This window comes from Pollicipes pollicipes, unplaced genomic scaffold (assembly GCF_011947565.3).
Source record: "Pollicipes pollicipes isolate AB1234 unplaced genomic scaffold, Ppol_2.1 Scaffold_4881;HRSCAF=5763_pilon_pilon_pilon, whole genome shotgun sequence".
Classification (NCBI taxonomy): Eukaryota; Metazoa; Arthropoda; class Thecostraca; order Pollicipedomorpha; family Pollicipedidae; genus Pollicipes; species Pollicipes pollicipes.
In genome coordinates this window covers 40299419-40369237 of record NW_023596576.1, presented here as the reverse complement: position 1 = coordinate 40369237, position 69819 = coordinate 40299419, and the positions used below count along the sequence as shown (strand labels likewise).

Here is a 69819-nt window from a genome sequence, read left to right as displayed (position 1 = left end):
GTTGATTCCGGGTGGAGTTGGAATCAATTCCAAAATTGACCAGTGGTATTTGATTCAGGATGAAATCCACTGGAATGACAGCATGACATCGATTCCGCGGATAACTTTCAGCAAGTGAGAGTCGAGGTTAAGTCAATGGCGTTGGTTGCTATCATGTGCGAGTCCACTGATATACAAGCATCGGTGCCAACTGCTATTCTCATTCTAGTCTGAGTTTATACAGGCAACATCTGAGACAGTTAACACTTCTTTTACCACAACGGATGTCCTGCGCAGACTTACGTAATTCGCACAACGTGTCATGACCCAAATTGTTTTCACAGACATCGATCTGTCGGAAACGATTCCAGCATGAGACACATGCCCTCAGGTCATATACGAATCGATACAAAATTGTGCTGTGCTGCTCGCGAGTCAGAGCCGCAAACATCTGCAGCTCGGCAGTCAGGTTTGTAGCCAGAGCCTCCAAAAAACAACAGCGCGCGTCACCAGGCGCTCGACCTCGCCGCCTCACCAAGGGCCCGCACCAGGCACGTTCAGCCGCGCCGCGCACGCAAGATCCGGCACAGCAGGGAGCGCTTACGAAACCTCTGCGGGATCCAATCCTGGCGCTACGCTACGACGCAACGGGGAATAGGGCGTCCCGACGGGTGTAGCCCGCGGTTGCATTGGGAGCTTTGCAAAAGCCGAAAATCTTCATCACACCACTCGTGCCACATCTGGAGCAGTGTTGCACAAGTCGGTATGCGGTGTGGGAGCACTAGAGAGACCCAGCTGTGGGGAACGGTCTCGTCGGTTAGCTGGCGGCGGCGGACTGCCTCAATCTGACTTGGAGACGGTAAAGGACTGCGGTTAGTCTGGGCGAGAACCCCACACCAACACCCGCCCGAAACTGGTGCTGATGCTGCTGTTCAACATGCGCCGATCAGATAAGGTTCAGTTTAGCGGAGACTGATCAGACATGGTTCAATCTAGCGGGGACTGATCATATGGGATTCAGTCTAGTGGAGACTGATCAGACATGGTTCAATCTAGCGGGGACTGATCAGATGGGGTGCAGTCTAGCGGAGGCTAATCAGATGGGGTTCAGTCTAGCGGCGACTGATCAGATGGGGTTCAGTCTAGCGGAGACTGATCAGATGGGGTTCAGTTTAGCGGAGACTGATTCCAGCCGGATTGAGGTGACAGCAGACATTAGGCTCATAGAAAATGACCTCAGCCACGAGCTGCCGGCAACCGAACAGAGTGATTGCAGCCAACGGCGAAGACAAGAGATGTTTTTGTTGCTCACTGGGATTTTCGGGCGCGCAGGCTGGAGTGGTTATTTTGCGCCCAAAACAGTGTTTTTTATTTAACTAATGAGATGTGTAATAGCCTCGAAGTTGACATCATTAAGAAACAAAAATACTTGTATGGATTCGAGAAAGCGCGAGTTGTCCCCAGGTATATCACAGAACGTGCAGCATGAAAAGCTGTCCAAATTGGCGTATACTTTCTTCCGCGAAGTGTGGACAAGATAAGGCCACGCGGCGAACAGTGAGAAAGTCGCCACATCGCTGGTGCGGAGGCCTATCGGTCGCAGGCGGAAGGTAGCAGGAAGGACTCACGCAGAAGGGACTCACAGGTAGCAGAGGGACTCACGCGTGTGGCCAGTACACAGGCCGCCCAGTATCACCTCCCGTCGCCTCACCTTGCGACTGCGAGACGACCCCTGGCCCTGCTGGCGTTATATTGCTCTCGGCTTATTGCTGCCTGTGCCATGCCAGGAACACTGCCGTTTCCTGTCCGGAAAGGTCCTGATCGTTGGGTAAAAGCATCTGGCGGAGATTGAGGCAGAACGTGCACATGGTGCCAGCGCTGCTCATTTGGTGGCGGCGTCAGCCAGCTCGTTGCCCGCAACTCCAACATGACGATGGCCAGAGATCCTCCCGGTCCCGAGTCCTCTCACATGACTGCGGACCACATTGAGACTGATCTCCGCCGGGTGTGAATCTCCGGCGAGCTCGCCACCGGGAGTGCAGCGCTCTCCGCCGAGGTGAGCCGAGGACGGCCGCTGACGGCGGATGTCCTGCTCCCAGGACACGCGACCAGAACGGGCGCCGACGCCAGCGGCGCGAGCGGGCGCCGAGCGGCGGCGGTAACGGTACCGCCGGTGCAGTCCAGCAGCCGCCAGGCGCCGGCTGCCGACCGCAGAGCCGTACCCCGTCGGAGGTCGGCCAAGGGCAGTCTGCATGCCGCGGTCGGCAGGCCCACTCGCCGGGGCCCATCGCCGCTCGCCGAGCAGCCTCTCCGCCCGCCGGCCCCGCACGACACGGCCGGCGCGGGGAGGGGCGGGGCGGATGAGCCGGCGCGTCGCGCGCGGCACTTTCACTTCTGCACAGGCCGCATTTTTATGCATGCCGTCTGGTTTAGCGGTCAGCAGCGCGCCGGCTTATGAAGCAGGCGGCGATGTTTATCGGGTATAAGCGGCGGCAGCTGAGCCCCGGCCTCGCCACGACGCCAGGGTCGTCCACATAGCGAGCCGGGTCAAGACCGCCGGCGGCCGCCTGGCCGCGGGCGCACCAGATTTCAGTCACGGCCAAGGGCACGCCGAAATTCCGTGGGATGCTTCCAGTTCAAGACCGTGACGGCAGGCACGACGGCAGCAGCCGGCCGACTTCGCAACTGCCGAATTCGCTCGCCAAACGTCTCGTCAGCCAGGCAGGAGCCGTTCTGTGAGAAGCCGCTGCCTCTGTGCCGACACTGCTTGCGGGAGGGTGGCAACAGCTGCTGCGGCCAAACCGCTCACAACCCAGCTCTGCCTCCCTGGCGACGACTCCGAACTTGTCTGGCCGCCGCCCATAATCCGCTGCAGTCGAAAACCAAACTCGCCGATCTATGCAGGCCAGGGCGGCCTTTCCAGTCAGCCGGGACGGTATCAGACGGCGCACTTTGCATACGTTCTGATGCTGCTGATGTCGATTCGAGGGGACAGGTTCTGTTGGCGGCCTGACCATGGGCATCTATCACGGGGCGTGTGCCCGGAGCGTGGGCTAAGCCATATACCACCCGGAGAACCGCACACGGGCGCCGCCACGAGCCCAGCGAGCGGGGCACACCGGTCTGCTGCACCGCAGCAGTCATCCGTCACATGTCAGCACGCGCCCGGCCGACCGGCTGAACACGAAACGCCAGGGGAGGGTGTCACTCTCACCCTCTGATATATCGAAACGTAAGAGTTGGAAATCACAGGACGGGTAGAAGGCTATGTGAACGTGTTTTTGTAAATACTGTGCATCTCTAGGTGGCAGCGATCTCCGAGCGATTTTACGCCACACAAGGACAATTCGAAATCAGTGTTGGAAGTACCCTCAAGGGTTTTCACGCAACCGGCTACCACCTAAAATAGGCCCCTTTCGAAGCAAAAGAGCACTGAAGATAATTTCAAGCCCGTAATCTTACCTGACATCAAGACGACAAAGATGGGAAAGAACTAAATATAATTTCCTCCGCATCTAAAGTGAGCTCAACTAACTGCTCTAAAGAGCGATATCTTCAAACCAAAAAGTCAACGGGGGCCATGTTAGGTCCATACGTTCCCATGCCCTTCACAAGGTCAGCACAAGACATCCGGTAACGTCTTTCATCAAGGAATTCGAAACGAGCGTCAAATGCTAATCCATAAAAACCTGAACTGAACGTCAAGTCCTCGTCCATAAATCATCTTGCCACCAAAACCCCATTCAGTTTTACCTTCATCTGACCCATTTCAGATCACGACCGCAGCTTTCCGACTTTCAGGATAAGATGAATGAATTTCCCGAACAATCGCAAAGGTTTCCGGTTTTGAGAATGGTCTGACCTTTTCAAGACTTCGTTCCAACTTTTCCATCGAATGGAGTTCTGAGATCGGCGGCCATACTAGGAGATATTTGTTGCGTGACGCCCAGGCCCCACCATCCGATCAGGAAATTCTGGCTCCCAGTCAGAATTTCGCAAGGAAAGCTTCGACTACCGCGAGCCATGCCCGGGACAGCCCGTCTTGCCCCCTGACGTCACCTGACTAGCGGCCTCCGCCACCGGCCGCAGGCCGGCCAAGTCACGCGCAGATAACGAGAAGCTGAAGTGTCTGGGACGCGCCCAGCCACGGCTGGGTGGGTGGTTGGATCGGGAGGCAGACGCTCTGACCAGGGGGCCTGCCTCCCGATCCACCGAACTGCCAGCACTACCCTTCACGGCCGATCCAAGGCCAATTAAATGAGTTATTTTCACTAGTTTAAACTGGCTAAGAAACCACCAAAAAGTTGCATGACTTCATCTAAGCCTCTATTGTTCCAATGCCCAGAAGCTGTCCTAATAACTACCTTTGCTGACAATAATGGGCCGACTGACACGCTATGAATAAGCGACCTTGAAATAAATCTCTCATTCAGTTGCATCACAAGACCAGCCATTCAACTGTCCACAGCCACGGCAAGCCTGGCATCGTTACGCCGCACCCTTCGGAATCTCAGTAGCACGCTCATCAAACCCTGAGCTCGGCCGGAACTTCCTAAGGTCGAACCCAAACCCGACCTCAGTAGCACGCTCATCAAACCCTGAGCTCGGCCGGGGCTTCCTAAGGTCGAGCCCAAACCCGGCGTACTTGGCTACTTCATGACATCATTCGACCATAGTAAAACGCTAATGGCGCTGCAACCAATGTGGAAAATCCGCGCAGATGTCCGCCACTATGAGCGATTATGAGCAGCGGCTGCGGAAGAAACAGCGGGGGACCGATGAAGAGGTGCCGCTCACATCACCCATCCGCCGGGCTACGTCTGCGATCGGCATCAGTGCCGCCCGCTGTGTCAATACGGGCCACTCGTGCCGGATTAGCCGCCCAGTAACGTACGATAAGATCGCCAGGCCGAATCGATGATTGATCGCCACGCCAGTACCGGATCACTACCGGATTCCCGCCCCATAGCGCCTGGATGCCGGCCGCGGCGGGCGGGCGGGCGGGCGCCGGCCCATCTCCGGCCACGGGCGGGAGAGCGGGCGCCGGCCGGCCAAGGTGAGCCTCACGTGCCGGTCCGATCCGCGGCGGATGCTCGGCGCCCGACCGCGGCCGCGAGCTGCCGGGGCGGCGGGCAGCGGGCGGGGGCGCTGCCAGATCAGCGCCAGACGGCCCACATCACGCCCTCCTCCCGCCGTGGCTCCCCGCGCGTGCCCGTCTGGCGAAGGACTGGGCCACGCCGGAGCATGTCCCGCTCTTTCCGACCACGCCTGTCTTTTTGCCACCCTTCCGCTCCCCACGCCGCGAAGTTTCCGGCAAAAACTTGCCTTTCCCCCCAGTCAGCGTGGGAGGACTACCAGCCACAGCCCTGCAGACACTGCGGCGCGGTATCCCAGCAGGGTGTCACGGGGTGGAGCCGATCTAATCATCGTACACGCGGCTACGTCTCACCTGTCGGCGGTGGCGCATCGAAGGAGGGGGGGGGGGGGGGGGGACGCCGGGAGCAATCAAACTTCAACATACATAAATATGCATGTGGATAAATGCCGAGCATTACAAATTGAGAGAGACACGTAAAAACGGGGAGACTGCGAACATGCGGCATTGAAAAGCATCACAAATGAAATTTCGCACGTCTGCGGCGCATTAACATGCCTTTTTCAGTGAAAACTGTCCAGCTATCCTCCCTAACTGCGAGAACCTGTGTATGCTCCTATTTGTAGTGCACTTCTTGGAACGAAGACGCTGCCTTCTGCAAGTGTCAGGTTTTTCCTAGCCTCAAAAATCATAAAAGTCGACACAGTTTTGAGGAGGTCTGATCTCTGAAGACAGCGCACACCCTAATACCCGCGCCTGCGCTCGTAAATCTCTGACAAAGCTGCTGGGAGAGTTGCGACAGCTGGAATGTCCTCTGAGGCTCAATTTCGCCATACACTCAGGGCTAAGGTGTTGTACAATGACCAGTTGTCGCGCAACGTTTGTAAAAAATTCCAGGCTACAATAGACCAACTGAGTAGTCATACTGCGACTCGACGGACCTGTCTACAATAGCAGGCAAATCTGAAACTTCTACAAATAGTGCCCAGTTGAGCAAGGAAATTCATTCGGTATTTTTGTCAGCTGTTGTGTGTGCGTGGGGGGGGATGGGGGGTGATGGGGGGGGGGGGGGGGGTACCGAAGCGGCCGCTGCTCTTTTTGGAGAATGACTCGATCACACGACATATGGCGAGCCTCCTCTGACCAGATCACCCGTGCTTTGAGCCCCGTGATGCCCTATATGACGCTCTTTCAGAAGCTGAAAGCCCTCGACGTCAGCGAGGGCAGGCGAGCGGCCGCTGTGTCCACCTGGAGCGCTGCGGGTCTGACTTCAGCATCTGTCTGGACCTGACAAGATCTTCCAACTGCCATGGCCCCGTACAGCTTCCTTGTTTGGGACTGCGATTCTGAACAGTCGGCTGCGCTGTGTACATGACTTACGACACATTAATTATCAATCAATTTGCAAGCTTCGTTGTGTATCGCCCCCAAGGTCCTTTCCTGCTGTCAGAATCCAATGATAACTGGGGCAACATACAATTTTTAAAGCAGGCACACATTTGGACAGCGTAAACAAGAGCGTGGGAAAGCGAAGCCAACTTAAAGGCACGGAGATTTACGACGGCGAGGATACGCCTTCGGCAAAAACGAACTTTTTATCACAGAAAGGTCTCGGCAGTAAAGGAAAACTTCATAACAGTAGAAGATCTACATTTTTGGAAATCCTTCGGAGCGGAACTGCGGCTGATAAAATCAACAAAAGGTCATAACGGTGCGAGCAAAAGTTCATGGCGGAAAGGGATCTTCATTTTTGGAAACCGCTCCAACCTAAACCGCGGCTGATATCATGGAAGCATTCCACCACGTAAGCTTAGCAGAGTTTGCTAACACTGGGCTTTTAATCGGCCATAAAGTTTATCACGTTAATGCATCTACATTCTTAGGTGTTTATCTGATCACAGACACTGCAGGGCGACATTACCATAGAAGACAGATTGCCTCTCCATGTTTTACCAGTGGTTGTAATTCGGGATCGTTTCTGGCCCAAAGAGGTACAGCTCGCGGTGAACACGGCGGCTTATGTGTGCGTTGTGATCATAGGGGTCCACTGCGAATAACCACCAAGGCATGGCTTGCTCTCCGGAGACGCAAAAGATACTGAGGCAACCGATGATGATGGTTAGGGATTTAGGGCGCACCGACTGCCCAGGTCATACGGCCCATTTACACTGGGGCAACAGATGATGGGGATGATGAGGAGGTTTCGGGGCGCGCCGACCACCTTGTTCATATGGCCCATTGACAATACTTACAAGTGCAGCCCTTTGCCCTTTCGGAAAATAGTGGGCGCAACCTCCTAATATGGAAAGCTTTCGAATGGGGCAACATGCAATGTATGGGACCAGGTAATGACCGGTAGTGATGAAGAGCTTGACAACTTCTCAATATAGGGACGGGAAACCCCAAAGCATGTATCTTTCAAGTGAAAAAACAGGAGCAGACACGAAGCCATATAGAGTTGCACACATCTGGCCGATCTTTCGTGTGGCAAGCAGACCAGAGCCCAGATTATCCCACAGTTGCAGTTCCACCGAACTGACCCTGAAGATGCTAAAAATTTACGGTGCAGTCAGCCGCGAATAAGAGGGAGAGCACCTCCGCCAGGGCGGCTCGCACTAAACACGCGGCAGTTTGCTCGTTATACGCGTCCAAGTCCACCCCCTTCGCTTCCATCCCCGGCATGCACCTGCACCGGCTCTAGGGTGCAGGGAAGAAGATCAGCGACGGCAGACGGCGCCTGCCACAGCCGGAGAGGAGGGAGGGGAAGGGGGGGGGGGGCAGACAGCGGCGACATATGGACGGCACCGGTCGGCGGCCTGGTCCCGCTCCCGGAGAGCGCGTGACGCAAGCGGCCCCGACCATGCATTCAGCGGATTAGGACTTTTCACCGTAGCCATCAGACAGGACCGGTGCAGCGGCCTTGAAAATGGATCATCCTCCCGCGAGAGGCAAAATGCTGCAGGACCAGGCGGACTACCCGCGCCGAAGGCGGCTTCACCCGTGTTGAGACACCGCCAGCGACAGTGCGACGCTAATCACGAGGAGGCTGGGTGGGCCTGCCTATTCGTCCGGAGCCGTTCTTCCGAGCCCTTCTGCCACGAGCCCTTGCCGCTCCTTCCCAAACATGCTGCGGTCTAGGCCGTCAGGCGGCGTTCCCCCGCGCACCGCCGCCGCCCGCTCCGACGGTCCGGCGGGTCAGCAGTTCGGCCCCAGCTGCACGCCCGCCGGGCCCGCTCCGACGGTCCGGCGGGTCAGCAGTTCGGCCCCAGCTGCACGCCCGCCGGGCCCGCTCCGACGGTCCGGCGGGTCAGCAGTTAGGTCCCAGCTGCACGCCCGCCGGCCCCGCTCCGACGGTCCGGCGGGTCAGCAGGTCGGCCCCAGCTGCACGCCCGCCGGCCCCGCTCGGCGTGATGGCACTCCACCTGCCACGGCGACGCACGTGCCGGCCGCCGCTGCGCGCTGACCCTCATGAGACCTTCAGGCCGGCGGCGGCCTTGAGGCGCCGGACAGCAGCCGGCTCAGCAGCCTTTTTACGGGCGGCCGTTCGTGCCGCGCTGACCGCAGCGCCGGCGCTGACCTGACGTCGGCGATGGCCGCACGAGCCGGCCCTCCTGCGGCGCCGCCGGCCGCCCACGCCCAGCTCCGGACCGAGCGCGTGATCCGCGGCTGTGTCCGACCGCCGGCCGGTCGTCACGAGCGCGGCGCGGCGCCGCTGCGGCCGCCTCGTCTCAGCTCGCCACATCCGTTCAGAGGGTGATGCATCGACTGGCAGGTCAATGCCGCGTGCCGAGCGAGGCGGCGCTCCGAGCCGGCCGCACCCGGTGGCAGGGCAGACGACACACCCGCTGGTGGGGGTCAGCCGCCGCTCCAGCGGCCTCGGCACAGGGTGCGGGGCCGAGGGTGCAGACGTGGAGCTCACGTGACGGGCGCGACGGAGCCACGGCGGCTGCGGGTCGGCCTCGCTGCGGATCCTGGCCGTCGGCTGGCGTCGGTCCGACCGACCCTGCCGGCGTCGCCAGCTCGGCACGCTCCGGCTAGCTCCGGGCGGTCCACTCGGACGCCACCAGAGCCCGTCAAGCCGGGCTCCGTCCCCCTCTCCGGGCTCCGCCACACGCATCGCTCGAAGAGAAGAGAGACGGAGCGCGCAGATGAGCCTGGCGCGGCTGCCAGGACGGTGCATGAGTTGAGAAGGACGGCATGGAAACTCTGACCAATTTGCGGCGCGCCGCGGCTGCAAAGGTGCCAATTGCGCCCGGGTAAACATGCAAAGCTGCCCGCATGCGGCCGTCTCGGCGTGCACCGGCCTGCCGGGACCGGGGGATTCTTTCGGCGATAGCCTTGTACCCCGACAATCCGCGGGGTGGTTCTCGGTACATCCACCTTTCACTCGCGATGGCGTGCGCGGCACTGCGATTGGACCTCGGTCGGCGCACGCCTCGAAAACAGTCGCACAACTCCGCCATCCCCGGCGCGCCGACGGCCCACATTCCTGCTTCTCTGCCAAACACACGCAGACGCGTACACATGCACACACACACACACACACACACACACACACACACACACACACACACACACACACACACACACACACACACACACGCGGACACATAAACAGCTTGGGGGAGGCGTGCGTTGTTTGGCCTGTTTGCACACTGAGAGGCGGCTCCGTGACGGGCCGCCGCGCGGCCGGGTCCGGAGCCCGCCTGCTCGTGATGCTCCGCTCCAGCTCTGACCACCACCGACCAGCTGGGCCAGGCCTGACTGCGTGTGCGTGCATCGCTGGGGTGCCATTGTTGCTGCGAGGGGCACCGGGAATCAGGACTAGCCGGGAGTCAGCTGTGAATCAGCTGTGAATCAGCTGGGAATCAGGGCCAGCAGGCAGCCGACCGAGCGACTTCTACTGCCGGCTGAGAGACGGCCGGCTCCCGCTGGCGCAGGGGCGCCGTGTACAGAGGAGGGGACAGCCACCAGCGCCCAGCGGCGTCCAGCCACTGGTGACGGGAGGACATCTCACTCCCGCTGGCGCAGGGGAGCCGTGTGTGACAGAGGAAACGATCACCAGCGCCCCGCAGCATCCGGCCACCCCCGACGGGAGCCTGTCCCGCCGCCGGCAGGTCCGGCCGCGTGCCATCAGAAGCGAGCACACGTGGCGTGGCCCGAGCGCCCGGTCATGCGCGGCCTCACTGCACGCGATGACTGAGCGGCGACGCGACCGCACAACATGCCGGCCGTCACGGGAGTACCGCCCGACCGCACAACATGCCGGCCGTCACGGGAGTACCGCCCGACCGCACAACATGCCGGCCGTCACGGGAGTACCGCCCGACCGCACAACATGCCGGCCGTCACGGGAGTACCGCCCGGCCGCACAACATGCCGGCCGTCACGGGAGTACCGCCCGGCCGCACAACATGCCGGCCGTCACGGGAGTACCGCCCCGCCCCCAAAACCGCACCGCCAGCGCCGCACAGTGGACGCTCGGGACGGACGGCCACATCCGCTCCCCCAAGACGAGCGTGTCCCGTTGACCGCGGCGACATTTGAAGACAAGTGAATCAACTGATGGCCTTAATCAGCCGATAGGGACGGTTGCAACGTCAAACGCCATGGTCAAAAACAATGGTCAAACCCTATGGTTAAACCACATGGTCAAACCCTATGGTTAACCCCTATGGTTGAACCCTACAATTAAACCCCATGGTCAAACCCCACGGCCAAACCCCATGGTCCGACTCCCAGGAGAGAGAGAGGCGGCATACGCTGGGGAGGAGTAATACGCCGTGAAGGCGACTTAACAAAGCTTACATGACAGGTATTCCATCACCCATCTGAGGATTTGACCAGCTTCTGACATGATCAGATGTCATCTGGATCCTCAAATCGTTTTAAAAAGTTCCTTTCTCTGATGAGAATGTTAGCAACGCCTAAGTACATCACCACATACATATCGGATGACCTCGATGTGAGTAGCAATGCGGTAAAGCCCAGCAGGTGCTTACATTCCTTGCCCGACGCCATGATACATACTGAGGACGCCTACAAGCCATCATCAATAAATGCATAAATCATATGCTAAAGTGAATAGATCCCCACCAAAACAATGCCGCCGAAGTTGCCTCTGACTGATACCAGAGTGGCGTAACATAAGGTGCCTGACACCATCACCTACTCAAGGACCGTGTCCGACCCGATCTGTCCTGGGACGTGACGAGCGACGAAGTCTGTCCCCTGGGGCAGAATCCGACGCCGATGCGTCGTACTTCGCACCGTGGCCCGAGTCAGGCGGGGCCAGCTTCGGCCAACGGGGCGACAGTCGCCACGGAGTCTGCCGACAGGGCGGCTGCCCGTTCGACGTCACGGGATCGGTGGACGCCTGGTTCGACACCGGGGGGGTTCGGTGGACATCTATTCAGACATCAGGGGGGTCGGTGGACGCCTATTTCGAACGACTCCGTTCTTACGATTATTCAAGTCCACCTCGGTGGTGGACTTAAATAATCGTAAGCATACACAGATTTGTAGAAACCCAGTTCGACATCAAGGGGCTCGGTGGGCACCCGATCCGGCGGGAAGCGGTCGGCCTGCAGGGCTCTGGCCATCAGCTGTCTCCAGACCCGCTTCCCCGTTCGCCGGCGGGGCTCCAGCGGAGATACGGCACCGGCTGTCGCCGCCCCAGCCGGCGGAGGAGGCTCCTGTACCTGTCTATCGAGCGTGGCGCGTCGGCCGTAGCGACGGCCGGCCGCCAGCGCCGCCGTCTCGTCGCCGGAGAAGCTGGAGCCAGGTGACACGGAGCGACCGCCGTGCTCGGCCGCCGACAGCTGCGACAGCGTGTCCGACATCTGGCGGACGGCGTGACAAGCTCAGCCTCACTACCAGCGGATAGGTGGCACTGATACCTGCTGTGTGCCACAAGGAAACAAATGTTTGCAGTCAATCATGTTGCTTGAGGAAGGCTGACACCCACCCACATCCAAACGCACACCCACACCCTTGGCCATACAACCATATATATATATATATATATATATATATATATATATATATATATATGTATATATACCGAGGTGCCTGGTCACGTAAGTGCATTGTCAGGCGTCGTGAGAGTGTCGTGGTCACACCAATGTAGTGTATGGAACGAAGTTTGCAGCCTTCGATGTTGCATTGCATTGATACACTACATTGGTGCATTTTGGTTTGTCGGGTTTGTCTGGGCTGTTTCTCATAAGAAAGTTAGATATTTTCTTCTTACGATAGTAAATGACGATGTCTATTTTGTGGTTGTTTTTGCCTTTAACATGTCGAGATAATTTCCCGTAAAGCTTTTTCGTCTCGTTTGTGGGCAGATGCCATTTGATTTTGATAACACAGTTTGACGGTTAGTTGGATGTCTTGCCTTGGTTTGCCGTCAAAGTGTCTTGTCATATGTCGTTGTGTCTCGTTTTCAACGTCAGAATTTGAAAAAAAAACGTTGTTCACCAAGATCTGTCTGATTCTTATCAATTCCGAATGCAGTCATGGCCAATAAGAGCAGTGCTTAAATGCTCGTCTAATGAAGGACCTTATCACGCTAGTTTTGTAGCGTCGAGGACACTCACTGTCAGCATTTAAGCACCGTCCGTTGTCAGTCTGTTTTCGGTATGCAGTCGTTTTGAATATAGTGGCCTAGTGGGCCATTATATAAGTGTATGGAACGTATATTGGTGTGACCACAACGACACCCTCACGACGCCTGACAATGCACTTACGTGACGGGGCACCTCTGGACCACATGCGATACAAACACGACATGACATTGACACAACAACTGCCTGACAGCACTGACATTTTACGGACGTGCAATAACAGAAGACGCCTTTAAATTTGGGAAAGCATATTCATTAACGAACTCTCTCCGGCCCTAAACAGACAAACAAATTCTTGCACAACTCTTGAACTACTAGATGGTGGGCGGTGAGCACTTCTAATGTGATTGTGGCAATAGTGTTCCCATTATGAGTGTTTTTTACATGTATGAAAATGAAAATAGGATTCTGTCTTACTTCCATTTAACTAATTGCTTCATTCATTTTCTCCGTACCAACAGATGTTTTCCAACAGCAGTGCACAATTTTTCATCCTTAACAACTCAAAACTTATTTCTTGTACCATCTAGTCTTCTCCGACGATGAGATAGGATCTCGAAACGTTAGAAGGTAAAGAGGGACAAATACATGAGTAATTTTGTGCGAACCAACTTTAATCGGAACGATAATGCGAAGTCAAAAGCCCGGAAACAAGAGGATGCGTCAAAAAGCTCATCAATGTTGAGTCAGCAGTTATTTTTAATCAAGCATGTATCAAACAAAGGATTCTGCCAAAATATTCCAACATATATATATATATATATATATATATAAATATATATATATATATATATATATATATATAAACATAATGTTGTTGGTTGTACACCACAGTAAACCCAGCGTTACATAGGGCAGGCGGACTTTTGGGACTTAGCTCAACATTCGGGTTCCGAACAAAGAAGATTATTTCCAGAAAGTGAAGAATGTCTTGTTGAATAATCGCAAGTATAAACGAATTTATAGACGCCCAGCTGCATTCCTCAAAGCTGGTCTTAAAATGCATGATGTGGCAAACGCCAAGGATGCTGGCGTTCATTTCCAGAGTTATTGGCGACTACGGTCCCGGCATATTATATGGGAACATCAAAGCCCCGAAAGGAAAAGAACCCCATCAGACCCCTTACATCCTACATTCCCACTCCAACATATCTGGTAGCCGATAGGCTAAATGCCATCATTTTCCATTTACACAATCTGAGTACGCAATTTGAAGTACTGAAGAACGGTAGACATTCTTAAGGCAAAAAGCCCACGGGTTGCTTAGCATCATTGGGTGTCGAAAGCTCATTGACGAATATCCCCGTGGAAAAAGTCATAGACACCATTCCCCAACATATCTGCCCCCGTGAAGAGAGCCATCGACATCATTCTTCAGTATCTGTATCATCGTGAAGGCTGTGCCCCACTCAAGTTACCTTGAGCGATAACGGAAATTCCACCTGCGCGCGCACATCAAAGGCCCTGTTCACGTGCCCTGAAGACAACCTATACTTCGAGGTGGATGAGGTTTGGCTCCCCGTTAGGAGTTCTGTTCACGCAAGTATATATGCAACATGGAGAAAGGCAGGTGCTCAACTTTTCGGACACCGAGCCTAAAACGTATCCCCGCAATAATGGCATCATTTCTGCATATGCTAGGAGGCCTGATGAGCTCCAATCTCAAAAACAAACTCCCATTTCTATGATTGACTTATCAAATAATACATTTAAGAGAGAGGTTAACAGAAAGCCACCAACCAGAGTAAATGTATGAATGGCGGTGGGAACTGTCCAGATATATATGAGGAAGGGTTTGATTCAGGCTTACATCCGCAGGGCTTTAATACATTGTTCTTTGTGGAATGCTTTCGAACGGGAGATAGACAAGGTCCGTCAGATGCTTATCAGTGACGGTTGCGCAAACATTAACTTTGCCAATTAAACGACATTCTTACTCGATCATTTTCTATAAAAAAACAAGCAAAATAATACCTCTCACGAACCATGTAAATAAAAAAGTATGACCCAATCTTGGTAAACCGATGAGAACGTATTGCGCAACATTGCTCTCAAACACCGCGCCCCATTGGTCAACGGAAAAAACAGCTATTGCAGAAGGGGGCACCCAAAACACACGCGCGTACATACCACAGCACCACATTTACCGGAAATACGCTGGTCATGAACACTACCATACTTGCGCATAGAAGCCCCAGTATAGTTGAAACATTATACATCAGAGACGTGGCACCCATCACCAACAGACAAAACAAACAATTCACACAACTACCACTTCACGGCATGCGACTGATGGGACAGTCACCCGCCCCCCCCCCCCCCGTAATGCAAACCCACCGGACAGGTAACCCATTAACTTTATTGGAGAAAATGCAGGAATTTCAAAACCCATAAGGCGTCCGAAACGAATGCAGGATGCAAATATATATTTTTTCAAATGCCTCGACCATGTATGCTGTGGGCATGCGACGAATCCAAACGTTTGTAGATATGCTGTGGTTATGATTGCATATTTGAAGTGTTATCATTATCTTGAAAATGATCATCAACTGATCGGAACGTTAAAAAATATGAACTTGAGCAATATTCTGTGTCGACACACCGAAGACGAAAAACGCATTACACGAAGCCTTGAATAAACGACCAAGGTCATACACGCGGAAAGCACAAGACATGGCCCACGAAACATTTTGAAGGCACACCATCCGTTAGCAGACAGCAGGTGTACGATCGGCTGATGTGATACTTGCATGTGTAATCTGCTAACATTCAGGCATCCAGGCGGAGTTGGCCGACCAGTGGGTACCGCTCCAGGAAAATAATCTATGCAATCACACCGGTCTACCTTCTCTACATAACACGAAAGACCTGCCATTACCGGCACAACGATCCATGCATCCAACGGCACAGGATCTCTCACGGAGTCGTCCCACCACATCTCTGCCGAGTTCTGCGGCGTCGTCAAGCCGTCGCCGCCAGGCCGGCCAACGCACCTTGTAGCTGAAGATACTGCCGGCCAGGGCGCGCGTGCTGGCGCCAGGCTGGTCCTCCAGCAGCGAGATGGTGCCGACCGAGCGCTCGGAGCGGGCGTCGGCCGCCAGCGAGGTCTCGCCAAGCGAGCGCTCGGAGCGGGCGTCGGCCGCCAGCGACGTCTCGCCCAGCGAGCGCTCGGAGCGGGCGTCGCTGCAGAAACTGAGTCGCTTCCCGGAGGCCGCCTCGAGACGACAGCTGGCGGCAGACGGACGGAGGTGCAGTGCTAGGGTGCCGCGCACGGCAGGCGTCACAGCGCACACGCAACGCAACCAAACGCCTCAAAAGAAGCACATGTCGAAACACAGGTAAGGTATAGTGGCGCCGCTGTAGACACCCTGCGTTACCTGTTGGCGCCGGCGCCGCTTTAGACCCGTGTGTTACCTGTCCGCAGCGCAGTGGAACCTTGTCTGACTTGCTGGCACCGCTGTAGAGCGGTGTTACCTATTGGCACCACCGTATAACCCGCGTGTTACCTGTCGGCACCGCTATAGAGCCCGTGTGTTACCTGTTGGCACCGCTGCGGAGCCCGTGTGTTACCTATTGACACCGTTGTAGAGCCCGTGTGTTAGCTGTTGGCACCGTCGTAGAGCCGGTGGCACCGCTGTAGAGCCCGTGTGTTACCTATCGAGCCCGCTGGCACCGCCGTAGAGCCGGCGTATTACCTGTTGGCACCGCTGTAGACGCTGGGCGTGAGGCTGTCGGGCGCCACGGCCGTGACGCTGGCCGACTCGCGATCGCTCTCGCCGGGCCCAGCCAGCGCCCGGTCCAGCTGCGAGCCGGATGACCAGAGACCGGACACCTCGCCGATCGACGGGTACGGCGTGCCCGGGCGGTGCGACAGCGTGTCCGTGCTGGTGGCGTCTGCAACGGCGCACACGGACGACGCTGACGGGAGACGTGGCGGCGGCGCACACGCAAAAGGGCACGCAACAGCGGCAACCGACGACATTCGCACGAAGCAGGTGGCGGTATCCTGCAAGCGTTTACGTGCATTTGCATCAGCTGCAAGTCGTACCATGCCCACGGATCGCTTTTAACAGAACAGTTTGTATACTACATCACGTTCCGCGACCGGGCAGACAGCATACCGTAAAACGGCACGGAGCTCAGACTGAAACAGGACGGAAACACAGTCTGAAACCGCCAGTACTGCTGAGTCTGAGTGACCCCGGGGCTGGTCCTGACAAGGCCGACACGTTTCCTCGGAGCGGGAGCACCTGACGTGCTTCCCCAGCCACTACCGACACGTTAAATCAGCGCCTCCCTGAACACCGCCCGTCGCGTGTTTGACACATCTGCACAGGGGAGTCTGAGGGAGAGTCCCAGGACCCATTAGCGGCGGCGGCCGCCGTGCTGTCCGCCGCATCATCAGCTGTCGTCCAGGAGACGGGCACGGTAAGGAGACGCGACGCACACGCGGGACGAAAACTCCAAACTGCATTCGTCTGCAGGCACAGAGCAGAGCCCTGCCCCGCCGACACGCCTCAGTAACGACGGGGACCATCGCCACGGCTCCCACGCCGGCGACCACGCGCAGCGCGCGCGCCGCTCGTCACAGTCGACCGCCGCCCCGTCAGCGGCGTGTGACGTCACGACGGGCGGGGTGGAGCCGCCGGCCCGGTGGCGGCCGGGCGCCGGCTCCACCCGGCCGCGGCGTCCACCGCCGGCGTCGGCCTGCGGCGTGCCTCCCGGGCCGACCTCCGCTGCAGCCGTCGCGTGCGCCTCACCTGCCGGACGGCCGCCGGCAGCCAGCTCCAGCGCGTCGTTCTCGTCGTCGAACTCGAAGCGGACGCCCTGCGGCGTGGTGGAGAGGCCGCAGCCGCCGGCGCGGCATAGCGAGAACGGCACGACACCGTAGATGTATGCCAGCAGGATGGGCACGCCTATGCTGACCGCCATCAGCGACAAGGCCGGCGAGGTCAGCGCCTGAGGATCAGCGACAGTCAGCACGTGAGAGCGAGGCGGGACGCCGTCAGGAGGCCGAACTCGGGGACGGGGACGCGCAGAGCTGGGACAGAACACGACGGGACATGCGGAGGGCAGGGACACCATGACACGACCAGAGGGGCAAGCCGGGGAAACGAAGTGGCAGCACACAAAAGCTTGCTGAGGCATGGTCACAGCGTTGGGTACACAGACGGACAATGCATAGAGAGCAGCCGACGGACAATACATGGAGAGCAGCCCGGCACGAGCGCCGTGGCCACGCCACTCTGAGTTCACAGCAGGCGACAGTCAGCGCGGTCGACCGGGACAAAAGCGCCGTGGCCACGCCACTCTGAGTTCACAGCAGGCGACAGTCAGCGCGGTCGACCGGGACATCAACACGAACATAGAGACGACGGCCGCTGCACTGGGACGGCCGCGACAGCTCCAGGTCAGCAAGGCAGCGACGAGCAGACATGTTCACTGCCCTCCACACCGAAGCAGCCTCCCCTGGGAGCGAGCCTCAGCCAGCGCGTGATCGGGGGAGCCTGGACAGCATTTTCTCGGTGCTCAAAAGTGACAGCCAGGCCAGCCATGTTTCGCGATCCCGGTTTGTAACACCAGCCAAATAACTAAAAAAAAGATATAAGAATATGCGAGTCGGGAAAGGTGCTGAGTGCAGAATACGGCGTGGAGCACCCTCTGACGCATCGAGCCTCTGCCGGTCTCTGACGTCACCCGGTACTCCAGCCGGCCCGGTGGGCACGCACGAGGTGGAAAGAGAGGGAGAGCACTACGCTCGAATTCTGTCGCCGGCGAGGTGGCGCGGTAGGGCAGGACGGAGGGAGGAGTCTCGCATCGCCACCGAACTCTGTCGCCGGCGAGGTGGCGCGGTAGGGCAGGACGGAGGGCGCAGTCTCGCATCGCCACCGAACTCTGTCGCCGGCGAGGTGGCGCGGTAGGGCAGGACGGAGGGCGGAGTCTCGCATCGCCACCGAACTCTGTCGCCGGCGAGGTGGCGCGGTAGGGCAGGACGGAGGGCGCAGTCTCGCATCGCCACCGAACTCTGTCGCCGGCGAGGTGGCGCGGTAGGGCAGGACGGAGGGCGGAGTCTCGCATCGCCACCGAACTCTGTCGCCGGCGAGGTGGCGCGGTAGGGCAGGACGGAGGGCGCAGTCTCGCATCGCCACCGAACTCTGTCGCCGGCGAGGTGGCGCAGTAGGGCAGGACGGAGGGTGGAATCTCGCATCGCCACCGAACTCTGTCGCCGGCGAGGTGGCGAGGTAGGGAAGGACGGAGGGCGGAGTCTCGCATCGCCACCGAACTCTGTCGCCGGCGAGGTGGCGCGGTAGGGCAGGACGGAGGGTGGAGTCTCGCATCGCCACCGAACTCTGTCGCCGGCGAGGTGGCGAGGTAGGGAAGGACGGAGGGCGGAGTCTCGCATCGCCACCGAACTCTGTCGCCGGCGGCGGACTCGGTCGGCCGGTGGCGGCACGACCCCAGGTCGATACGGCGGGGCTGGCGGAGCCCGCCACCGGCCCGGCCCGTCTGTCGCTCCACCCCAGTACAGTCGAGCCGAGGACGCGGCACCGACGGCACGGCGGCCGGAGCTAGGTCACGGGTCAGCGGCAGCGAGCGACGCGACCGGCCGGCCACCGGACACAGGTAAGGCGCGGCTGGCAGGCAAGGGGAGAGGTCAGACCAGGTCAGGTCGCGGAGACGGGGTTCAGGCGACAGGCCGGTTGGCCAGTGATGTGAAGCGCGGTGCGTTTCAGACGCGCACGCACTGTACTCGTCAAATGGGGTCACGTAACCAGCTTAGCGATACTCTGGACCTGGGATGAGAAACCAGCTTAATGCACAAATAAGACATGGAAAGTGGCGTCACAAACAAATGCGAAGTATGCTTGCTCTTTGAGCACCAACTGGGGAACAAAGTAACACACCTTTACCCCGTGAGTTTGTTTCCTTTCCCTGACACAAGTGTCGTTTCCCTAATGCTGCATTTCTCGCCGCAAGTGATCCGCTAAAACAGCTACCCTGGTCTTCTCCGGTACGATCGACCGGCCACTGACACTACTGACACGCCGAGAGGAAAGCTATTCTGAAAGTAACTGCCAGAGCGTGCCACAAAGGCCGCGCTTGCGGCATGATCAGCAGACATGGGGCCTTCGTTCGTTCGGTAGGACGGCGGTGCCGTCTGCGGAGGGAGGGAGGGAGGGAGGGAGGGAGCGGGCGAGCGAGCCGGCCATGCCAGCGCGCCGCCGGCTGTTGCAGGTGCGGTGACGGATGGCGCAGCCGGCCGGCCGGGGCCGCGCGGCGCGCGCCGACCGGGACGCCTGGCACCACCGGCAGCACCTGATCTGGGCGGAGCGGATCGGCAGCGAGAGCCGCGCGCGCCAACTCTGGCGTCACCACTGGGCCGGGCTGGGCAGCGGGCCCGACCGCGCGGCCCGGCCTCCGGAGGCCCCGTGGCAGGGCGCAGCCGCGGCCCGCCCTGAGGGGCCGGCCACGGAGCAGCAGGAGCAGGAGCAGGAGAAAGAGCAGGGGCAGAAGCCGCCACCACCGCCGCGCACCAGTGCCGGTGTCATCGGCTGGACCGTGTGGCCAGGCGGCCAGCTCGAGCCGCTCGAGACCCGCCACCGGCGGCGGAGGGTCATCACGTGACGGTCCCCGGGCACCGGCGGGTCACAACGTGATCCTCTAGCACCGGTGGGTCATCACGTGATCCTCTAGCATCGGTGGGTCATCACGTGACAATCCTCGGGCGCCTGCGGGTCACAACGTGACGGTGCTCGAGCACCAGACGGAGTCAGACCCGTCAGCGGAGCGGCGCGCCGGGCGGGACTGACTCCATCAGGTCGCTGGCCGTCACACTGTCCGCTCATCCACACGACCCAGCCGCTGAGCACCGATCGCCGCCGGCTCACGCGCCCGCCTCAACACTGGAGCCTGCACTGCATCGACTCAGACGCGCTGAGAGCATTGGTTCTCTCCGAGCATTCCCACTGAGCAATCACTTGAGCGTCAGCCATCAGGCCGGTGTTTGCCGTCTCTGGCGGCCTCATGGCTCGGATAGCACAAATATTAGCTTATCAGGGGGGCCCGCGGGGTCGTGTTTTCCCATCCGTCGTCCCTCCTGCGTCCCGACGGCGCGATCGTTCAGGTCGCGACGGCCGTGTGGCCGGCGTCCCAGACTCGGTAACGATAACAGCGGCGCGCTATGCCGACGAAGGGACAGATGTTAATTAATCTAATCTAGCTTCGCCTTAGTGCGTAGTAGCAGTGCGCAGCACATAGTGCACACTGGATCTGCAGTGTCAACCATCCTCAGCAAAACATCGAATAAAAACGGACCGGCCAACTGACCTACTCATCACAAGATCGGAAGTACAGGCTTCAGCACAAAGGCTATCAGGCCACCAGACAACGTCGCGTGTTCCTCCACAGACGCGACCCTTCACAAACACCCTCCGGGGCTTACACCCTCCGGGGCTCACACCCTCCGAAGCTTTCGGGAGCTTCGACCGCGCGGGCACGTGGTCCCCAACGGTCCAAAGTGCTCCCAGCATTCGGCGCTTTCAGAGACTGCACGCACACGGTGACCGCTAGCAAGCGCGAGCGCGGCCCTGCGTGCGCCATGGGCAGTGTGCCGCGCCAGTGGGGCCACCTCCCCGCCAAACGATCACCGTCGAGCACCGCCTGGTCGGGCCGACCCCGCCACGTTTCAGCCAAAACGGTGCGGGACGGGTCGGTGTTTGGAAATGTGACGTGCGTTCGCTGGGGCCAAGTAACCCCCTGATGCTGTCTCCCTAACATTTAATTAGTCGATACCCCACTGAGCGGAATATTATATATTGACTGTATCGACTGGTCGACTAACTGACGACGCCGCGCAAATAACCTGAATGTCCAAACTCATTAGCTTCACTAACAGCACGGTTGTCAGTGGGGGTGGTAGTTATCCTGAGGCGCTGTACCACAAGACGCAAACACGGGGTTCGAGTTTATCACGCCGTTGAGGCCGATTTCAATGCGTTCAAACTTAGTCCGGAGATTGAGATCGATCCCCTGCGAGGTGACGCACCTGGCAATGGTTGATGAACTTCGAAGCACCCCGGATGCCCCAGACTCCAGGGCAAGACCCAGCCTTGACCCAAGCGCCGGCCGAAAACTAGCCGAAACTGACGCGCTGGGGCACCAGCCCAGCCGACCACCGCCCAGCGACGTCGAGTCCAGCCGAAACTGACGCGCTGGGGCACCAGCCCGGCCGACCACCGTCCAGCGGCGTCGAGTCCAGCTGAAACTGACGCGCTGGGGCACCAGCCCGGCCGACCACCGTGCAGTGGCGTCGAGCCCAGCTGAAACTGACGCGCTGGGGCACCAGCCCGGCCGACCACCGTCCAGCGACGTCGACTCTAGCCCAACCAAGCCGTACCTAACGTATTGTGACACCAGGTCAGGCCAGCCTAGTCTGGTCGAACTCAGCGCAGATCTCCGACACGACGGCCACCCGGCGCCATGGAAAGTGCTTCGCCCGAGGCCGAGGCGCGCCGCTGCAGCAGTCCGGCCGCCTGCGAGCTTCGCGTCCCGCAACGGCGTGCCCTGACCCCGAGTGGTCGCTGCACCGCCTGCCCCCGGCCGGTGGCGCCGTCTCGGCCCGTGCCACCGGACGCCGACCGACGCCCGTGACGCAGCGACGGGCGTCACGGCTGCCGCCCGTCACGGCGCCGGGGCGTCACGGCTGCAGCGCGGTGTGCTGTAATGTGACGCTCGGCCGCCTGGGGGCTCTGACCCGGGCAGCGGGCCCGCTTCCGGCGGCGGGGCCGGCAGGGCACACCCGACCGCCAGCCGGCCGTGTCGGCGCCGCGCGCTGCCAGACGCAACTAGCGATTTCAATAGACGCATGTCGCCAGATTATGGCGAATTTTGTGCGAAAACTCCAGAAAATCTCGGTTCATATCATGAGTTTGTGGACTGCTGTAGAATAAGGTCGCAGTTACAGCTAGCTCCAAGCTCGCTCACTTCCAAGCACCAGCGACACTGCTTGGCACCGAAGAACAGCTGGATAAATGGGGGTGATAGGGCCTGGTTTTGACTCCTCGGATCACATTTACACCGGCTCGAGGCAAACAATTATTGTTTGCCAAATTGGACTCATCAAACGTAGAGCGGCGTCTGGTATCGACAGTGGATGGGCGCGTTCGCTCTCCGAGCCTCAGTGAAAGAAGTGTCACCAGGCTATACTAAGTCAAACTCCCACGTCGCACATGCGCGCCCTAGCCCACCGCTCAGAACGCGTCCGATACTCGGTCGCACGGCGACGCGGCGGCGTCTGGCGACCTGCGGCGCACCTGGCCACCGGACGACAGGGTGGGGTGCGGGCGCCGTCCGGTACCCGGTCGCCAGCCACACATCGATCGGAGAGGGACGCGCCGGCGGCCGGCCCGCCCGGCCACGAGTCTGCCGTCCGAGCCCGGCCCACGCGCAGCGCCGGTCGCCCCGCCAGCGGCCGCCAGCCGCGTGCGACCCGGACAACGCTGCACGCCATCGAGGCGCGCCCCGGCCGCCTTCGAGTGGAGTTGGCCTTGTCTGGGGAGAGTGGTGTCGCTGACGGAGTGTGGGACTGCTCGAGGACCATCTGACTTGGTGAGCGCGGCGGGACCAGCGACGCGGGACCGTCGCCACCCCCGGCGGGACCGGCGACGCGGGGCTGTCGCCACCCCCACTCCTCCCCTCTGAACTGTTTTGACTCGATGAGCGCGGCGGAACCGGCGATGCGGGACTGTCACCACGCCCACTCCTCACCTCTGAACTGCATCGTCAGAGTTCGCCATATCGGATATTACGTTCTTGTAGGAGGCTTTTCCCGTAGACTCTTTCTCCACATGTAAAGCAAGCGCTTGTGTGCGTAACCGCGGAAGAGTTACGGTGCCCTAAATGGCATGATAATTTCGATCGACGCACGCTTTAGCACGGCTCCACGCCCTGAATCGCCGCCGCGGCATCTGTGTAGGTCCGCTGAAGCGACCACCGTGACACCCGTCTGGGTCCCGTGGCGCGCGGCGAGGAACATTTGTAATAAGACAGTGGGATGATGACGGATCAAATGGGTACAAACGCCTGCTTTGCGGACATTGCAGCGTACGTGACGCAGGTCCCTCAGATTAGGAATGCGAGGCAACGGCGCGTCGTGTCGCACGAGCGCCCTGTTGCGTCGCACGAAATAAATCCACGCTTGATGTATCCGCCGAGACGTTCGCAACAATGGGGTTTGTGGGCACCTGTACGGCGCCGACGGGCCTGACTGGCCCAGCGCCCCATGCGGCACCGGCGCCCCAGCCGCCGCCGCCGCCACGTCTCGGCTGTTTCCTGTGCCGCCCGCCGCCAGCCCGCCCTCTCCGCCAGCCTCCGGACGGCGGCGGCGGTGGCCGGTCGTCTCTAGCGGGCTGCGGTGGCCGCAACTCCACCGCCGGCCACGTCCACTCCCCGCAACCCCAACAAACAGCGGACGGCGGTGCTGCCGCGGCCGGTGCTGGAACGGCGGGCCCTCCGCCGCACAGCAGCAGACCCGGAGCAGGAGACCCGCCCCTCCAGGAGCCGCGGCTTGCGAGCAGCCCCGTTTGCTCCGCTAACGAGAGCCGGCCGGCCGGGCCGGTAGCCGCGATGGGCCGCGCTCGGCATTAGCCCGCTTCCGGCGGCGCCAGCGCGCCGGAAGCGCCCGCTTCCGGTCAGCGGTCCGCACGGCGGCCGCGGAAGGGGCGCGGTCCGAGTGCCGGCCGCATGCTTGGTGAGCGAGGGAGGCTGCCGGTGGCAGGATGCGGGGCAAGAGAAGGTGCCGGTGGCAGAGTGCGAGGGCCGGCTGCCTCGGCACCGGTTGGAGGCAACCAGAGCGGCCGGGCGACATGCGTCAGGGTGGGTCGGCGATGACAGTGGCGCGCCGTCAGCCCGCACGTTCAGCCATCCGCGCATATCACTTGCACAAACCGGGACCCCGCCTTCTTTTCCAAAGTCCGGCCGCCGTGCGGGCGCGCTTCCGCGACATACCGTGCGGCGCAGCGGCCGCCGGCTGCCGCGACTCGTCGCTGGCCGGCAGCGGGCGGTCTCGGACGGCACAGGCCGCCGCTCCCGGCCGACGGACGGCCTGTGCCGCCGCGCCGCCAGCAGAGCAACAGGCCGCCTGATCGACTGCGCCGGCGGCGGCACGACCCCGTGGGATGACGAGCGCGGCGGCGGCGGCGGCGGCGGCCGGTCTCGGTGGCCGGACCACCGGCCGTCACCGGCCAGCTTCACCGCCGTCCGGCTGCGCGAGCCTCCGCCGTCGGCTGTCGTGTCGGGTTCCCTCAGCCGCCAGTTGTCGTGTCGGGTTCCGCGCGCCGCCGCGGAGCCAGGCTCAGACTGAGGTCTGACGCGCGTGTCGGACCGTCCCGTCCACACGCCACCAGTCGGACGAGGCAGGGCGGCCTCAGAGGTCGGGCACGTCTCTGGCCGCCGCAGTGCCCGCACGCCGGCAGGATGAGGTCGGAGAGCATGGACGAGAGCCGGGGGCGGGGTGAGGAGTGGGGAGGGAGGCTGAGGTCGGGGCCGCCCTCATTAGTCGCCGGGAAAGCTCGGCGGCGAGCCGTTCAGCCCCAAATCAATCGCCAGATCCGGCGGTAGCCTAGCAACGGTCTCGGCGCGACTCGCTGACACGGCTGTACCCTGCCGGCAGCGGGTGGCGGCAGAGGGCCGGCGGCATGTCGGCCGAGCAGGGCATCACGCGCGCCTGGCTGCAGACCGTGTTGGACGCCTACCTGCGGCGCGAGCGCGGCGCCGGTGCCGACGCCGACGGCAAGCCGCCCACCATCGACGACTACGACATCAGCGCGCTGGACGCCCACGACAGCATGCTCAGCGACCTCCTGGCCATCCGGGTGCGCTTCAGCGGCGGCGGCGGCGGCGCCAGCCGCGAGGCGCGCCTGGTGGCCAAGCTGTTGCCGCAGGACCCGGTCAGCCGGCTGACTGTGCAGGAGTCGGGCTTCGACAGGCGCGAGATCGGCGTGTACCGCCGCCTGCTGCCGGACGCGCGCGCCTTCCAGCGCCGCTGCCTGGGCGCGCCGCTGCCGCCGGCCGCGCCGCTCTGCTACCACGCCGAGCACAAGCCCGACTGCGAGAGCATACTGGTGCTGGAGGACCTGCGCGCCGCCGGCTTCCGCGTGGCCGACTTCTCAGAGTGCCTGACGGAGGAGCGGGCGCGCGCGGCGCTCACGCAGGCGGCCCGCCTGCACGCCACCACCTTCGCCATGCGCGTGCGCGACGGCGTCGACCTGCTGGCCAAGTATGAGTTCCTGCTGCGGCCGCAGCAGGCAGCGGCGCTGTACGACCACTTCCTGGGGCGCGGCCTGCCGCACCTCGTCGACTTCCTGAAGGGGCTGCAGCGGCCCGAGCTGGCCGGCCTGGTGGCGCGCCTCAAGACGTACGTCACCGACAACACGGCGCTCTTCCACGGCCTGGTGACCGCCAAGAGCCACCTGTCGGCCGTCACGCACAGCGACTTCTGGTGCAACAACCTGCTGTTCGCGGAGCCGGCCGGCAGCGCGGCGGCGGCGGACGAGGACGCGGGCGCGCGCTGCCGCCTCATCGACTGGCAGCTGGCGCAGGTGAGCACGCCCACCAACGACGTGGCGCTGCTGCTGCTGTCGTCGCTGTCGGCCGAGGTGCGGCGCGCGCGCACGGCCGCCCTGCTGCGCCACTACTGGGCCGAGCTGACGGCCACGGCCGGCCGCTTCGGCGTCAGCCTCGAGACGGAGTACGAGTACTCGCTGGAGCGGCTGGAGCAGGACTTCCGTCGCAGTCGGAAGCTGGCCGTGCTGCTGTGCGCCGGCTCGGTGGACGTGACGCAGGGCTGCCGGCGCCGCGAGGAGCGCCTCATCGCGCTGCTCACCGACATGCACGCCGAGGGCGTGTTCTAGCCGCCCTCCCTGTCCGTGGAGTCCGGCGGCCGGTCGGCCGGCCCGCCCGTCGCCCAGCGCGGCGTCCCTCCGCGCTGGGCGCAGACCGGTTGACCCGGGCCGGCCGCGGGGCGGTCGCGGCGGAGCAGAAGGCGTCGACGGTGAGCGCCGGTCTGCCGATCGCAGCCTGTCTGACGATGCCCGGTGATGCTCGGCCCGCGGCCTGGCGGGCCTGGCGGGCAGCACCCGAGTCGACGGACTGTCCGACGGACCGAGCCGAGACGCTGGTGCGCGGGGCGTCAGGGACGGCCGGCTGCCCCGACCGGTGCGGTGGACCGGTGGATCGGTGACCTCGGCGCAGCCGTCCAACCATCAGCAGAATCCAAACACACCATCACGTCGTCTGTAAACGCGCATGTCTTGCTATATACATAGGTCAACAAGCCATGTGTCTGATGATTTCGTCTCCGTTCACGCGGCACCTGCTTCAGGCCTGCTCGTGCTGTTGACCTTCCGTTCCTTTCTCAACTGCTCGCATCTTGCCGACCATGACCGTCAGGGACACACCCCGAACACGACCGGATCGTACCGAGCGCCGGGCTGAGCCAACCGCACGCGGACAGCTTTGACCGGCGCGCTCCCGCCAGCCGGAGATATCAGGGGCGCAGGGGGACCGTCAGACCGTGAGCTCAGTGGCCGGCCGGCCACTGTCACCCGCTGACGGCGGTGGCGCCCAGCCGGGCTAATCGGCGTCACCCGCTGACGCCGGTGGTGCTCAGCCGGGCTCAGTGTCAGCGTGCGCGCCCGGCTGCCGTCGAGCACCGGACTCGGCGGGATGCGCGCGTGGCGGCGCGCAGCCGGGGCCGGCGCCGCGCGGGCCGAGCGTGATCGCCAGGTAGACGGGCGGCGACGCCGGGATTACGGCCGGCCGGGGCGGCGGCGCTGATCCGGCGCCGGGCCGACGCCGGCTCCCAGTCACACGGGAGAGACGGGAGAGACGCGCGGCACCAGCGGCTCCGGCGGCACACGCGGCCGCTAGGCCTGCCCGCCGGGTCCCAGCCATACGGCAGGAGCGCACTGTGGGAGCCGTACGACGGACCCCAGACCACACCACATCTCACCGCACACATGCCGTCACCGGCACCGACGAAACCAGCGCGCTTCCGCGGGTATTCCCGCCTGTCTCAGAACGGAAAAGAATGCTTCACTGAATGGAAAAACCTGCCACGAAGGCGACTGAGCGGCGGATCGCACCACTCAGGCCTTGCTCAGAGCGCCGTCAGCAGGTCCGACGAGGGCAATATATATAATGAAACCAATATCTTTCCTGAGCAGGCCCAACAACACCACTGATCGGAGATTCACAGCGAGGCGGCTACATAGAGAACTCACTCACTCACTCGCTCGCTCGGAAGTGCCGCCGAATACTTGAAACTGACCCATTTCTACAAGAACCCGCAACTGTGCCGTGTCGGTACGGTACCGCGTCGGTGCCGTACCGTGCCGGTGGCGTGCCGTGTCGGTACCGCGCCGCGCAGCACAGCTCCGGATTGCCCCAGGCACCGGGAGGCAATCAGCCCGTCGCTGACCTGACGCGCCGTACCTGATCTTCAGCGCGCATCCCCGCCCTGCCCACAACACTGGGGCCGGGCTTGCAGCCATGCCCAGCCCGTGTGTCGGCCGGACGGCTGTGGCGAGCTCTCACGCCGCACGCCGGCGACGGCGGGCTCCCTCCCCGTCCCACTGGTCATGTCAGCTGTTCCGCGGCGTGTGCCGAGTCTCTCAGCGCAGCAACGCGTCGCCTCTCATATCGCCAACAGCCGGGAGGCTTATTGGACGCCTTCCTCGAGACCGACGCTCATAAAATGGAGCTCAAGCCCTCGCGTCAATACCGAGTCCCAACCTTGCCGCCGGTGTTCCACCCACTGCAGCTGGACTCCGACAGCGCCGCTCCCTCTCGGGCGGGGCCCTTCACACGCCGGGGATGGGGATGAGGGCGGCGTGACGTCAGCGCCGCCGCCGTCGCCGCCGCGCTGTCCGGGGCCATTGAGCGGCGCGGCGCGCGCTGTTGAATCGATGCGGCGGCCGGCGGCCGGCCCGGTATCGGTGCCGGCGCCGAGGCCTGGCCATCGACCGGCGCCGTCGCCGCTCCTCTAATCACGGCCGATTGTCCGGAGGCGGCGGCGCCCGCGGTCGTTAGCGACGCCGCCGCTCGCAAGGACAGCCCGCGGCGGCACCGGCCGACGGCAACGCCCGGCGCAGCCCGTCAGGTCAGGGGTGTCAGATCAGGTCCGGGGTCAGGTCAGGTCTGGGATCGGTCAGGTGAGGGTCAGGTCGGAGTTGGTCAGACCAGGTCCGGGGTCAGGTCAGGTGAGGGGTCAGGTTAGAACTGGTCAGACCAGGGCCGGATACAGGTCAGAGGTCGGGTTAGAGCCGGCCAGGTCAAGGTACGGTCAGAAGCCAGGCCACAACAGGTCAGGTCATGTTGGATCAGGGTCAGGCGGGAAAGTAACGGCCGCCACAACAGGACCAGAGCCGGACGTCTCAGGCCCTGCGGCACCCTCGCCTGACGCTCGCCCGCGCGCGGCGGACACCTGCGGTGTGTCCCGGACGCCGCTGAAGCCCGCAGACTTCCGCGCCCGCCTTCCGGCCGGCGCCGGCAGCGAAGCCGTCTATTCAGTCCGGCCGCGTGCGGAGCTCCGAGCCGCCGCCTCAGAAGAGCGGCACCGCCCGAGTGGCGTCAACAGGTCCGTGTGGGCTGAGGGGAGGGGCGAGGGGGGGGGGGCGGTACTCACCGCCAGCAGCACGCCGCCTCCGATGGCGGCATTGCGGCGGTGGCGGCTGCCGGAGCGGTACCGGGCGTAGATCTTCTTGCCCACCCACACGGGAATACCTGCAGACGGGGCAGAGTGTACAGAAACACGCTGTAAACACGCACCGCTACACCAAATCAAGCACGTGGCTGCACAACACAACATAAGAAACAAGCTAAGGGAGATAAGGTTTCAAGAACCATGTTTTCAAGGACTGGTTGGTTATTGTGTTCCGACGCCGCGCCTGCACGACCATATACTACCAAGAGCCGCGTGATGAAACCAGCAAACATTCTGCCGTTCGCTGTAAAGCTTACGCGGACAACATCCAAACAAATGGAGGTCCTCGATTACAGGACTGCAGCATACACCAGTTCACCATTCGGTACCTCCTTCTCGTTTGGAATCGCCAACATGTGACAGCGAGTAGTCGACCAACGCCACACCAACGCCGGAGACAAGACCCAACAGCTTCAAACACGGTATCGCGACAGTTAGAATTGACCATGCCAGTAACCGGACGTACCCTCTGGCCCTCAACACTAATCCCTAGACGACCTATAACAGCCAAACAACCCATCCGCCGTCGCGACGTGCCAGCCTATCCCGACTGAGTGCAGGTGGGACACACTCCACAGCTGGGAGGTGTGGACATCTCGGCCAGCGCGTGCGCCCCCCCCCCCCCCCCCAACCTGTGACCTCCCCTCACGTACCGATGATCATGGCCGGCATGGCGATGCCGGCGAGCAGGGCGACACCGACCGGCGCACCCACCAGCGTGCCCAGCTGCCAGAGGATCTTCTTCTTGCGGCTCCACGGCTTCTTGCCCCAGAACGTGCAGCCGGACGGACTGAAGGACACAGGAGGGCGTCAGTGGCAGAGGACGGCGTCAGCGACACATGACGGCGTCAGCAACACATGACGGTGTCAGCGACACAGGACGGTGTCAGCGACACATGACAGCGTCGGGGACCCAGGACGGCGTCAGTGATACGGGGCGGTGTCAGCGACACATGACGGCGTCAGCAGCACATGACGGCGTCAGCGACACATGACGGTGTCAGCGACACATGACAGCGTCGGGGACCCAGGACGGCGTCAGCGATACGGGGCGGTGTCAGCGACACGTGACGGCGTCGGGGACACAGGACGGTGTCAGCGACACACGACGGCGTCAGCAACAAATGACGGTGTCAGCGACACACGATGGTGTCAGCAACACATGACGGTGTCAGCGACACGGGACAGCGTCGGGGACAAAGGGCAGCGTCAGCGACACATGATGGCAGCGACGACGGGGCTTCACCGAGCCGGCCGCAGGCACCAGCTCGTTATCAGGTGCCGCACGGATGAGGCAAGTATTGCGGCAACGGAAATATCCACACGCTGCTTAAAAACGCCGATGCAGCGACAATGTGGGACACAGTGCTAGCAGACCCAGCCGATTTCGAGTTACGTCATTTCGTATTGCATTTTGATCCACACGATAGCTGGGCATCGGATTCCTGCGGTTCAACCATACCCCGCGTCACACGTAATGAGCTTTCGAATGGCATGGAAGATAAGGCCTACGAAGGCCAACCCGATCTGATACGGGTCGGGTTACCTATGCCGACCGACCTGGAAAGCGCAGGCCCGAGACCTGCGTGTAAGGAGACCTGTGATTGTATGGGCATACAACATGTCTACACAGTATGTCTGGGATACTGCAGGCCAAAGGCCTCCTGACCGCAAGAGCAAGGCCTGACCTGAGATAGTGCAGGTCGGAGATCTCCTGCATGCAGAGCCAGCAGAACTCGGCGCCGCATAGGCCGCACGTCATGTGGTTACACGAGCCGTCGTCCATCTTGACGATGACGATTCGACAGCGCGGACAGTTCTTGATGTTATCACCTGCCAGCACGGGCGGTCACTTGTTACGGTCCAGTTCACAATGACGCACAAGCACCGCGCCACGGACACCCGGGACCACGCGGGGCGAGCACACGCACGCAGACATCACACCTGATACGTGCGACGTCGGAAGAAAAAAAGACAGCGTGTTTACGCAGCGGTCGCCGGGGCGCCCGACACAGCCGGCGGAGGCAGCGGCACGCCATCAGCCATCCAATACACTCTTGCTTGCGCGCAATCCCATTTCCCCAGCAGTGTCATCTATCGCGGCGGGGCCGGAGCAGCCACTCGCGCTGCACCGGCACGGATGTCCCGATGAAGGCAGTAAGGGGGGAGCGAGTTCGTCGGAAGCACTACATCCACGAACCACTCGGGGAGATGAAAGGGCAATCCCGTGGCCCGCACACGACCGCGGGGGCGACCGGATGCCGCGGTGGCTGGAAGGCGCCTTGTAAACATTTGTAACGACGAAGAGGCCGACCAAGCCCCGCTATGTACGACCGAACTAATCGACGGTCCCGCAGTTGTACCACCGAGACAGCTGTCAGACCTACAGATTTACCACCGAGGCAGCTGTCAGACCTACAGATGCACTGCTGATACGACATTCAGCCCTAAGCTTCGGCCCTACGCTACAGCTGTCAGCGTTACGCTGCGCCTGTAATGCTGACAGCTGTCAGCATTACAGGCGCACGCGCGCGCCTGTTACACGCGCGCATTACGTTACACGCGCAGTACTGAGAGCTGTCAGCCCTACCGGCGTCCCACTGAGGTAACTGTCAGCCCTAAACACATAACTGCGTGAACCGGTCCGCCCTATAGGCATGTGACACCTGCGCCAGGCGCGCGGGCTCGCCTCTCACGAACCGCGCCTGTGTGACCTCACTTATGGTCAGCTGGCGACCGGACAGGGCGGTCACCCTGACCCGAGGCCGTCCTGTCGTGACGCTACAGGGCAGGTTATTACCCACTGAACTGGAACTGCTCTAACACGCTGGCGAGGTCTGCCGTTTCGCGACAAGACGTACTTGGCAGGGGGTCCGACAACAAAAACACTCAGTGACGCTGCTAGGGAACAGCAATGCGCTGCTGATGACGCGCGCCCTCCACGCAGACGTGCTATCGAGGACGCTGTGCAGTGGCTGGCCGATCAGATTAATTTTAAGAGGAACTGGTCAGGGAACAAGGAACTGGTCGGTCCCACAGGCACCCCAGAGAGTTAACTGGTCGGTCCCACAGGCGCGCCAGTGAGTGAACTGATCAATCCTACAGGCGCGCCAGAGAGTGAACTGGTCGGTCCCACAGGCGCGCCAGTGAGTGGACTGATCAGCCCTACAGGCGCGCCAGAAAGTGAACTGGTCAGTCCCACAGGCGCGCCAGTGAGTGGACTGATCAGCCCTACAGGCGCGCCATTGAATGAACTGGTCAGCCCCACAGGCGTGCCAGTCAGTGACCCCTACAAACTAACAGCTGACCCAACTGGTGAGCAATACTGCTGCACCGCCCGGTGAGCAGCTGGTGTCGCGCTGCAGCACCAGCGCACTACTTGGTGGGTCGTCAGCCATGCGGACCAGCCACCGAGCGAGGCTGGTCAGTCCTACACACAAACACGCGCCGTCCAGGAGGCGTCAGCCCCAGAGGCGGACCGCTGCGAGCGTGCCGACGTCGCCACCGGCGGCGTACCGCTGAGGGAGCTGGTGGGCGACTGCTGGCCGGCGCTGGAGCGGTACTGCGCCAGCCGCTCGGAGCGGGCCGCGTCGCACGTCTGGTTCGGGTGCCACTCGGCCTGGCAGTGGTAGCAGAAGGAGGCGCTGCAGCCGGGCCGGCCGCACTCGAGCCGCGGGCAGCTGGCACAGCCGGCCGCGATCACCGCGTACCTGCCGGCGGCACGGGGCGGCTGTCAGCAGGCGCCGCCGACGCCGAGGGCGAGGAGAGGAGGTGGAGTGACGGCCGGGCCGCCCCACCCACCGCAACAGGGTGGCAGCGCCGGAGGCCCGGGTCGTGAACAGGACCGCACGGAGTGCACCGGCCGCCGCTCGGACGCCGGGGATGTCTGCCGAGCGCGACGCAGCCGCACATGCCGCACATACCGGCGGTGGGGCTGTCGGAGGAGTCCACCTACCCATAGTCAGGGGTCGGGCCCGGCAGACGGGGCACACGCATGTACTCGCAGTCGGGGGCCGGACAGGACCATGAATATGGGGGGGGGGGGGGGGGGCATAAAACAGCAGTCCGGAGCCTGACACGACACGAGAGGCCCACACACTCGCAGTTGGAGGCTGACACGGCAGGCACAGATACACTCTCCCGCAGACTGGGGCCAAGCGAGGCCCCACTAGCCCCACAGTGGGGGCCGCGGACGGGCCGCTGGAGACGCGCACGTACCCGCAGTCGGGGGCCGGACACCAGCGGGCGTCGGCGTCCGTGGCCAGGGCGCGGCGCACCATGAATTCGTCGTACTTGTTCATCAGCGTCGCGTCGTTCACGATGTGCTTGATGTCTACCGATGAGATACGCGGCTGCATTGTTACACAGGCGGTGCGGAACATATGCCAAACGACTGACATTCACGTGAAACGTAAAGTAACGCCAAAATGACTCGCCAATGGAAGTGACATATATCAAAAGCCAGACGTTTTATCGACGGAGACACATTGCCAACGTGACTGACCCCGGGGCAAACCATGCACTGAGGAAGTTGATCTTGCGAGAGAAACAGTGTTCGAAAGGACAAAGCAGAGCACACGCACACCTGTAAACGAAAAAAAAATGATACCCATTATGTGAACACCGACCGTCACAACACGGACCGTCAGAAACAGAACGACATGAGCTTGAGCAAGAGTACAAGCACCGGACCGTCCACCACGGCGGTGTTCGTGCTTCACGTGCTTCAGCTCTGTCCGTCGGTACAGGACGGCCCAGTCCCGTCGGGCGGCGCGCTCCAGCCTCACCCACCGGTGGGGTGAAGCGGCTCGTTGCACTGCGGGCAGAGGATGCGCACGCGCGACTCCATGATCTCGATGGCCAGGTACTGCTTGAGGCAGGCGCGGCAGCTCTTGTGCGCGCAGTAGGTGAGGCGCGGGAAGCTGGCCACCGGCAGCGTGTCCAGGCACACCGGACACTCGATCATCACTTCCTCGCTGATCTGCGGGGAGCCGACGGCGGGCGCCGGTCAGTCGGGCTGCGCGGGCCGGGTCAGGGCCTCCTCGCCGGTCTGGAGGGCCGCCGACGGACCCGCACAGGGCACAGCAGGGGCCGACAGCGGCGGCCGTGCGCGCTGGGGCCCTAGAGCCAGCCGAGAACGGCTCTCAACAACATCGGCATCGACCCACAGGTGGCGTCCAGCGACGCAGCCGTGGCGTGTCCCGCCGCCAGCGATCAGATCTGGGACTGAGGTTGGCGCTCTGGCCGGTGCCTGTGAGGCTAGACCCGTTCCAACGCGTCACTTTCCTAACGGTAGCCAAGTTCGCGTGCTGAAGTTAACGTTAGTGTATCTAGTCGCTGAACAAAGGGCGCGCACAGCTGCGTCGTGACCTCCAGTACAAAGAACCAAGTCCCAGATATATGCCGCTGTTTACATCAGCGTACATAAAAAGCATCAAACATACCGTAAACACGTGACAGCTTCGATCGTCCTAAATCCAGCCATATGCGCTACGCGATGCGTGGGCAGGCCGGCGCATTATTCACAGTCGCTGAATCAATGTGCCTAAAGATAGATACACTAAAAATAGGTAGACTGGAGTCGAACGCTCACAGGAACGCTGACTGCTGCATGCACGCGTTTGGAACGTACTCAGCTGTCGCGCGGCGTCTATCCACATTTACAATGTCACGTGGCGACATCACACAAATTATTTTCCTGCCTGCTTTTCGTGGGCGACATTTTGCATGCCTCCATGCACTTTTACGCACGACCGCTTGCGACTCCAAAAGACTGTCCTCGCCCCTCGTGGCAACCCTGCACAAATCCCTATCGGCATCGGGAAGTTTTTTCAACACGGCTCAGACACGACATACTGTGATACAGCAAAACCAGGAATTCTTTACCTGAGTCCAATCTGCAGCAGAGCTTGACAGTAACTACAGCGTCAAGGACCTAAGGATATCATTATGACCATCGACGTGACTAAAGCTTTCGCATGATTCGCCTTTAACCTTTATCAAGAACTACACCAAGGGTCAATATCTACGGCGCGATATATCCATAGAAGGCCATTTCCCTTGCAGCTCTGCTCTGGAGGTTACTTCTGATCTTGAACACTTCTGAACTGCGACATAGAACGCCACTTTTCCAATAATTTCACTCAATCACAATGACATCCGAACGCCATCCACTTACTAACATTAAATCCATCCTCAGTCGTCCGTGCAGACTTGGCGAGAAACTCTGGAGGGTGCTGCGTCGGGACCATCAGTGCGATTGGTCCGAAACGCAACGTCACTTTTCAACGCCGACAGTAAACTGACGCCAAATTAAATCGCCCGGACTTACATAACCAAACACAAGTTAGCGAACAGACTCCATCTAAAGGTGAAGTTTACAGTCGAATAACCCCGCGCGGCATGTGCAGTCGAATAACCCCTACGGACATCGTCACCCCAAGCGAAGCAGGAAGAGGCCACGGCGGGCGCTGTGTACGGTCCCAGCCGGCTGCTCTACGGGCTACAGCTGACGCGTGCCATGCACAGCTGCACCGCCGTCGGCCCCAACGCGGCGCCAGCCCCGGCCCCGGTCGGGTCCAGTCAGCGCCCGATCAAACCAGCCCTTCCGACACTCGACGACAGGGTGCAGGAGGCCGTGGGATGGGGGCGGGGCGGACCTCGCCGGCACTGACCGCGTCCACGGCGTCCAGGTGCGACGGTCCGGCGACCGCCAGGCTCTCCAGCGAGATCACCCGCTCCTGCTGGCCTCCTGCCGACGCGCAGAGATACACGGCTCGGTCAGGCGGCGCGAGCGCGGCCGCGCGCCGCCGGCAGATGCAGCGCTCCGCAGCGCGGTACGCGCTCACTCACTGAACGGCGCAGTCAATACCTCACGACAGTGGAACTTGACCCCACCTGAGGTCATACGAAGGCCATCAGCGCACGCCAAGGCCGGACCAGCGGGGAGGGGCGATCCGGACAGACAACGGGCCACAGCATACTGTGACGTCACAAGGTCCCGTCACGATAAAACTCTGCGGCCCTTTACCTACCCACAGGGATGGCCGCCGACCTTCCGTCCGGGCGGAAAGTTCATTAGTTCCCCACCGCTAACTCACTCGGGCTTATACTTCCCAAAGTATCACATACACATGGGTCAAGGCCTTACTTAATTCCATAACAGATACCAATACACCAGAAAGGCCAAAACATGATCATCAAGGCCCGGAAAATCTTCGACAACTCCCGTGAGATAACCCCGACGAATGCCCGACACCGTCCATGCATCCGTCTGCAGAGGCAGGGCCTCAACCCCAATCCACCACTGGCCAAGCTCAAGCTGCTCGCTCACACGCCGCCTTTGAGCGCCAGGGCGGCCGGCAAACGCCCATACTAACAGGTGCCATACGAGCCAGCAGCCACAGACTGAGCGCGGACACCCCCCGTGGCGCTGGAGCGAGCGGCTGCGAACACCCCTGGTGGCGCTGGAGTGGGAGCCCTCAGATTAGACAGTGGCGCTAAAGCGGGAGGCCGCAGACTGACCAGTGGCGCTGGAGCTGGAGATCACAGATACCCCCGGTGGCTCTGGGGCAGGAGGCCTCGGGCACCCCCGGTGGCTCTGGAGCAGGAGGTCGCGGACCAATCGGTGCCACTGGAGCGGCAGATCACGGACTAACCGTTTGCGCTGGAGCGGGAGGCCGAGCGACTGCTCTTCCGTTTGCGCGGCGAGCCGAAGATGAGCCGCTGCAGTGAGAAGCGCGGCAGGGTGCGCCGCTTGCGCGCCGGCTCCGAGGAGGGCGGCATCTCCAGCACGCTGTGCATCGCCACCTGCCGCGTCACGAGGTGACGGGTCGGTCCACGCAGACACACCCAGCCAGCAAACAGAGTACCTGACAGCATGAAAACTCACTCAATGCATAACACGTGCACTCAAACACATCCAAACACATGGTGAGGATGTGTTTGTGACATGTAACAGGGTGACCATAGATAAGAAGCAGAGACGGAGAGTTTCATTCACAACACAGGCTGTGGGTCAGTAAAATTGCAGAGTGGAGACACTTTGTGTAACAATGTGTGTAGAGTTGCTGCTGTCGTTGTTGCCATTTGGGCTTATGGCATACACAGTCTCAAGGCATCAGTAAATATAACTGAAGGTGCATCACCATGCTGATTGAATGCCCATCACTTCCTCACTATTAACAGGAACATTTACATCATGACCATACCAAGGAAATTGTCCATTAAAGGCAAAATTTGGTAATAAGTTTAAGTTAGTCAATTTTAGTTTGCAAGTTTACTTTTGACACAAAAATCTTTACAAAATGTATCTAGCATGAAATGACATGATGACATGAAATGACATGAAATGACATACAAAACATAAAAATGTATAAAACTGCCCCAACCCACTCAGTATAACATTAGTCCACCATGCAAATAATTGCTTTAAAAGCCCCTCCCCATGGTTTAACAAAACCATCCAGTGCGTGTTGATTCAGTACAATGATATGCTTGGAGGCAGCACTTCATTCATTTGCAGACATGCCAGATCAGGAAGCCTGAATGGTGCCCATAACTATACAGCTGTTGTGATCACATACCAATTGTAGCTGTCATCTTTCCTGGCATTTTTGGGCACATCCAGATAACTCTAGATACACATCCAAATACCAGAGTAAGCACACGTATTCAAATAAACAGGTATTCAAAGATAGCAGAGCTTGTTTGAACCAATTTTAGTACATATCAGAACTGCTAGTTTAGTTGAAAATATTTGCCACTGGGAGTACAGATGGATTCAAACAAATGACCTAACTAGTGCTTAAAAGTTTTTTGAACAGGATACAATGCTGTGCTTTGCATGGTCCTACCAAGCACAATTGTCTGGTCCAGCCCAGCAAGATCTTTCTGCCATAAAGCTTGTTAAATGGATTTTAAAGTAGCCAAGCACCTTTGGTCACATCTAGTATCTTGTATCTATTTCATTTATGCATTCACAGTAGCTTACATTTTACAGACACCCAGGGGCATTATAAAATATGTCTGCTGACAGCAGCAAAACACAAAAACACATGCCAGCATCAGCATATTGTGTTGCCCCTGGTCCCCATCTGCACCTGTGTACACATAGTTTCCATGGTAGATATAGGCAGAGATGTTGATGTAGGACAGTGAGCACCTGCATATCATATCTATAGATATACAAAGAAATATGCATCACTGCTTGGTGAATTTAATAACTTCTAAGATCTCCTTAAGAGGGTTCCAGGTAAACTTATATCCAAAAAGAACCATGGGTCTGTCCTTACAACATTAGCTTATCTCACAGGTCACCCTGGATGCTTCCTCTTGATCTCTCTACTGCACAAAAACTAAGCAGCAAAATGGTGCACATGTAATAAATTTACCTACCAGGCAAATGATGGAAATTTATCTACCTACATAGCAAAACTGACAATTTACTTGAGTTCCCCTATCCAAATAAATTGCCTCCCCAACACCTAAACACAGTACCACATGTTCCTCTTGAAGTGAGTCACCCATGATTGGATGAGTTGCACATGATTTGAGAATTGCTATGTGATACAGCAGAGGCCTGCAGCTATAAATCATACTGGTGTCTGAGAGATAATGATGCTTGCTGGCATTGTTGTACCCAAACAAGAAAAATATATCTCCACCATCAAAAATTTCCTGCCTGCAGAAATACCAGAAATGACAAATGTTCAGTAATTTGATTTGAAGCCTGAAAACTCAGAATTTCATCTTCCAATCTTTTCACATGAGACTTCCCACCTTTTAGTCAGACTTCATATTCATATGCTCAAACTAAGAACACCCAAAACAAAAATCAACTGCTGGTATAAACTGCCCACAGTTCTTTTGCTTTGAAAGGAAAAGGGTAGTTAGTAACATGACAAAATCATAACAAGTATATTTACTAATGATCTATAAGGGATAAAACATTTAAGGCATTTAGTACCAGGATGCTTACATCATGATTGGGGACGTACCGAAAATGGACCCGAAGGAGTCATGCTGAGATTCGAGGCACCGTATTAGGCTTGTAAGCTATTCTGCCTACCCCGTGAGCATGCATTTCTCACCTTCTAAAGTCAAATTACAGGCGCTTGAACGAGTTGTCAATAAGATGACCGCTAGTTCGTGACACTGAAAGCCATGACCGGGCTGTCTGCACGCACAATTCACATGCTATGATTCATAACCAGCCCAAAACACCACCACCAATTCGCTCTTCACGAAGATCAATCCCAATCATACGCCTCTTACGTCAGCTGCTCGGATTCACAATGCACAAATCCTGCTTCGCACGAATGTTGCGCACCGTCTTGGCCTTTTGTTCTCAAGGCCGGCAAGTGGTTAAAAACGCTTGGCAGCCGCTTCTACAACCAATCAGATACAAGCTGGCCGAGACTCCAGTTTCCACCATGTTTTGATTGGTCAGGAGCGGTGTACACAAGCAATGAGAATTTGCTTCAGAAGGCCGATTTAAGGGGATGTCCCAATGGCCTAGAACCCGGGCAAGGCCATATATGTCCTGCGGTCGTGGGCGCGGCGCTCGCCGCCACGGTCTTTCGCTACCAATTCTTACAGCCAGTCAATTGATATCAGTCGAACTCGGGCGTTTATTTTGAACTTAAGTAGCACGTCCCTTTTAAGGGGATTTGGTGTTCATGTGTATTGAGAGTGAGGGTACACCAACATCGATCACTGATATGGGTTACCATGTTTCACCGTCCAAAGTACGTTTTCTCCCAGAATTAAGACACCTAGTTATTGCATTTAAGTGATGAACGAGAAAAAGGATGAACGGAATTGATCACGACGCATGACTTTATTACGGGGGAGGGGCAATAGAGTGTAAGAAATTGGGGAAGTGGGAATAACGGGGTGGTATATCGTCGGTGAGGGTTGTGTGTGATCGCGCGTCCCTACTGCAATTTTCTCTTGCACCAGTATCCGTTGCATCAGATGTGGGCCGATGGCAATTAAAGCAGTGGCTGCTTACTGTAAATGCTCATTCTGTTTTCCTCGCACATGTGGAAGCTGCCATTTCGCTTTCGGAATGTACGGCTCAATAAAGAAGTTCCGACAGGACTTGGCTGGGTTTGCTTTCTTTATTGTTACGTCAGTGACAAAATCGCTGTCAGGTATTGTTTGTGGGTTCGGATTGACCTATACCTCCACAATTATGACCAAAAGGAGTCCACCTGAGGGGAAATAAGTTCATGCGAGGTCGGACGCCTTGGTTCAGCACGCTCTACCAGTTTTAATCCGGCATAACCACACCCAAGTGCGACTTGCCATAGTTTCGGACATGCGTCGTACGATTCATCACATGCGATGCATTATCGGTTTCTCTTCAGTTTTGTTCGGTGTCAGCCGCCGGTGGATGGCGGCGTTCCCAGCGTCGGCTTCGTTGCTCGCCTGCAGCGATGCGATTTAGTCGCTGTTCAGATCTGCTCTGACCGCATCCCCGGCACCTGCGCCGGCGGGACGTCTCGGCCGCATCCGGCCGTCCCTTCCGGCTGCGTCCCAGCAACAGACGGCTCCCGGGGTGTCACACTATGTATTACCGGTACACACAGTCATTTACACTCGGCCACCTGGACCCGTGCGGCGCTGGGCGACGCAGTCTGAAGCGCGGCGTCCGCCCACTCTCACATGTCGTACACGTCCTCTAGCGCCAGCTGTGGCTTGTCCATGCCTAGCTGGGCCGGCGTGGGTACTCCCAGCTCCTCCAGCGTCGGGCCAACTTCCTGCCGGCGTGAGAACAGCGGGACGTCAGGGCCACGCGCCGGCACGGGCCGACGGGGCACGGCGCACCACGCACTCAACTCCAGATCCCGTGCACACAGCGACAGGCCGCAGGCCCCACGCACGTCCAACATACTCGAGTGGTCAGGGGCCTCAGATCCACGCGCGCGATCCACGGTGCGCGTTCTTAGTAATTCATGGTAGAGGTGCGCGACGACGCACTACGCACTCGTTTTAAGACATGGACATATGATAAGGTCACTCAAAGCCGAAAAGGGGGCCTTGGCACTGCGACACTTTTTCTTCCCAGAACAGCGCGATAAACCTTAAAGCCTAGGTCACTGCTGTTATGCGGGCCTTCCTCCAGCGTTGTCATTTCTTGTTCAGTTAGGGGTCCGCGACTTTGGGAAGAAAGTGGACCAATTTCGGACAGAAGCTAGCTTAAGACAGCAGTAATAGTCTTATTCCTCGGAGAAAAGCGAGGAGAATGGAGATAAAGATGCGTTGATATTTCGGCAACACGCCTTTATGGAAACAATTTATGGACCAAGCTTAGCAGTTAGGTGAGGTGCATCTCGACGAAGAACGAAGTCAGCTGTTTGTGATGTGCGGTAGACGATGTAGTTTGTTGTGCACCACTTATGCCTCAGGTTTTGTGAACAGCTGGTTTCAGGGTTGGCAGACGAAGCGGGAAAATGTTGCCCAAAAGGTGAGCGCGTGACATTCCGCGGAGGTCTGCAGAGCTATCCAAGGTGATGTGAGTGTCCGGCGAGTTTTCGTGGGAGAGTTCGCGCTGGTTGGCGTTGGAGGAGGCACGTTGTTAATAGAAGACCCGCGGCAGAAGAATATCGGAGTTTCTTTTCTCGGATGGGAAACACAGGACGGCAGCTACCAAGTTAACGAAGCGTTACAAATAGCTGAACTCTGAAGTGTGATATTGTTTCGATAAAGGCATGTTTACAAAATATCAAAACATCTATATCTTCATCCCCCTGGTTTTTCTCCGAAGAATAAGGTCATTACCACTGTCTTATATATGCGAATAGTGTTTCTCGCAAAAGCACTTAACATCTTACGTAGTTAAGGAACTACTTTGTGTATTTTGAATGCAGATTAATCCAATTTTCTCCGACTCCACCGCCACATATTTTGCGAAACTACGCTCTTGCGCTCCTCACAGTCCACGCACTGCCAAAGCTTTGCAGTAACATGGCGGCGTAAAGAGTGAAGGGGTACCCAAAAGAAACGCTTTGAATGTGACTGAGTACGGTTACGTAAAATCGATATGTTTCGACGGGTTTTCAGACTACAGCTCTTGAAAAAAACACTGATTTCTTCTGCGTACACAATATTAACGAAGTGCTACGATTTGAGAATGCCAACTCGTTAAATATAGAGCCTGCGTACAAGTTTTTACGGGAAAACTTGCCAAACATCCTAAACAGCAATCACAAATTCGCAACATTCATACACCATAACAAATTGGACCCACGCACCAAAAAGAGACTTAGCCTCCCTTTCCACCTTAAAGGTGACATGCACACCATAGAGTTTCAAAACGAATGACTATCGTGTCGCTAACCAACCACGAAATGTCCATCTCTGTTAAATGCATTTGCTTTTGTCAAGCTAGGGTGCTTTTACATTTCTATACACAATGTGCTTTTAGATGTTTTTACTGGGGCCAAGATTCTGTGCTTCTCTCAGGACTTCAATAATTACCGCATCACACCATATCAACTGCTTTTGCAGACTGGTCCTAAACAAAACATTTATGCTGAGGCCATGATTCCGTGCTTTTCTAAGAAAATCCCATAACTACAGCATCGCGATATAATCACAAAATACAGTGTCCAAATACTGATTCGATCTTGACTGGCGAACATACAAGACGACCTTTCAAATCCGGACGCACACCCATTGGACAGTGCCTCAAGGTCAGACTAGTGACGTCACAAGCTGACGGCGTACGTGGGCAGTCAGTCGATCGAAGTACAATCCAACATGGCGCCTCTTGTGCTGCATACTATCGGGCTACGCACTTTCCAGTATACACCTCTCACAGCTTCATGCTTGCAGCATTTGCTAGATATTCGTCTTATGAAATGAAGCATTTAAAGCAGCTTTGCTATTGATATTTCCACCTGAACAAAATTTGATTTGGACCAAGCATGTTCCAAACCAAACCTGACAAGCCATTCCAGCCCCCTCAAACAACTACGCTTCACCACATCATCCATGAGCATGCCCGTCACCCCGGCGCGGCCAAGACCCCCTCAGACAACCACGCCTCACCACGTCGTCAATGGGCACATCCGTCACACCCCACCTGCGCGACCAAGACCCACCTGTAGGATATACGGGAAGATCTCCTTGACCTTGCTGCCACACTTGAAGTGAACAATTTCCATGAAGCGGACGGCCATGGCGATGTCGTTCAGACGACGGCACGCCTTCAGGCAGGCCTTGATGATGTCCGGCTCCGGGACAGCGTCGGTTCCGGCCAGGTCATTGATGTGCTGATGGCACCAGCAATGCGTCAGGTGTCTGCGTCACTCTGGCAGGGGCTAGAACTAAATTCCTCCTGCTGTATATATGCCTTGATACGAAAGATGACTATCTGCATCACGGATTAAAAACTATGCAGGCGATCATGGGGTATGAATGATTTCAAGGCGCACTTTGATGTATCCAACATCAAGACCCTAGAATGATAACTCCTCTGTCACCCACCATTCACGACATTGGTCAATGCCCGACATTTGTATGATAGCTGGTGCTTACCTTACTGAGCCACCAGTGGTCAATGTCTTTGCTCTCAAAATACTGGACATATCTGGCCGTCAGTTGTTCATCACTTTCCACTGCCTTGGACATGTGTCTGCATCCTGCAACTGAAAAGAACAAATTTGGACCATCATCAATATATGTGATATGTACAGACTTCTGCCAAGGCACCACAAGCTCACTTCAACGCATACTATTACAGATCTTCAGAAATCACTTGATGAGTCACAATGTTTGTATGACACATTTGCCTATGACCCACACTATGCATTAGCAAATCAGGATAAGTACCTAATAGTTAAAATGTGATATTCAATGTTTCAGTGGCAAACAAGAACAAATCTGAACTATTTGGATGCCTAAAAATTTGCTATCAAGTTGATAAAAATAATTCCAATGTAACCTAGATCCACGCATAAGCGAAGGTTTTTTACATGCTCCAATCAGAGACTGTACCACAGCAACCATGGCAAAGCCTGCATATTAGATAATCAAAAGCTGGCACCAGGCCTTATGGTGGACAGAACAATTGCAGCTGGATCATATGGCCCCCCAGACCAAAAAATGAATGGAAATGTGGAAATTAGAAGCTAAACACAGCTTGTTGAAAAGGATGACAGCTGCCTGGCATAAAAGTTGAAATATAGAAAGTCCAAAAGGTATTAAGTTGACAGAAATAAAAGGTGAAATACAACAAGATGAAAGGGATAAGAAGTTGGCCCACAAGGACTGGAAAACATTTCAAGGGGCAATATGTTAATGGGATAGAAGTGTGCTTTAAAAGCAACTTAACAGACAAAACTTAGGCATAGACAAATATCAACTGAGGCAAAAGTACACAAGCCAACAGTCAAGATGATTTATGACAGGAGAGCCTTACTGATTTGACACTTGACATGAAGAGATAGGACTGCACATGGATGTGCCCATTGATTCAAATGGTTTTATTACATGGCCTCCCTGCAAGAAGAAATTGGGTCAAATTCAAGGAAAAAAACATTCTTTAACATTTATTTGGGTTTAATGATTTCATCTACTCACCCCTCTCCAAATTACATACAAAACTACAACACTTGGGAAATCAGAACACCACTGCTGTAAAGCTGCTACATGCACTAATATGAAGGGGATAAACAAGGTATGAAGGGATAGACAAGCTACATGGTACAATGGAAATTAGGCCAAGACACATACAAAAACAGTTTTTGTTAGCAAAAGAAAGGAGTACAGCTATGAAGAGGCAGAAGCCATCTAGTCAAAGGGAAGTGAACCTTTGGAATGGACTAACAAACAAAGTTGTAGGAAGTTCCTCTCAAGCGATACTCAAAAACTGCTTGGACATGTTCCAGCAATCCTAAGATTTCATTTATAGCTAATTTTGTACAAGTCAGGTGATGAGTTTCAGGAATGTGTATAGAACCTGAGACAGGCCAACCACAGTGAGCCCTTGTGGCAAGTTGTTAGCTGGATATCTCAGTGCTTTTATGGTTATATCTTTATGCTGTGTGACCAAAACAGGAATGTCAATGCACCAGCAGCAGAGTTACCTCCTTTTCATAGAAAAAGCCAGCCCTTCATAGTAAGTATCTGCCAGATCTACTCACAAATACCAGGCCTAATACAGTGCTTTTGTCAATGCCTGCAACAAAGCTGAATTATAACATAGTTTCTATATTCCCACCAATTCCACTATCACTGCTTAATATTGCTCCCGCACAATGATGCTTAACAGTTAGATCCTCAGAACGCTGCAGAAATGGCACAGAATGCAGTGAAATACAGATGCAAGGAAAAAGTTTGTTGCTGCCTTTCACTTTCTGAAAGTTTGGTATCTGAGTGCACAGAGTTGTCTCATAATTAGGTGGGACAAATGTGTGCTGGTGAAAAGGGAAAGATTGTGAGGCATATGATGACCATAATATGCACTGTGATAAACACAACTGGCAACTTGCCAGATGTGTGCCCTTGCCATTAGCAAGTTTATGGCAAACTACCCAATTTGATGGCAAATCATCTTTATTTGATGGACAGGTTTTAAAAATATATCCCAAGCAGGCCAATATACCATTCCACTCTGGACAAGATTTTTGTCCCCCCCCCCTCCCCCAACACACAATTGGCACATTCACCATGGTTTGCAGCAGTCAATGACGAACACTACGATTCATTTCATTTTGAAGGCAATGCGATACAGCTTTGCCATGTCCTAATCATCCTTCGTGTTAAGTTCAAGATGTCACTTCAGACATAGTTTAATCTGATAGATAGCATCAATTTCGAGAAAATCCTGCCATATTTTTCCTATCTGCCACAAACAATGTTACAAAATCTCAGGCAGATGAACCAGGCATCAAATTACCCATCATTTGCCAACCATAGGAATTCCCCTGCAATTCCCTGCGTGGTGGTAAGAAAGCGTGCACTCAGGTACATGAACCAGTGACGAAATGTAAGAGAAGAATTCCAGGTATCTCATGGAGAATTGAAAATTGGATGACAGGCACCTAAAATAAAAACAGGTTGAAGATAGCCGACGGACGGCGGAAACATGACAACACACACCCCAGGAACTAAACGGTAGGTTAAGCACCCGACATTGAGATTGTCTGCAGAACAAACCTGCCACTGTCCTGGGTGCTGCATGCAAAATACTGCTTTTTCCAACAATAATAGCTCTAGTAATCGAATTTCGGAACATTTTTGACAGATTTCAACAGCAGCGGCCACCGCGGCGAACTCCTGCGCCGAAAGACTATTAGATCGAAAACAACACTGTCCTTTTTCTTAAATAAAAAGTATGAAGGTTGTTTTGAGTTCAGCCATATGCCAAATTATTCATTAGAAAATATGTTTTAAGAAGCATATCTTTGAAAATAATTTCGAACCAGCAATCAGCTTATTGTTTTCTCCAAGTGGGCAGCTCAACTCTAATAATGGTTCCAGCATAAATTAGCTCAAAATGTCACCGGTATTCAAAACAAAGAATGTGAGAACTGAGCACTAGAAAACAATGACCTACACACATTTTATCATACTTTAGTTTTTATTTGGATAGTCAGTTAATATTTAGTGTTAATTTGCATCAACAACAAATGCTATATAGATGACAGCACCTCATAAAAAACAACACGCATGACGTCAGAAAATGAGGCGATGTGTTGCGCTGTGCGCCATATAGTTTAAGGCACATCATAACAAACATTTCAAGTTTTCCACTGCCGCATTGGAATCGTGCTTTGTCGGAAGCCATCGCGACTGGGGTAGTGTTGAGCGGTACGAGGCTGTAGTTGGCTAGTTTTGGTAAGTATTACACGCGAGAATGTTGAAAGTTTGTCGACGACTGCTTTTTGACGTTTTCCTATCCTGATACTGCCGCAAAGTACATCTGAGAGATCAGCTCTCCATGACGGTTGTCACTGTGCGGATGGAGCACACCCGGCTGTTTGATACGCAGCTCATATCCGTCTCCACTGTTGTTCACCTTGATCTTAAGGATACTTGAAACATTTAGGGATTAGCAGCAACAGCACTTTGCTAGTAGCGTATGGTTCTCTGGGAATTTAAAGGGATCAGCTACTTGTCAGGGATGGGCAAGCATTGCGTAAGACTGCATCACACTCCACAATGTATGCCTTCTAGTGTGCATTAAGCAGCAATCATGCTGTATCAAAGGCTGGCCTGATAAGATAAAGTCTTGTTGAGCTTGGAACAGTGGGCAGTGAACCATCATGTGCAGTGAGATGAGTTTATTGGATGTTTTGTTTCAGTGGTCCTGTGACCTTGGCCAATCTCAGCCTAGCATAAACAACATGCTACAATTTCTCTAGTTTGAAGAGGATGCCCATTGAAAGCAATAAGAAATGAGCTGAATCAGTTTTACTGTCACCAAAAGCTTGTCATGACACTAGGCAATGCTGCAATGTTTAAGCACTGCAGAGCCTGCATCCATCAGTTTGTGTCAGACAAATCCCGACTATCAGCAAACATACAGCCAGTATTCATGTCTAACACTATGGTTTGACCATAAGTTCCAACAGTTCAGTATACTAGCTTGTAGTACAGCTTATTGTCTATGTGTTCATGTGCGTGTCATGTAAAATATGCGGGATAATGGATGGCAGCAAGATGCTTTAGGCTGCCTTAATCCTACATCAAGAAAACAGCAAGCTTCATTATTTGGGCAAAACACTGCTATTTGGAAAGCTTTGGCTTATACATTCAAAAAAAAAATAATTAAAAGTTTGCCAATTACTGGCAAGCTTATGCATATAGACTTAACCTACATTCCACCTGTCCAGGATCAAAGGTGCCATGTAAATGACCTTGCTAGAAAAGGTTTCATTACTTTAATAATAATTTGGGAGTTTGTGTGGCTTATAGATTATTGTGCCATGTGATTTCAAAGATATAGACACAGGTGCTTATAGTAAATGAGCTCAATCTTAAGGGAGGAATTCAACCTTGAAGCCAGTAGATCAGCATCAAACTGAGAGTGATGTGCCATGACACCACTGATCCATGGCTGCTGCAAAAAAAGGCCACCAGGCCTGTAGGTCCCTGCCTTGCCAGGCTCCTGGTCCCGTAACCAAACAGTCTCAAATTATCGGAAGATTCAGTGCCCTCGCCCAACATGCCCAACATGCCCTCCTTTGTACCGCTTACCATAACAAGGGGATTTTAAGCCCTGCATGGTTGTTGTTCATGGTGAGAGTCGCCATCAACTGAACCTCAGCCATGATTGCTTCCAGCATGCACAAACAGTAGGAGGAAATTCCCATTAACGCAGCATGCGGTGTCGTCCGTGGAGCCTGTGCTGACTTGGTGTGGCTGTCGCAGCAGGGTGCAGTAGCATGGAGGACACAGGCGGGCCGTGCTCGTCACGGCTGACGGCTGACGCCGAGCCGGGCCCGCTAGAGCCGGCGCTCGACTGCGCCGCCGACGGCCTGAAGGCGCTCAGCCCTGCCCAGCTGCACGGCTTCCTGCTGGCCAGCCCGCCGCTGGGCGTGAAGCGCCAGGAGCTGGAGCTGGCCGACGTGGCGTACCTGGACAGCGACGCGCTGCCGCTGCAGCTGGCGCCGTCCGCCGCGCTCAACTGCTCCATCCTCATGGGCTACCTGCGCAAGGCGGACGAGACGGCCAAGCCGCTGCCGCCGCCGTCGCAGAAGCGGCCGCCGGAGCAGGAGCCGCGGGCGCAGACACAGCTCCAGCTGGGGACGGAACCGGAGCCGGGGCCAGCGCCGGAGCCGGCGGATCCGGCGCAGGCGCCAGCGTCGGCCGCCGGCTGCAAAGAGTCCGGCCTGGGAGGCCCGGTGCCGGCCGTCGCCACGCCCACGCCGTCGTCACCGCCGCCGCCGGTCACTGCAGCCGCCCGCGACCTCTCAGAGACGTGTCTGGTGTTGCGGCGTTGCGGCCGAGGGCCGCGGCTGGCGGCCGCTGCGCGGTGCCGAGCCGCTGCCGGCCAGCGGCGCCGCCTACCTGACATTCGTCGGCGGCGTGCTGGGCGAGCAGCTGGAGGAAGGCGCGCTGGCGCAGCTCCAGCTCGTCTGCCTCAACTGCCACGACTTGCTGGTCACCATTGACGACCTGGAGCAGCGCGTGGCTGCCATGAAGAACAGCGTGCGCAGCCAGTTCCGCGCGTGGTGGTGTTCGAGCGCAGAGGACGCGGCGGTGCCGGCCGAGCGGCGCCGGCGCAGCACGCGCCGCGCCGCCGCCCGCCGCCCGCTGCCGACCGAGGCGGCCGACCCGACGCAGCCGGCCGCCGACCCGGCCGACGACGAGTACCGGCCCAACCGACGCCGGAAGACCAGGAGCGCGGTAGGGGCGGGCGGCGCCGCGCTGGTGGGAGGGGAGGGGCGAGCCAGGATGTGGCCACGCCTTGGCTCGACATCCGCACCCGCTGGCCGTGCCAAGGCGTTGGCCACGCCCTGGCACGACCAGCGGGCACATGCGCTCAGTGCTCCAATATCAATATTTGGCCGCTTGGTGCCGGGGATAGTTTTCTTTCTTCTCATGCTATGGCATCCTCGGCTCGGGGTTCACGGCCGGTCACTTCCTTTCACCCTTAGTCAAGATCGGCCAACGGGTATCGAGCTGGGCGGTGGTCAGCGCAGCATCTAGACGCCTCGGGCTTAGGGAATCGGCCGGGCTGGTCATGTTTCAGGGTTTGGTGTCAAAAGCAACAAATTAGCCAGCCAACTGTGCGTGCAGACTACAGAGAGTCAAAATTTCGGCTCGCTTGAATTAATATGTACCTCGTGCACACCCCGCTGGACGACTTTTGAACCGACCGGTGCGCCTGTACACGCCGCGGTTGCACCAATGATGCAGGGCCTTACTGCGAAAACGTAGACATGCATTCTTGTTTTCTGTGATCCATCTGTGCCTATAAATGTGACACAAGCAGGCGCATACGTGTTTGGAGCGTGTGTGACCTGTCTGAATCGGGAATTCGTCCAGATTTTCACATACATGTTGATGGGCGTAGGTACGCTATCAGATCGTGTTGTTCACGAGCGAATCGCCAGGCAGATCGTCACAATCACGGCCATGGGGCAGCGCCGTGTCGTTTTCCGTCGGCCGAACTGGACGCCTCCGCCGGCAGGCATCCACCAAGTCGCCGGGGCTGCGGCGCGCCAAGTCCGCCGCCGTCAGCGACAAGAAGATTGAGAAGTCGAAGAACCTGGTGTGCTCGCAGTGTCCGTTCTACACGTTTGACCGGGAGGCACTGCGGGCGCACATCGCCGCCGTGCACGACGGCGAGAAGGCTCACCAGTGCGAGGTCTGCCAGAAGCGCTTCACCTACGAGGACTCGCTCAAGCGACACATGAACCAGCACCACCACTTCATCAAGAAGTTCCGCTGCGAGGTCAGCAGCGTGGGGCCGGTTTTGTTGCAACGTCTCTGTGCGGTGGAAACCTTGCAGTCTGGTCGTTGGTCTTGTGGTATGCTAATACGTTTTGTAGACGGGAAATTTGTCTCACTCATTTACTGCAACCTTAATAACTGATGATCAGAATGCAGATGTCTGGAATTCCAACTTAGCGCAAACCAGCAACGCAGAGTTGTTATGGGGGTTGTTATAGCCGTGCGAACCGGCCCCGAGTTGAGACGCTCCTGTGCCCTCTGACGCCGTAATCGCCACCCGCCGACCGTGCGCCGCCGTCCGCCCTCAGCCGTGTGGCGAGCAGTTCGTCAAGCGGGCCGACCTGATGCTGCACCGTCAGCTGTACCTGCACGGCGCGCGCGGCTCGCCGCCGCCGCCGCCGGCCGCCACCGACCCGGCCACCGTCGACGTCGGCGACTTCGCCATCCAGTTCTGCTGCCCGGACTGCTCGCAGTCGCACACGCTGCGCGACAACGAGAAAGACCGCGTGGTGACGTGCCCGTGCGGCCGCCGGTTCGACCTGGCCGGCGCGCTGCGCCTCTTCCCCGGCCGGTACCGGCGCTCGTGCCTGGCCTGTCGCCAGGACTGCGCCGACCACGACGCCATGGAGCGCCACCTCACCGAGTCGCACGGCTCCGGTGAGGCCCGCTGCGAGGCGCCACCGGCGCGGCCGTGCCAGGCAGAGCGGCGGGCACGTTGTGGGTTGTCGTTTGTCGTTTGTCGGTTGTTGGTTGTCGGTTGTCGGTTGTCGGTTGTCGGTTGTTGAGAGGGACAGATGAGACCGCTCACTAATGTGAAGCAGCTGGCGGTCTGATCGAATGGTCTGCTTCGATGCACTGTCGCTTTAGCTGGGGACGGGTTAACTGGGGACGAGTTTGCCGAGGATGAGTTTGCTCGGGCCAGGTTTGGGCTGGGGACGGGTTTCTGCCGATAAAGCTGGAGGATAGGAGACCTAGACAGAAGGCTGGCCCCCTGACCAGAAAATGCGTGCCGGAGGGTTAAGTCATCCGACACGAAAAGGACTGTTGCATCATCGCCTAGAGCTCGTGTATTTCTCGCGCAAGCGGTTTCCAACCTCATAACGTGCTCGGCGTACCCTCGGTGGCAGGTGAGGTGGCCTGCCTGCTCTGCGGCTGCCGCTACCTCCGGCTCGACCACTTCAAGCTGCACGCGCTGTTCCACTCGACGCTGCGCGAGCTGGCGTGCGAGCTGTGCGAGTTCCGCACGTTCAACCCGGCGCAGCTGGCGGCGCACGAGCACACGTCGGCGGCGGAGGCGGCGGCGCGCGACCCCAGCGGCGAGGAGGCGATCGTGGCGGCGGTGCGCAGTCACCGGCTGGGCCGCCGCGGCCGGCCGCGCAAGGACGCGCCCCCCGAGACGCCCGACACGGGCTGTCCCATCTGCGGCAAGGAGCTCACGTCGCTCACCAACCTCAAGAACCACATGGTGCTGCACTCGGACGTGCATGCGCACAAGTGCTCCGTCTGCGGACGCCGGTGAGTGCCGGCGGCGCTCCACCCGCTGCCGGCTACTTCCCCCACGTGAGCACGCTCTCTCCGAGCGGAGAATCCCTGCAGGGGTTGTGTAGGTAAATTACTGAGTGCGGCTCGGCCCTTGGCTAGAGCTGTGGACTCGTGTTGAGGTCGCTCTTCCATATCAGTGACTCGTGCGCTCCACCAGTGCCGGTGGGCTTCCCAGTAGATACAGCAGTGCAGGGCTGGCGATACTACCTGGTCCGGCAGTATTTGCTTGGATGCTTGAGGAGCTGGGTGTTCGTTACCTTGGGACCCGGCCGTTACCAATTAGCTGCTCAGTCTGAAGCCAGTCTTCATAGTTAAACATGTGACTAACTACTGCAAATTTAGCTTGGATTAGAACGCCAAATACGTACTTTGGGCTATCAAGTATTGTCACCGTCAATGCTAAGTATTTTTGCTGTTCAATTGGCATCCTCAAACCATGAACCTCGCGTCATAGCCCGCGTGACACCAGCCTTGCTCTGCCCCGCAGGTTCAAGCTGCGCAAATACCTCAACACTCACCTGGCCCTGCACACGGGCGTGCGCCAGTTCAAGTGCACGCTGTGTGACAAGGAGTTCAACCAGAAGTGCGAGCTGAATCGGCACATGCGCTACCACAACGGTCAGTGGCGTCGGCGCCGCCGGGTCGCGGAGTCGACCGCTACCGGGGTGCCGGGCGGCGCAGGGTCACACAGACGGACGCCGCGCGGCGGCGCCAGCTGCGGTGTGCGCAGTCGCTGCTCCGGTTAGCTGCAGTGTTTTCGCGCGGAGCCTGTACACCCATGACCGTGGTTGCGCGGTCCTTCCGTCGTCAGTGCCAATGCGGCGACGTTTGCGTGTATTCGCGGAGCTGCGGCGGCTAGTTTCCGTGCTGGTCACCTGGGCTGGGCTGTCAGCTCGGGGTAGATCCTGTGACCTCGCGCTGCGCCCCACTTCCGGGCGTCTGACCTGTGACCTCCCTGCGGCAGGGGATATGAAGCACGTGTGCGAGTACTGCGGGAAGCGCTTCAGGGAGGCGAACGGTCTCAAGTTCCACCGGCAGGTCAGTGCCGCTGGGCCCAGGGTCCGGCCCGTCGGCGACCGCAGCGCCATCTGCGCGGCGCTGTGGACGGCGCGTCCCCACCGTCGCGGTGGAGACCACGCCAGCGTGAGGCCCTGGTGTACGGGCTTGCCGTCCGCACCAGGTGGCGCGTGCCACAGACTGCCGCTCGGCGCTTCTGGCGGATTGTGGCGCGGTGGACGTGCCGAGGACATGGTCGTCCCTCGGGGCGTCAACCGATTGCCGGCTGGCGGTGCTGTTTGCCGGATGTGATCCATGCATGTTCACCTGGTGTGAGCGATGATGCTCCTCGAGTCTGCTGACGGTGATCGTTGTATGCTGATCGCGAGGGCAGTATTTTCCAAAAATTTGTCACTGAGACCGGCCCGGGCGGATGTTTGGAGAGTGGGTTTGCACATGCATGTGCCGCATGCATGTGCAAACCCACATGCACATGCATGTGCCCGCACTGGTACCAATTTCCAGTCTGCTCACTGCAGGCCACACTGTTTGGCTCCTGCTCGACCCCGTCGTTGTCGATGCAGTGACCGCCGCAGCGTTGCCGGCACGGCATCGGTGTTGGCTGTCGGTGTCGCGGTACCGCCATCTCGCTTATGTCCTGCCGTGGTTGGGCGTGCGTGTGTGCGTGCGTGCGTGCGTGCGTACGTGCGTGCGTGCGTGCGTGCGTGCCGGTCCCCCGCCGTCGATGCCCGAGTGCTGACACCGCACCTCCGCCCAGATCCACACCGGCGAGCGGCCGTTCGCCTGCGGCCAGTGCGGCATCGCGCTGCGCAGCGCGGCCAAGCTGCGCATCCACCAGCGCAAGCACACCGGCGAGAAGCCCTTCAAGTGTGAGTACGGCCGCCGAGCCGGGCGGCGGGCTGGCCGCGCCGGGCCGGCTGTCGGGACAGGGGGCGACAGCGTCCAGCTCCGGCTGTAGCCCGCGAGGGGCTGGCCGAGCCGGGCGGCGGGCTGGCCGCGCCGGGCCGGCTGTCGGGACAGGGGGCGGCAGCGTCCAGCTTCGGCCGTAGCCCGCGAGCGGCACGGGTCGCGTTGTGTCGGGAATGGACACAGCTGAGGTCTGCCATCAATGTCGCGGGCGGCATTTGCTGAAGGCGACGGCGGGGATTGCTGCCATTGTTCAGCTTAGTGCCTGTGGTGTCTCTATCTCGCCTGCTGTGAGGAGCACACACAAAGGGTAAAATTGGCCGTGTCTTCCAACGGGGGGCGTGCGCGGAAGACCGGGGCAGTTCGAATGCATTTTCCAAACTAGATACTCGTGCTTGTCCCTATCCCACTTGGGGGCCTGTGGAACCAGCGGCTGGCGCCAAACCTCGCCACCCCTCCGTGCCCGTCCGAGCTGGGCACGTTACGACGGCGGTGGCCCGTCCCAGTCCGCTGGCAGGCGGCGCCGCGGCTCCCGCGCCGCCAGCGTCGGCCGCCGGTGTTTGGGCGTGTCGAACGCCACGTGATCGGGCGCGACGGCCGCCGTTTTTGTCGGGCCGGGGCAGCCCGCCGCGTCCGTCGAGTGCCGCCCGCGGCTTAATGACCGCCGGCGGCGCGCCGATCGATGCCGATCGGACCTCCCGCGCTCGTGAGCGGCGTCCGGCGGGCTGCGGCGCGACGCGCTGACGTGCGTCGGCAGCGGCCGGCCCGCGCCGTGCCGGACTCGCCGCGGGCGGCGCCGGCCGGAGCCCACTGCCGGCGAGGTCCGAGTCTCCCGCCGAGCCATGTCTGCCTCAGTGCGACGCGTCGCCGCCCGGCTCCGGCTGAAAGCCCTGGGAGCAATGCCTGAGTGATACGCTGCTCGTGCAGAAGAAACTGCTTGCTCCCTCCGCCCCTTTAGCACGTGTCGCACTGTCGCGACGCAGACCACCGTGTGTCGGTTGAGAGCCTCCCCACTCGTTACTGTGCACGCTTGGTCATTACACCGACCATGCGTCAGCGGTCCGGAGCGTTCCGCTCCCATCAGCGAGCAGTGTTTATCTGTCGGCTGCACGGCCAGTCATGGCGGGTGGTGGTGCGTGTGTCGGCGCGCGCCTGACGTTCCGAATGTCCGCGTGTCCTTGTCGGGGCCAGACACGTGTCCCTGTCTAACGCGCGCCGCTCCGTTGCCAGGCGAGTACTGCGGCAAGGACTTCGCCTACAAGTACAACTTCGACTGCCACCTACGCCTGCACACCGGCGAGCGTCGCTTCAGGTGGGTGCTCGGGGCGGCGGGCCGGCGCTGAGGCTGGCTGTCGGACACCGGCCCCGGAGCTGGCTGTGGGGCACCGGCCCGGGAACTGGCTGTCGGGCACCGGCCCCAGGACTGGCTGTCGGGCACCGGGGCTGACTGTCGGGCACCGGTGCCGGGGCTGGCTGTCGGGCGCCGGCGCCGGGGCTGGCTGTCGGGCGTCGGCGCCGGGCTGGCTGTCGGGCGCCGGTGCCGTTGGCCGCTCCCGAGATCAGCTCACGGCGCCGGGCCAGCTGACTTGACCGCGGACCCCGGAACAATTGCGGTGTTCTTTCAGACGAATGCCTCAGGTGAATGTTGAGATAAATTTTCACAAGGGAGAGGCGTGTAGTGAATGAATGAGGCCCCCGAGAGCCACTTACACGTGGAATGGTGCCTGGATGCTCGGTCACACACCTGCTGTTCCTGTACCTGCGGACACGTCTTGGAGAGTTATACAACATCGAGGTTGTGGACACACGAACCTGTTCCGTATCTGTTATACAAATGTGGTATACAACTTCTGTTCGTAGTATAGGGGCAATGCAAAAATTACCGTATCGCGGAGCCAACTGCACTGACCGAGGCGTGTTCGGGCCTGCGCCCGTGGCGCACGTCTGAGGCACTGTGGGATGTGGGAGTTAATACATGCGGTAAAGAAACAGCCACCTGGTGACCCTTTGTTCAAATAGCAACTATAATGGAGTTTTTGCGGCGAGGTAATTTGTCCATGTCAGTTTTGTTCGCCGCAGCTGTTGTTGACCACCCGGCGTATGAGGTGACGCGCAAGTTGAAGACAATAGCCTGATCCCTCCGTCCGCCCAACGCAATCACAGCGAAACCCCGCGCCCGTGTACACATTCACGTGTGTGTTTGGTCACTTGTGTGGGACGTGCGGTTCCCGACTTGTGTGTGGCTCCCCGGAGTATGCATGGCTTCGGTGCGTCACGGATCCCGCGGCGACGCCCTCCCGACGGCGCTCAGACGCGGCGCGCCGTCCGTCCGATTACGTGGGCGATTTATCGTTGTACGACCGGTCGACCACCCGCCCGCGCTCCGATAATTTCCCCTTCTAATGAGTTGGTAAAGTACGGCGGGAGGGCGCCGCTTTTTAAGCCGGCCGGCGGTCGTGATCAGCGCCGGCGCCGGCGCCGGGGAGCCGGCCGGCGCGGTGGTGCCGCCGGCGCGGCCGAGTGGGCCGCTCATGGACCGGCCGGCTTATCGGCTCCGCTGACCGATGTCCGGCCGACGGGTCGCGGGCGGCCGCTCACCGGCGCCGGCCGATTAATTGCCGCGCTGAAAGGCGAAATAAACGAGCCGAAACGGTTCGGCCGCCGCCGGCGCGCCACCAGCATTTGGCGCGGCGAGCGCCGGCCGCCGGCGCCCGAAACTGGTCCGTTTGAGCGCCGCCAATGGGGAATTTCGCGTTTGTGGCCTGATGAATGTCCCGGGGCGTTCGGAGATACGGTTCATTGGTGAAAATCGCTGATTATATATTCGTGCCCAATTTGCATGTTTTGCGAGGAAATAAGTTTTCGGGGAAGTGCTCCGTAGCTCGGAAATCTAAGCACGCAATCTCGTGTATGAGTGGAGTTTGTGATATGTTAGCCTGGTGTTTGTTTGCTCTGAAAGGTTTTTAACTTTTAATTAGAGGGTCAAAGAGTTCTTAAGCGATGTCGTAATTGATCACTACAGCGGTTTGTCAGCAGTTTTCCGGGCTCCGTAAACTGGTATCGTGTTGGGCCGTACCCTGAGCGATAAATGGACACTCGATTGTATTCTATAGATTGCTTAAAGTGGCACGCTAGAGCATGGGACAGTGTGTCCGGATGAAGAATGCGACAGAGCGTACGGCAGATAAAATACCTGCTATAAAAGTACCGTTAACGTTTCCAGTGTGGCTGACATGATCGGTCATGTCTTGGCATCATGCTATCATTTAACCCAACATTATAAATGGCTCAGATATTTCAAATGTCACCGACCTGATCGGTCATATTCCCTTCATCGCGTGGCTTGCTCAGAAGTTCAGGCCGTTTGTCTCACTAAAGATCATGCTTGATGTGATCTTTCGTCGAAATGTCAGTAATTTGTGCGCTCTTATCATGTTCCCTAAATAGCCGGCCTGTGTTTCAAAGAAGAGATAACGCTGATGGAGTGCCTGCTGGTCAGCTAGAATTACTCAGAACCGATGCGTGCGTGCGTGCGTGCGTGCGTGCGTGCATGCATGCATGCAATGTGTTACATGTCATTAGATTTTGTGTGAAGTAGCCCATGCTCATGGGAAGTACAAATTGAACATTTTTTAGGAGCACCACCACTGTCGGTGTTATTACGCATCTTGGCTGGGTGTTATCCACATTCTAGTTCGCTGTTGCGTTCCAGAGCTGTTCTGGTCGGGAATGTTTGGGCATCGCCGCTTCTCCCACCTTCAAAACTCATCCATCAGCAGGGATTTTCCCCACTTCAGAGATAGGGCGAGTTGTTGTTGGAAACTTGAAGCCCCCTCAGAATCTTACGCCAAGGCTTTAGTGTCCCTTTTGTATCTTCCATATTCCCCACACTTAACATCACTTGTTGCACCACTGTGCTGTTTTAAGGCAGAGGGGGGGGGGGGGGGAGGCATTGGGCTATGTTCAGTAGCATGCTACAATGTCCGATAAATGTTTAACTCTATCATGCGAGCTACACGCATTGAACTGCACGCACGTTCGTCACCTGATGTGTTTTCTGTTTATTTAGCAAGCTACACAAGGGTAATCGAAGCCAATGTACGGTGGTCCGCATTGGGACGGCACATGTAGGATGAGAGTAAGCGTACCTTCGGCAAAATCGGTACAGCGCGGCCGAAATTCCTGAGTAAAACAAACGAAGCCTACTTCGCCATGACCTGGTGTCGGGAAGAAGTTTAACGGTGGGATTGAATATGGGAATATGTGAAGAAGGCGAGGCCAACGAACAAAACCGCTGTTGCATGTTGCGTGTGATGTCCATGGATTTCATCCATGTCCTGCTCTGACCCCGGCCGCCCCGGCTCTGACCTGTTGTGACCCAGGCCGCCTGGCCTTGACGCGGTCTGACGCCGACGGTCCGCTCCGACGTGCTCTGACCCCGGCCGCCCCGGTCCTGACCTGCTGTGACCCAGGCCGCCTGGCCTTGACGCGGTTTGACGTCGACGGCCCGCTCCGACGTGCTCTGACCCCGGCTGCCCCGGTCCTGACCTGCTGTGACCCCTGCCGCCCGGCTCTGACCCAGTCTGACCACGGCCGTTGCCGACAGGTGCTCGGTCTGCCAGACCGGCTTCGAGCGGCGCGACAAACTGCAGACGCACGAGCAGCAGTGCGCCAAACGGATGGAGGTGGCTGGCCCGCCGCCACCGCCGCCGGTTCAGGCACCACCACCCCCGCCGCCGCCTCCACCCCCACCGCCGCCGCCGCCGCCGCCCGAGCCGCAGCAGTACGCCTGGGTGATGGACGAGCTGGAGTCGCAGTGAGCCGGCCGCCGCGAGAGGCGGGCCGCCACGCAGCGTCTGCGGCAGAGGCGAGCACCACGGGCGACGCCACGCACATCACCCGTCCGGCGCCGGGGGCCGAGACGACCCGGCCGGCGGCGTGTGAGGCCATGCGCGTGTACCGCGAGGACGGGACGAGCAGCGTCGGGAGAGAGCGGCTCGGGACGAGGCCGTGTCTGGAGTCGGAGCGCGGCCGAGGGGACCGCTGTGTGGTGGACGTGCGGCCGCGGCCGGCGGCGGCGGTCGCGGCCGCAGGGCGGCTGCCGCGAGCGGGGGCTGTGACCGTGGACCTGCGGGCGCCGGCGGCGGCTTGTACATGGTGTCTGACTTCGGCTGGCCGGCGGAACCTGACACAGGGCGACCGCTGCTGTCGTCCTCCGCGCGTGCTGTATTTACGTGCTCCTGCAAGCGATGGGTGTGTGCAGCAGCTGGGCTTTTTGGGCTTTTGCCGTCGTTCAGCAATCTTTACTCGCTGTTGATCACCCATGCCGTTTTAGGCAGCTATTCCTGCGTGAGTTGCGCGTCTTGTGCGGACCGGTGACCTGCCAAGTAGCAATATGATGCGGCGGCGCCCCACGTGCCGCCGGGGCGGGTGTGCTCCCGCGTCGTCCCTTCTCTCGCCTTCCGTGTGGCCGGCCGTGCGTGCGCTCTCTGGTGACCTTCCAGTGTGCTGTGATGGTGTTCGGGTGCCCCCTGCGCGTGCCCTGCGGCACCCCGGTCAGCCGCGGCCCGGCGTCCAGTGCCGCAGGTGGTAACGGGGCGGGTGCCTGCCAGCTTGCCAGTAGAGGTTGGGACGGTGGATTTTATCCGCGGACTGTGGCGCCAGGTCAGGACTGTTTTGTGTATAGCGTTCGACTTGCCGGTCATTGAAGCCGGGATACTCATCGGACTGGAAATCTGAGATGTTTTGGTGAGAGCCCGCGAGAGAGAGAGAGAGGAGAGAGAGAGGGTAGAGAGAGAGGAGAGAATAGAGAGATAGGGAGAGACATGAGATCGAGCGAGCGATAGAGACGAGATAGAGCAGAGGGAGAGATCTATCTCTCTATCGCTCTCCTCTCCTCTCTCCTCCTAGATCTCTTCTCTACTAGCTCTCTCGGCTCGACTATACTCTCGCTAGATATCGCTCTACTCTCTCTCTCTATATCTCTCTCTCTCTCGCGCGCTCTCTCTCTCTCTCTAGCTCGCTGCTCGCTCTCTCTCTCTCTCTCTCTCTCGCTCTCTCTCTCTCGCTCTCTCTATCGCTCTCTCTCTCTCTCTCTATCTCTAGAGCCGAGAGAGAGAGAGAGAGGACTGTTTCCAAAACTGGTTTAGAGAACAGGGTTACGCGTCCACCATCTGCAAATCGAGGCACGTTTCCCCGATAACGCTCCAGCGAGCCGCGGGGGACGGCCCTCCGGCGTCTACGCACTGTCGACTCGCCTTGAAGCGCGCTGGGGTGTTCGGTGACGGGCCGGATCTGTACCGATCTTAGTTTTCTCGGCTGCTTTGCTCCCAGCCTGCCCGCACCGCGGGACGGTCGTCGTATTTGTGCGACCAGCAGTTTCCAATAGCGACGCCCCATTCGCTGAAAGCAAAGTTTTAATGTATTATGCGCCGTCTGTTGTATTTGTTTGTATGTTTGGGGATTGCCCTCTCAAATCCAGTGAAATGTATTTATATCTGCACGAAGTTCCTGTCGTGGGGTTCCACGCTTTGATAATAAACACGCCCGCCCGTCGCCATGTTCTCTGAGCCTTCGGTCGAACGGCTGCTGCAGCCTTATCTGGCCGGGCGCGAGCCGCCTCTTTCTGCGGGATTTAGAGGTGACATCTGGACGGCGTTGCCCATTATCTAAATTGATTTGATTCTTGAGCTTATTTCCGTTTTACTGCGTGAAAAGTTGGCCGCGCGGGCGATGAAAAACACCAGAGAGGCCGTGTAATTGAATTGGATATAACTCATTTCTGCTATCTGATGGATTGGAGGCCGCCGCTCGGAAAATGGCCCCAGGCGTCTGCTTAGGAAAACGGCCGGCGGCGCCAATTGGTGGCGCGCCGGCAGAAGTTGGGCCGATTTTATCAACAACGGCCGGTTCAGCCAACTTGGGCGGCAGCAGTCGTCGGGCGCGGTAACTCATGTCGGTTCACGCCGGAGCGGCGGGCAGCTCCGGCCGGCGCGGACCACGGTAACGGCCCGAGGACCGCGCCGAGCGGGACGGCGCTGAGAGTCTGCGCGGCAACATTGCGCGCGCTTTTTGGTGTCCGTGAAGTTAATGTTGGACGCGACCTGCAGGTGGGCGCGGCGGCTGTCCATGAGACGCAGCTGCGCCACGACCGGAGCGTCAGCCGCGTTGCGCGGCGTGGCGGAAGGCCGCCTTTCCACCTTTGCCGGCGGTGTTCACGCCACTGAGCTGAGCTGTTGGCTGCCGATTGGCAGTCGCGGCGGCACTTTTGGCCGTGCTGACGCCAGGACTGTCACCGGCTCTGGCGGCCGGCGACGCAGGACTGTCACCGGTTCTGCCGGCCGGCGGCGCAGAACTGTCCCCGGTTCTGTCGGCCGGCGGCGCATGGCCTGTCAGGACAGGGCAGGACTGTTCTGTCGCGGCCTCCCCGCGCCCCGGCGTCGCCTTTCACGGCGTCAGACCCGGTTACCTGCAGTCCAGCCACCGCGTCGACGAACGCCGGTGTCGACGACGGCTGGTCACCCGTCGTCCTCTGAGCTCTGGAGGCATGGCAAGGCGGCGCTCTGCTAACACCACCGACACAGCGGTCGCGCCATTTACGGCGCATTTAGCCACAATGATGTTCTTCCGCCCTCCATCCAGCCCTTTGTTCTCCGGACCACACAGCCGTCAGCGGTGGGAAAAATGGCCGCCCAGCGCGTGACATTTAGCCCCCATTTGCATCGCGTCGCCCCCCGAGACAATGAGTGAAGCCAGCCATGCATCTCTGGCATGACTTCCCCTGCGCGCTAATGTTTTCCAGTTGCTAGATTTAACACGGCACTTTAATTGCGTGACATTAGGCCGACGTCTCGGCGGATGGGGACTTGCAGCGCTGATTGCCAAACGCCGAATTAATTTGAAGCGCCGCGCCGGTGTCGGTGCCGCGGACCCTCCCGCGCTCGGTCGCCGGCGGGACCGGGCCGGCGTCGGACCGGATCCAGGCGCAGGCCGCCGTCGTCGGCAGCGGCGCCGGCGCGAGTGCCGACGCTCCGTCCGACCGGCGGCGCGGTGCCTGCCGCGTCCCTGGCGGCGGACGGTCCCGGGAGCTGGGCTAGGCGGGGCGGGGGCCGGGTCGGGCTCGGGGGCAGATATTGGGGCCACTCGGGCCACAAAGGCGCTCACCGGGTCTCGGAGGCTTCTGAACCGATTGATTCGGACGCGCCGAGCCGCCCTGTGATATTGCATTCGGCGGTGGTTTGAGGGGCTCTGGCGACTCGAACGCCGATCTCATGCTTTGCTTGGCTGACGATCAGAGGCGGAGAAAGCATGCAAGAGAAGAAGACGACTATGTACGACGCGTTCCACAAAACAGGAAATTCACTAGGAGATAACGCACGAGTGGAGTGGAGTTTAATTCAATAAAGATTGTTGTGACGTGTGACAAAGTCCACCTAAAAAACATATAAACCTGAAAGACATTTTTAGCACGCGATACATGACATTTGTCATTTCATCATTGGCATTGCATGATACAGGTATCACAGCCAGCAATCTATACAATGTTGATATGCTCTGTAAAATAGGGTCGTATCTGTGTGAAAAGAAGTTGTTTCATGCGAACCCATTAATTTTGCCAACGAGCCATATAATACAACTACATTAACTTTTGCCCTCTAATCTAGGGAGCCCAAATCAATTTTTCATCCTCATAACAACCATACCATCGCAGCTATGCTTCCCGCATGCTTTTCATGACACGACATTTAACATCTCGCAAATCGAACCTTTTTCGATCCGCCAGCGCAGTGTTTGACAATCATCATTGGGTCCATAAGATTTGAATCTGGACTTAGTTTTGCAATGTGCGATGAAATGCTGACCCTCCTGAAGTGCTGCTGACCAAAGCGAGTCCAGTGACGAACGCTCCCGCTCTTTACTTCTATATTTTATCTTCAGCGTTCCCGTGAGCTTTTGACAGCCACACGAAGGTCAACCACTACGGTCTTATTTTAAGCACCACTGAAATAAACGCTGATCTCACGTACGGGCAACGAGGTCAATGCTGGGTGGAAAATATTTCGTCATGAAACCTAACGGGTGAACTGTGAGCACATTCATGGCGACGACCGATCACCTCCATTTCTTCGCGCAAAAGTTCTGCACGTTTCCATCCATTTCGGAATGCGTTTTCAATAATAAATATTCATAGACATGCGTATTTTTCACCTGAACGTTAACAGTACCAAATAAGACATACCTGACAGTCCCTGTAAACAATAATTTATATACAATAACTAATATCTGTTCGCCACGTGGCCGATGCTTCAGCGCCCGTCGCCGCGCCCCCGGTGCTGTGTCGGCCGCGGGCGGAAAACAGAAGGCAAACGAGCCGCTATCTGGTACCCGCTAAATTGCGCGGTGTTGTGTATTAATGGACGGCTTTATCCCACCGACACGACAGCACCCTTTCAAGAGTGGGGAGTGGGAGGGGCACCTCTTCGGCGGCTGCCCCATTGAAAGCCAGCGCGCCTCAGCTTCAGTGTACCGAAGCCGAGTCCACTTATGGAAAGCTAAACAGCTACATTGGACGCCGCTCCGGCTCTTTCAAACGCGCCGAAGGCGCCCGACACTGCGTGAAAGCACTTATTAAACTGTTCCACTCGGCAGCCCATTACTGTGTTGCAGAGGGGACGCCATACGGCACGAGACGCTCCATCTATAGAGGGCCCGTCCAGCAGTCGCCATTTACAAAACGCCGCGGCCCGACGGCAGACAGAATGGAGGAGCGTGTTGACTGTTGGGAAAACCAGGCGCAAGCGTCGGCGGCCCCATATTTCAGTGGCACATGTTTTGTGTATGGGACACTTTTCCAGGTCTCTATTCATCACGAAATGGCTATTGCTATATTTTCGACCATCCTGCAGTTCAAGGGAATGGGCCCAACACCGCGCTGCTGGCTGAAAGGACAGTAATGCACGCCGAGCGACCAAGACCTCCTCAGGGAATTGGTCAGCCAAAGGCCTGTTTTTCAATGGTCTACGCAGGAGTGCACCAACCAAATGACCGTCTCAGCCGAGTGACGTTCTCCCCGCGCGGGTGTTCGCCGCACCGCAGTGCTTTGGACCCTTTAGACTTCATCATGGGGTGCTTGGCTAGATCGGGCCAGCATCAAGGGCTTACAGGGAGTGTTCCACATTTGTGTGGAGTTATTGAGAACAGTATGGAGTTTTGAACTGAAAAAAGCCACCTTGAAGATCATTCGGTGCATTTTGAAGTCGCGCCCTCCTTAAGACGCAAACCCCACTAGTTTCTCGACTACACGTCTGCGAAAATGTGCGAATTTTTTCGTGGAGACTATTTCAAGGTCACCCTGGCATTCATGGTGCCATAGTAGCGTCATTCAAATTCTGCCATTCCATTAGCCATGCGGTGATCAAGACTAAAGGAAATGTAATTGTAGATTGGTTCATCTGTGACGTTCGTGAGCACGATTTCCAGATATAACACCCGTCGATTGGTTCTCAATCAATGTTGTGCAAGGTGTGATGACGGAATCAAACAATGGCGTCTTGAAAAGCATATTTACGAAACACGGAAATCATGTTGTCTGAAGTAGTCTTTTCCACTTGAAAGCATACCAATAGTTACAAGCGAGGTTACCGCGTCACATCTGATGCTTACTTCACTATCTTGAAATACGCAGCCCCTTAAGGCTGCAGGTAGAGTGACCGAGCCGTTCTATTTTGTCACTGACCAGCGTAAGTCAGCTCACCACAATCATAATTATTGTATTTGCCTGCTCCGTGCCCAAACATACGCTAAACAAAGTTTGTACAATCGCGAACTCCAATTCAAAGGCCGCAAAAATATATTTCTGTGTTTTTAAAAGGCGACCATCGCTACTGTTACACAGAGCCGGCGTATCGTGGTGCCTGAAGCCAAGGCCGGCACGCGCCCTCCATCCGCGTCAGCAGCATGTGTCTATATAAAGCCTGCGATGTCGTGGCGTGCGTTGCGTGGTTTCACGATTGTCCGGCGCCGTGAAGTGTTATTTCTGGAGGGGGTGGCGCGTGTGGGCAGCCGGCCGGCACCGGAGCTGAGCCCGGACGCGGAGGAGCCCCGGTCGATGGCAGAGCCGGTGATTACTGACATCCACACCGCATGCAAACATTCGACCGGTTCATGAGCACAGCCGCGGATCCGAGCGCCGGGCCGCCGGCAGCCGTCTTATGCGGCATGCCATCCCAGAACTGCACGGCCTAATCCCAGGCCAAACCCGATCGGGGCCTTTGTGCCGTCAGCTGCTATCTGGGTGTTCATGTATGAAGTATGTAGACAGCCATCGACCGCTTCCGGCAGAGGTCTGATGACGGATTGTAAACAATGGGAGGGGGAGGGGGGTCCTGATGTCATCAGTGGTATGATTGGGACGCAAGCCAGGCCTGATGGTGTTTGTATCAGCGACCAACTCTTGGAGCGGAAGCGCATACTGGTCAGGGAAATCAGCGCACAGTATAGAGCAGGGCAGATCTTTAACATTCGGCTGGTCTCCCTGGACATGAACGTGTGGGCGAAAACGATGAGACATGCATACGAAGGCCACACCACTTGGTAACACTTTTAACCAACGCCAGCGGACTGCCGCCCGAAAATATCAGAATTTTCCGCCAGGCCAGCGGTGCCAGTGTTTTATCCTCGGCCAGTTGAATCATTCAGTCCATCCGGCACAGATGACCCCGAGCCAGCCCGCTGTCTGAAGGCACCGGTCATTCAGGCGCCGTCTCGGGCTCGGAAGCGTCATGAGACGACAGCGTTGTCATTCGGAAAATATAATTTCACGGCCGCGGCCGCTTACGTTTGATGCTGATGAGTTCGGCGAAAGACCGCAATGAATACAAAGCAGGCCCAAGCGTGGACTGAACTCGACCGCCCATGGCTTTGTTTCCATGTCATTACTCCTCGCCAGATTCAATTCGGTCTAATTTTTGGGCGGCGACGCCGATGCTGCTCGCTCCGCCGGGGGGGGGGGGGGGGGGGATAGCGGCCGGGCCCCCTGACGAATAGTCGCAGCTGGAGCGACATTGGCAGCCATCTGACTTTCAAATGCGCGCCGATGGAAGCAGCGCGTTCGTCTCCGGCCGTGACTTCATTTCGCGCATGGAAATCGTACCATTGTCCACAATATACACTGGCGGCGGCGCCTTAACAGGGTCGTATTTCTGCAGCCCGAGTTAGGTTTGGGCTTATAATGGTGACAGCGTACTGGGAATGGGGCGAGTGTGGTAGTCTTAGTTATGACGCGTCTTGATTTGTCGAGAGGCTGCCCTGGATTTGAAAGTATATGTTTTTGGTGATATCATAGAGAAAAGTGCATTGCAAACTTGAAAAAAATGAAAAAAATGTTTGGAGCTGCACGTCACAGCCAACCATTGTATCGATCTATCCAATCATCTACTCATTTATCTTATCCTCGACATTTTCAGCCAGCCCACTCCTCTTTCCATCCCGCTCAACCCGAACGTGCTCCGCCCAGTAGCACGAAAGAGAAGCCGACACATCCCCGAGCGACGTTCCTGGACAGCTCCAGCGCTGCTTCCGTCTGTAATCGATCCTCCCAGCGTGAACAGAGCTGGACTCTGACGGCGCCCCACCACATATCCGGCGACTCATAACGACTTCCGCAGCAGCAGCGGATCGACCCGCAGAAAGGCTCCGTGTTCAGCCCCGGTCCCCGGGCCCTCCTTGACGGGCCCGTCACCGGCGATTGTCTCAGCCCTGGCCGGCAGCACGGCCGTCTCATCCAGCGAGGCCATCTCAGCTGGCCAACGCCGGGGTCTTACTAGAGCAAATTCTGCCGACGTGGTGTGGAGCGATAGCCGGCCCTCGAGTTTTTAGCCCTTTCGTAAATCCTCGTCTTCTTTTATCGCCTCATCCGCTCTGTATTTCCGATCCTTCCATTTGATGACATTTTGACCGGGGCCCGTTCCCCTGTTCGCCGCTATCGCGGACCTCTCCCGCTGCTGTGTTCCCCTGGAGGCTGGCGCTGATCCGCCAGCCTCTGTTTTTCGCTGTCCACTTAACTACTTCGGTTATTGCTTTCTGAACCGGCGCAGTGCCGCGTTATTTAATTTCTCGACACATTGGGCGGGATCTTAGCACGCAGAAATTACGATATATGATTGTCTGCTCTTGGGAAGCCCAATAATGCCATCGTAAATTCATTACGGTGAGATGTTCCCTCCCACGAATTGAACAATTTTATTTATTAATTGAATTTCGGTACGGCGGAACATCAAAGCTCCACTGAGGTTTCCACGTGCTCCTGCGGCGGTAACTGCTGGAATTTCGTGCTACACTACAGCGAATTATCTGGGCGAGACACACGTGGCCTGAACTCCCTTCAGTGAATACATGGTACTGCTCATAACCCAGTGTATATGGACTTTGAAGACAGCGGATAGAGGGGGAGGAGAGGCACAATATGGCCATGCAATATGGTCCACAACCTTTGAAACAGTTAACACTTAAGCCAACTCTTCATTTCTTTCCATACAAGACCATGCTAGGAAACATCAAGTCACACTGCATTTGCCTGAAGCTCAAGTTATTCTTGCTCGGAAACAAACTGTATTTGTCCCGAACCTCAAGCTGTTTTTGCTCAGAAAGTCAAACTGTATTTGCTTCGCTCTCCTCAGTCTCCCAGAAGTTCCTCCATCACCAATACACTGCTACTCTTCATGCCGCGTCCCTGTGTGGCCCGACCTACGGCTTGTGGGCTCACACCCGAGTCGGGCATACCGTTGGATGACCCCGGCGTGGCCCGACCCGCGGCTTGTAGGCTGGCACCCGACTCAGACGTACCGCCGGATGACCCCGGTGTGGCTCAGCCCTCGGTTTGTGGACTGGCACCCGACTCGGACGTACCGCCGGATGACCCCGGTGTGGCTCAGCCCTCGGTTTGTGGACTGACACCCGACTCGGACGTACCGTCGGATGACCCCGGTGTGGCTCAGCCCTCGGTTTGTGGACTGACACCCGACTCGGACGTACCGTCGGATGACCCCGGTGTGGCTCAGCCCTCGGCTTGTGGGCTGACACCCGACTCGGACGTACCGTCGGATGACCCCGGTGTGGCCCAGTCCGCGGTGTCGGCACGCCCTCGTTCCTCCCCAGGCTGCCGAGCCTGCGCTCGTTACGTCGCCTCCTCATCCGCTCGTTATTGTGTTACAATATGGCGGACGAGGAGGCTGATTTGATTGTCGGCCCGGCGGGCGACGCGCATACCCGACACGGGCGGCGCCCGGCAGCCTCACGAGGTGAGGCTGCTGATCCGAGCAAGCCAGAGGCAACACGGCGACGGCTTCATCGGTGTGGGTGGGGACAGGGCGGGCTGCTGATCCGAGCAAACCGGAGACAACACGGCGACGGCTTCATCGGTGTGGGTGGGGACAGGGCGGGCTGCTGATCCGAGCAAATTGGAGACAGCACGGCGACAGCTTCACCGGTGTGGTAGAAAACAAGACGGGTTGCTGACCCGAGCAAACCGGAGACAACACGGCGACGGCTTCACCGGTGTGGGTGAGGACAGGGCAGGCTGCTGATCCGAGCAAACTGGATACAACACAACGAGAGCTTCATCGATGTGGGTGGGGACAGGGCGGGCTGCGGATCGGAGTGTGCTTGAAACAACATCGGGACAGGCCGCTGCAGATGGCTGAAGACAGGCAGATGCTGACTGGAAGCCTGAAGACAACACGGGAACATGCTCACTAGGGTGACTGGAGACGGGACGGACCGGTGACTGGAAGCCCGGGGATGACATGCGGACGTGCCCACTGGGCTTGTCTGGAGGCGGGACGGACCGATGACTGGAAGCCAAGGGATAACACGGGAACATGCTCACTAGGGTGACTGGAGACGGGACGGACCGATGACTGGAAGCCCGGGGATAACACGGGAACGTAGTCACTGGGGACACGAGCTATGACAGGACGGCTCAGGTAACCTGACTATGCCAAAACGTAAATCATTTGCGCTCTCTTTTGCAACAGCGTGCCTGTACAATCCCTGGCGGCATGCCCACTACTGGATGCTACTGTGTTATTGATGAAACCGGTGTTCTGTGGTGGAGGCCTGAAACACACATCAAATAGAATGGATATACAGGGAGGAGAGCATGCTTCACGTACCACCTGATGCTACGCATGATAAATCCCTCACTCGATATCCAGCACAGGCAGGATTAAAGTTCCCGAGATACCATAACATAATTGGGCTCTCAGCGTCATGCGTTATTAATGCATAAGGCTACGTTCTTTTGATGGAGTGGGTCTACTCTGCAGATGAACCACGTAAGGCGCGGCACGTGACTGGAATCAGCATCTGGAATGCGTTGGATTGGGTGACCCGGCCACCGGGTCAAACTCTTCGAGTGACGAGAGTCGGACTGACCTTCATGCTGTCTAGACCCGCCTCCATTGGTGACCCGGGTCGGTCTC

General features: G+C 57.9%; 5 protein-coding genes across 5 annotated transcripts; 3 read left to right on the top strand and 2 right to left on the bottom strand.

The window, feature by feature from the left end:
• Positions 1 to 15851: 15851 nt before the first annotated feature.
• LOC119100376 (E3 ubiquitin-protein ligase RNF19A) lies at positions 15852 to 39795 on the bottom strand (the record flags this gene model as incomplete). Its single annotated transcript, XM_037223475.1, has 12 exons — positions 39553 to 39795; positions 37120 to 37270; positions 36136 to 36212; positions 34253 to 34442; positions 33680 to 33794; positions 32978 to 33171; positions 31150 to 31294; positions 30115 to 30251; positions 29384 to 29481; positions 17460 to 17658; positions 16395 to 16593; positions 15852 to 15927 (listed from the first exon to the last, which is right to left on the bottom strand). Coding segments are annotated over exons 2-12 (1575 nt in total), but the record flags the coding sequence as incomplete, so codon positions are not given.
• LOC119101207 (uncharacterized) lies at positions 23221 to 27033 on the top strand. The gene is made up of 2 exons (XM_037224502.1): positions 23221 to 23307; positions 25370 to 27033. Exon 2 carries the CDS (start codon positions 25395 to 25397, stop codon positions 26607 to 26609), a length of 1215 nt encoding a protein of 404 aa, XP_037080397.1. The 5' UTR covers positions 23221 to 23307; positions 25370 to 25394; the 3' UTR covers positions 26610 to 27033.
• A 1222-nt stretch (positions 39796 to 41017) lies between the features above and the next one.
• On the bottom strand, positions 41018 to 46759 carry LOC119101568 (cytochrome c oxidase subunit 5A, mitochondrial). The gene is made up of 4 exons (XM_037224911.1): positions 46631 to 46759; positions 44009 to 44118; positions 43573 to 43743; positions 41018 to 41226 (listed from the first exon to the last, which is right to left on the bottom strand). Exons 1-4 carry the CDS (start codon positions 46707 to 46709, stop codon positions 41128 to 41130), a joined length of 459 nt encoding a protein of 152 aa, XP_037080806.1. The 5' UTR covers positions 46710 to 46759; the 3' UTR covers positions 41018 to 41127.
• A 475-nt stretch (positions 46760 to 47234) lies between these two features.
• LOC119100375 (uncharacterized) lies at positions 47235 to 49590 on the top strand. The gene is made up of 4 exons (XM_037223474.1): positions 47235 to 47311; positions 48848 to 49247; positions 49394 to 49404; positions 49544 to 49590. Exons 2-4 carry the CDS (start codon positions 48862 to 48864, stop codon positions 49588 to 49590), a joined length of 444 nt encoding a protein of 147 aa, XP_037079369.1. The 5' UTR covers positions 47235 to 47311; positions 48848 to 48861.
• Positions 49493 to 59387, top strand: LOC119101317 (zinc finger protein 845). The gene is made up of 9 exons (XM_037224606.1): positions 49493 to 49825; positions 50613 to 50876; positions 51184 to 51532; positions 52003 to 52390; positions 52905 to 53035; positions 53382 to 53455; positions 54192 to 54303; positions 55571 to 55652; positions 58947 to 59387. The coding sequence occupies exons 1-9, from the start codon at positions 49616 to 49618 to the stop codon at positions 59158 to 59160; spliced, it is 1824 nt and encodes a 607-aa protein (XP_037080501.1). The 5' UTR covers positions 49493 to 49615; the 3' UTR covers positions 59161 to 59387.
• The last annotated feature ends 10432 nt before the right edge of the window (positions 59388 to 69819 follow it).

Excerpts from the sequence above, each read along its gene's own strand:
- LOC119101207 (XM_037224502.1), top strand. The coding sequence starts at position 25,395 with ATGTCGGCCGAGCAGGGCATCACGCGCGCCTGGCTGCAGACCGTGTTG.
- LOC119101568 (XM_037224911.1), bottom strand. The coding sequence starts at position 46,709 with ATGTTCCGAAATTCGATTACTAGAGCTATTATTGTTGGAAAAAGCAGT. Across the intron at positions 43,744-44,008 it reads ACCACTGGTGGCTCAGTAAG|CACATCAATGACCTGGCCGG; the intron begins GTAAGCACCAGC and ends TGGTGCCATCAG. Across the intron at positions 41,227-43,572 it reads TCTTCCCGTATATCCTACAG|GAAGTTGGCCCGACGCTGGA; the intron begins GTGGGTCTTGGT and ends TCACGCCGGCAG.
- LOC119100375 (XM_037223474.1), top strand. The coding sequence starts at position 48,862 with ATGGAGGACACAGGCGGGCCGTGCTCGTCACGGCTGACGGCTGACGCC.
- LOC119101317 (XM_037224606.1), top strand. The coding sequence starts at position 49,616 with ATGAAGAACAGCGTGCGCAGCCAGTTCCGCGCGTGGTGGTGTTCGAGC. Across the intron at positions 52,391-52,904 it reads TGCTCCGTCTGCGGACGCCG|GTTCAAGCTGCGCAAATACC; the intron begins GTGAGTGCCGGC and ends TCTGCCCCGCAG. Across the intron at positions 55,653-58,946 it reads ACCGGCGAGCGTCGCTTCAG|GTGCTCGGTCTGCCAGACCG; the intron begins GTGGGTGCTCGG and ends CGTTGCCGACAG.